Source organism: Epinephelus moara, chromosome 16, assembly GCF_006386435.1.
Source record: "Epinephelus moara isolate mb chromosome 16, YSFRI_EMoa_1.0, whole genome shotgun sequence".
Lineage (NCBI taxonomy): Eukaryota > Metazoa > Chordata > Actinopteri > Perciformes > Serranidae > Epinephelus > Epinephelus moara.
In genome coordinates, this window is record NC_065521.1 from 35,693,367 (window position 1) to 35,762,698 (window position 69,332).

Here is a 69,332-nt window from a genome sequence, read left to right on the forward strand (position 1 = left end):
ATTGGAGAATAAGGCTTTATACTCAGTACGCTACAAAACTTAAATGACATCCTGAAAGGCCTAGTGTGCATCAAAATGCACGAGCAGCATTCTTTTAAGATTCATGATAACTCTTGAGTCGGATCAAAAGATCTTTCTTGTGAGATCAGGCCTTTTTCTCCTGCTGTCCAAACATTTGTCCTAGAAATTACATCTCTGCTATTAATGTGAAGCAGGACATTTTGTATGAAAACAAATTTTTTTTTTATCAACTTAATTTTGAAAATTTGGTCAAAAGCAACTAAATGTTCACTGAAGTTTTTCATTCCTTTTTCTTGCAATACTTTCTCTTGAAAGACAATATGTAGCTGTAGCAATGAAAAGATGAGTGAACCTTTGTTATGGTTACGTGGGAACACACAGTTCTTGGTTATAACCAGTGTCCAAAATTAACTTTGACTCATCGGCTGAGGGGACTGGAAGATGAAAAAGTCCTCCGGCCAAGCATATTTTTCACCGGCCAAAATAATATATTGCTTTTTGTGTCACATATCCATTTATTGTCATTAATTTCATTGATATGATAAGATATTATGTCAAACAGAAACTTAAATAACAGGCCAGAGCAAAATTTAAAGCAATATTTTATATGTAAATAATAATGTGCGTCAGCTCTATGTGAAGCCTAAGCCATAGCCTATGCACATGGCCTATCCCATTGTGAGCATTTATAGTTATGTGGTGGTATGTCTGTGTTGCTCTATAGTTACACCTCTGAAACACCAGACCAAAGTTCTGTAAAGTTTAGTTGATTCAAAACACACATTAAACATGGCTTAATAGAGACATTTTTAATTACAAGTACAGAAATCAGCTTCACTATAACTCGCAGCATTCACAGACAAAGCATTTGTCTTTATCTGGACACATTTTCCCCACAAATACAACATGCTAATGTTTTTAGTACAAGCCTATGGCATTTTACATTGTAGCCTAGCAGCTCGTGGACTTTTCTTGTACTCATTTGAAGCCAGGGACAACAGCAACATTTAACAAAGGTAACGTTACAAAATTCGGCTCCATTACAACTCACAAGGTTCACCAACAAAACAACTGTCTTATACTAAACTCGCTTTCCAAACAAACACAACATGCTAACGTTATTAGCACAAGCTTATGGCATTTTACAATGTATATGAAGTCATATGAAGTCAGGTTAAATCACACAGAAGACCTAAAATACTATTTCAGTGGAGGCTTTATTGTCACCACACTTTATTGTTTCTTATCTGTGAAATTAAAGTAAATACAAGCTTTGTTTCCACTGAGGGAAATGTTTCAGCTTACAAACATAGACAGGAGGTCTGCGTTGCCGTGACGTGTAGTCACATTTCTAGGGAGGTGTACGTCAGGCTATAGAGGTATAAATCCTACTTGAGGCAGAGGACACACTGTAATTTGAGGCTTTAGCTGATATTACATAAACATGAACATGAATTAGCGGCAGCCATGAGCCTTTGGCTCCAGTCAGCAGAAGGCTGAACTATTAGCAACATTTTCTCTCCATCTCTTAAACACTGCAGATATTCACACGTGTTTTATTTTGTTTACTGTCAGACTGTCTTTTAATAAGTCTTTCTTCCTTCTTTGGGTTGGTTTGCAGTGTAGGCAGTTTTTGCCGATGCCAAATCCACCACTGAGTCAGTTTTTCGCCAAAGGGACGTGCACATGCATCTGCAGTTGTAGAACAGCCAATAGAAACACCCTCTCTCTGAAATAATTTGTGATTGGCCAAAGAGGTTTGGTCAATTTTCTAAAGCCTGAAAAGCAGAGCCAAGCTGAGTTACAAACATCTAGTTTCCTCTCAGTACTTTCTGGAATGAAAAGTTTAGGTTTATTATGTAATTTTTGCCCAATGACACCAAAATAAATCTGCCTACTCCAGTTTTAATAAGGGATCCCTTAGATGACAGTATATGAACAGGATGAATGATGACACACAAAAAGAAAACAACTGAATGTGAATCCTTTACTGGAAGATCATGGTCGTGGTTAGATATTGAAAAAAAGTCACTCGAACACATGCTTGATAGAACAAGTAACTATTTAAAATTGTAGCCAAAACCAGTTTCCCATGAAAACATAACTGGCCAAATGAATTAGTAGGGTGGTGCTGTCCCATGCAACAATTTAGTTTTAGTCTAAACAAAACAGTGTTTAAAATATTAGTCAAAACAAACAATGAAATCACTTTCATTCCTGTTTTTTTGGCATCTTTGGACTGGCTTCTTCTTTCTTTTAATATGCAAAGAATTACCCTCGAGCACACTAATGAGTTTTATAGAAATGATTTCAAATGGAAGTGACACTTAATTTTCTCCCTTTCTCTCTCAAACTTCTGAATAATTATACTGAAAGGACTTTTTAATCTACTCATGTACTAACTTTCACAAGTGCTTTGTGTCTTAACGGCTCCACCAGCAGCTAGTTTGAAAGCGCAGCGCCTCGTAGAATAGCACTGTTTTGCCCTGCAGACATGTCTGTTTGCATACCACATATCCTTGGCTCTATTTTGGGCCTGAGGAGATGTGTAGGGGGTGCACTGCAGGGCAGTTCCATCCAGCTATGGGGACTGACTGGAGAAATGTGGATGTGTGACAGATAAATTTCTTATTGCTCCGAGAGGAGTCTGTATCATGTCAACTTCAGCAAATCCCCCCCACTTGTGTTAATGCATACTGAATCATGTATGCCCGTCTGACTTGACAAGTAATAATACACAAACATATTATGACTTCCTCCCTCTCATAGGCATTGAAATGTTTATTTTGCTCACTCATGTATAATTAAATATACACATCCACGGGCTTATGAGGAAATATATCAGGCTTTGGAGGTATTAACGTATAATCCGTGGCATTTACTCTTCTTTTATCATATATGGCAGCGTGTGCTTTCCTCTGCAGGCTCACTGAATCTTTAAGAAATACAATATAGATAAAGCAAATAGCAGAGATGGGGGAAAGAGCAGGGAGAAAAATCAAATTGCGATTCCTGTCACATTGTCCTGGCACTGTCTCGGGCCTCTGATTGAGAGTTGGCTAAATGTCATCCTATGGAGATGAGACAGAGAGGAGCAAGGCAGTGCTGTTTTCGTCCACTTTAAACCCTGTTACTGATGTGTCGTCCCTTTGTGCGGCTGCCATCAGCAAACCGTGTGTCAGACTGAGAAAGAGATGCTGTGTTCTGGGTGTGTTTGAGAGATAAGTATTATCCCTCTATAGAAGCAAACATGATTGATTTTGCCTTGAACTGCAGTTGAATGCAATACTTTGACACCATCTTGTGTTGAAACTGTGTTTAGGAAATGCACATCTCTTCTCAAAAATGTGTTGTGTGACTTTATTTAATTTGCTTGTTTGAGCTTCACAGTGCAGTGTTTGACTTTTTAGAAGACTTTTTAACCATTCGTCTGCTGAAGGGGAGAAATTTTGTGCTCACCTGAAAGTATGAGGAAAAGTGTAATGAAGAAACATGAAGTCTCAGGTGCACACACTGACTATGTGTCACCAGTGGACTCTGCCAGTGTTGTCTGCGTTGTGTTGATAGGAAGAGGCCCAGACCGTGGATATCTTTGGGGGCAATCTCGGTTTATTCCTGACAATTACGACCATATAACTCAAGCCCCTCTCCCAGGAGTACAACAGCAAAAAGGTGGTAATGTTACATTCAATTCAGTACAGTAAAACACAGAAAATACACCTGACAAAATCCTCCCTCAGTTACAACCATATAACTCAAGCCCGTACACAAATTAAGTGACACAGGAATATGTTAGCACATTATACAATAAGTTTAGGCTGAAAAATTAACTTGTAAACAGCTTAACAGAGCTAAAACATGGAAATTACTACTAGAGCAATGTCGCTTACCTTTCCCATGGCGGGAGACACTCCTTTATAGGTGGGGTGCCCCCAAAGGTGAACATAGGGGTACAGAAATTGAGTATCAAGCGTTCCACATATTGACATATTAATAACAACTAAAAAAAATGTATATAATTATAATGCTTAATATTACAAACACATTTGACTTTGTTGCACATATCACTGCTGTATAAATGACCCTGTTACATATGTTTACATGCACAAAATATTCTAGTTGTTGCCCTTGCTCTGAAAAACAGAATATTCTTAAAAGTTGTTTACATGGTCGATGAAAAGCAATTATCGCTAATGTTCCGTCAAAATATGAAAAAGTGGAACAGTTGGAACCATTTGTACCATTTTGCTTCTTTGAAGATAGGATTTATTTAAAAAAAATTTAAGTGGTGGCAGACACAGCCTTCGTCTTTCAGTCCATCAAAAACTTTCTTTAAAAGGATGGCATTGCGTAATTTTTGCATAACCAAAACCCATTGATTTCCAAGTCTTTCATAATGTTTAAAAGCAGATATGTTTCTCCTTCTGACCAGAAACATGGACTTTTATTTTGGGCATGTATCTCTAACCCACAGCCTTGTAAACTGTTGGTTGGTTGGTTTGTGTGCAACACACAGAGCTGACCAGAAACAGGCAAGAGGTCACAAACTGCAGTAAAAACCTTAAACGAGACACATATTCCAAATGCACTTTACACTGTCCAAAGAATGCTCCTGTTACCTCTCTCTCTGACAGCTTACCGGCTCCAGTAGTAGGAACACGCTGGCTTATTAACATTAATTTTAGCTTGGCTCTTTATTAGCTGGTAACTGGCTTCTAGCGGTCCTAGTAGCCCTGAGCTTATCTAGAAACTTAATTCCGCTATCGTCACTATATGCTGGATGGGTCTTCACCATGACACCCAGAGAGAGCTGCTTCCCTCCACATACACTGAAGCACACGGTACACCCTCACAGGTTACCCACAAGGCCACTGCCCTTAAAGGGGAAAAAAGGGTGAGCAGGTAACACTCCTAAAACCTACCGACATATCCATCAAATCTTAATTGGAAAATGCTACATACAGAAACACTTCCAAGCAGAGCATTTCTACATTGTCCGCAATATTTCTGGAGGGGATCTGTAAATGTAGACTGTTGCTAAATTAGGGAGTGAAATTGCTCAACAAGAAGCACAGTAAACAAACTAAGATTAGGCTGCTGTACACTTATTCGCCCACTCACTTCCCCAAGTACACACATTCTCAAAAATTTCTTGTTCCTTAATTAGTGAACACGTACAGCACCTAATCTAACCTGTGTTAATAAGGCTGTTTCAAAAGCACATGTCCTACTTTAGTAACCAGCAGCTGCTGTTGATTTTTAACACCACCTCGCACACCTCTACGATCACGTTAGTTGACAATTACCTGAAGAAGTCATCTTGTGTTGCTGTGTCTCCAGAAGAGGAAGCGGATGTTAATGAATGCCTTTTGTATAAACAGACATATTTCTTAGGGTTTAGTACCTGACCAGCAGCATTTCCACCTTACAGGGCATGCTGGCAAATCAGTGACACAGTGCAGCTTTGTAGGTTGTGGGATCCTGGCGTGTGCTCCACTATGGAGACAGATACAGTGACAGGAAGATGAGTCACAGTGAAAAACTTGAACAAGTGACTGACAAAAGTATGCATCAGACTTATGTATGTAGAGACAAGTGAACTTGCAAAGAAGCTAATAGGGTCACTGCAGCACTAAGATAAGATTATTGATTACTAAGAGCATTGACTCGCACATTTTAGCACATTACATTTTTTTTATCATGCAAATATATTATACATAAAACTCAGATTGCCTTAAACGGTGCCAGGGTCTTTCTTAGAAAGTTTAAAGATGTCTAAATTCACAGTTCTCATAATCAGCCCGCATTGTGATTGCTTTGCTTTCCCTTGTTTCGACCTTGCCGGAAGCCCAAATTTGGCCACAACCAGTGGAGCTTTGCTTCCCCCATGCAATCATTAAAGGGATTAGGTATTAAGTCCTTTCTTTTATTCATACCACTGAGGGCCAAGTAATACAACACATATAGAATACAAATGTTTTAATCTGTAGAACAGTTTAATGCAGGAATCCCAAATATCTAAATCGTGCCGTAGCCTTGAGATAGCAGGCTGACATCCATTTCTAAATGGGGTCAAGCTAAACATTGCAGTGTGATATCGCACATGTCGTCCATCCTCAGCTGCCTTTCTGAACTTTGGACTGACCCACACACATATGCTGCCAAAAAAGAAATTTAAGACTAAGTAAGAGACAAGATAAAATGTGATTATCACTGAAACTTTACTCCCATTAACATTAACATTAAGATAAAGGAGACAGACAGCTTGAGTGATCTCTCGCTGTTCACCATATATCACCAAATGTCATAGACAGAATGCGAACATCATCACACCAACACGCTGCTGTTTATCAGGTACAGTATAATGTGTACCATGTTTAACTCCTTACCTTTATGTTAGCCTGATAACATTGGGTAATTAGCACTAAGCACAAAGTACAACCAAAGCCAGAGTCCTGCATCAAGTACACTGCAAGTGACCTGCAAAAAAAAGTGATTCACAGGTGGTAATTATTCAGTCATTCATTCTCCATAACTGCTTATCTTGTTGGGGAGCTGGAGCCTATCCCAGCTGACATTGGGCAAGAGGCGGGGTACACCCTGGACAGGTCACCAGACTATCACAGGGCTGACACATAGAGACAGACAACCATTCACACTCACATTCACACCTACGGACAATTTAGAGTCACCAATTAACCTGCATGTCTTTGGAGTGTGGGAGGAAGCTGGAGTACCCGGGGAAAAACCACGCTGATACGAGAACATGCAAACACCCAGGTGGTATTTGGTCTTAATTTTATTTCTGGATTTGGTTCTGGGTGAAAAAAAGAACATGTGGGTCAGATGGCAGGTGTTGGATAATAAATATATTAAAATGAAATTAGATTAATAATAATTTAATTAAATGCTTTAACATTTAATCCTCTAACTGGTGACTTTGTGTGTCAGCTCTGTCTAATGTGTCACCTGCAATATGTAACACCTGGAATATGTGACATGTGGGTATGTTTCTATGACAACAATATCTTGACACTAACGTTAGCTATGTAGCTATCGGGATGCTACATTAACAGAGTGTTGACTGTACTGTCAAAACCAAGCTTACAGAGTCAACGGTGATAAAAGCAAAACACTCACCAGCAACATCCAGTGTCTGCCAGCTGATCTGCTCCCAAAAGATGGGCTTTTCTGTCTTTGTTGTGACAGCAGGCTAGCTAAAGAAGCGGCAGTGACAACACCGACACCTTTCAGAAAGGTTCAGAGATTTTCAGCTAGAATTGCTGGGAGCAGCCACACCTTTGATAAAAGACGCTGGGTACGACATTTTTTCTCAAGGCAGCCCCATACGCTCAATCCTCATTGAGAACAATTTAAAAAAGATGCCAACACTGACAGGCACATTACTAATAGGCACGTTAACTGTAAAAATGAGAATATGCAAAAATATTCATTCAAATTGCCTTTATTTTAAATTACACAATCTTAGTTTCACAAGTATGACATGGCCAAAAAAGATCACTTTAAACATGCTGCCTTACCAGATTATTTCAACAGGGCAGGGTTATTACAGGACATGCGATTTCTGGTCAGGATATGGATCGCACATCGGCGGGTCGGGTTGTGGAACTAATTGGTCATATGTGCAGGTGGTGGGGCGGGTGCGGTATTGCACGTCCTGGTTCTGGTTCAGGAGCAGGTCTTTAAAATCAGACCTGGGCAACACTGAGGCTGGCTGGAATGTCATTAGTTTTGCAGATATTTGGTCACACACTGAGGTATTGGACCAATTGAAATAGTGATGTAATGGAGGTCCTAGATTAAATGTCAGGGGTTTACTGAAGTAATTAAGATTCATCCTCGGGGTACCATTGATATTTGTACCATATTTCAAGGCAGTCCATCCAATAGTTCTCAAGACATTACACTAAAAACCAAAAATGTCAACCTCATGGAGTCAGGGATCACTATAGTCAGATAGTATAGTAAGATTCAATATCTGAGGACATGAATGTACAGAACTATCAATCTAATAGTTGTTTAGAAATTTCAGTCTGTGCCAAAAAAGCAGACTGACGGACCAACATTGCCATCCATAGAGCCACATCGCAACAGTAGCTATAAAGAAAGAATAAAGAATGAGAACACTGTAGGTACATGTAACATACTAGACACTGGATATAGTCAGTAGTGATATACTGTAAGACGGTCTATAAAAGGAATGATTACATAGGGCTGCATGAGAAGAAGGAGTGAAGATGTTTTAGATAGATTTCATAGCAAATAATTTATTTAACAATGTTGTAGTCACAGCTGAATAATTTACTCTAAATTCTCAATAGACAGTAAGATATGATGATGTTACTGCACATTATGTAACCGTCAGCATCCAAGCTCCTTTTGCAACAAGTGCCGCAGGGTTGTCCAGGTATGAAAGAAAGTACAACCTGTCCATGAGAAGCCTTTGTGTCACCACTTCCTGAATAATACTTTTTCCATTGATGGGGCTGGAAGTTGCATGACATACAAATGCACACTTTCTGGTCGCATTTCAACACAGACTCTTTTTCATTGCTAATCATTGACACGATTTGAATAGTCATATTATTGTTGGAAGAATCTCCACTTCACACATTAACTCAAGAGGACATCCTTTTGGGTTAAGCAATCCAAAGAGGAGGGCACTAAAAGCTTTAAAAGAGATCTAGAAACTCATTATACAACCAAAAGCGTCCGCAAAACTTCAGAGCTGCATTAACATAATAGTAAAAAATCCTTGGCAGTCTGTTTCACTGAGGTGCGTCTGTCTTTTCTGTGGTCAAGATGTTTGTGGATGAGCGGATCCTGACTCTTTTCAAAAGGAATGCCCATCACACGCTGACCTACTGGAGTGTTTTCTTCAGCTTCGGACTCTGCATCGCTTTCCTCGGACCCACAATTTTGGACTTGCAATGTCAGACAAACTCAACACTAAGTCAGATCACCTGGGTGTTCTTCTCACAGCAGTTCTGCTTGTTGATCGGCAGCTCAATTGGAGGTGTTTTCAAGAGGACGTAAGTATCTTTCCCCCACACTCTGCAACGCAGGTGCATGAATAATCTGAGACCAGCTGAGCATCATTATAACCGTATTCCTGTTCTCTCTTTTTTTTAAAAGGTTGTTCAGTGCTCTATCTGCCTTATTTGTCTCCGCTCTTGTCATCTCTGTAATATTTGCCATCATCCCTCTGTGCAATAATGTTCTCCTGCTTGCCATCGCCATGGCTGTGTCTGGGTTTGCGATGGGCATTATCGACACCATCGCTAACATCCAACTGGTGACCATCTATCAGAGGGACTCGGCTGTTTTCTTACAGGTGAAAAAGCCTGTACCTTATCTTAAGAAATACAGACACAGTAGCCAGTAGCAGATTCAGATGCAATATAAAGTACAGTTTAGATCTGTCTTTCTGTACAATCATGGCAAACATTCAGTAGGTTTATTTTCTTAAGTTATGAGCTAATTATAGAATACAAAACACAGTAAGTCACGTCTCAGGCCTTTGTCTTCTACGTTTTCACAGGCTCTTCATTTCTTCATTGGGTTCGGAGCCCTGGTGAGCCCACTGATTGCAGATCCTTTCCTCTCAGAGACGGGTTGTGGGAATCACACAGGGAACGGGACTGAGATCATGCATCATTTCAGGAACATGCTGAGAAACAGTCCGATTGCAGAGCACAACATAACTCAGAGCCCCCTGCCCCATGAGGGAGGGGAAGAGGAGTCCATTGTGCAATACGCTTTCTGGATCATGGCGCTTATCAATGTAAGACACTTAACAGATGAGGAGAGGAGTTCGTTTTTTCACTAATATTTCAGTAAATAGTTGAAAATAAAAAGTGACGATAATATTTGTGCACCCTCAGCTGCCCGTGCCCATTGCAGTCCTGTTCCTGATGTATCGGGAGCAGCTGATCCCGTGTTGCACCAGCGGCACTCCTCGTCTTCTGGACAAAGATGAACTAGCAATGGAGACCCAGCAGGGGGCAGAGGGCTCAGACGTGGAGCAGAAGGAACATGAAGTTGGAGGTGAAGAAGTGATTGTAATACAGGAGTCTTATTTTAATATAAATTTTGCATACTTTCCCTTTTTTAGTGAGTTCAGATGAAAGAAAAAATCCCAAGAAATGCCATTTTGTGTGCTACAATCTGTCATTTGTGACCTTTCGCTCCGTTACAGGTCATGGGGATATCTTTAGCTGCTGTCAGAATGATAACCTGCGCGGGCTGCCAGTATCCTTCTTTATGATTCATATCCTCGGCGGGATGGTGCTCTTCATGACCGATGGCATTGTGGTGAGTGAGGGGTGCAAACTATAAATAACAGGGCATGCATTTCTCTTAAAATGAAATTTTATGAATGCCTGCAAAGCCTGCTTCACATAAAACTCACAAAGTACGCACATGAAAGAATCTGCCTTTTTATTTTCAGGGTGCATACGCTGGCTTTGTCTACACCTACGCTGTGGCACCACCTATGTTACTGCCTCATAAGACAGCGGGTTACCTGGCAAGTATCTTTTGGGCAGCGATCACTGCTGGACGCCTCCTGTCCATTCCTCTGTCATACCGTTTTCAGCCTGTGAGACTGCTCATGTTCAACCTGGTGAGGCCAATAAAACATTTATAGAGTGGCGTCACATTATAGACGAGACATGCACAATGAAACTAAAAGGTCAAACACCTAATTGATTATACTCTTCCTTTTGTGTTTTTACAGGCAGGTGCTATTGTTACAGTCTTGATGCTGCTTATTTTCTACACCAGCAGCACCTTTCTGTTTGCCGGGACGTGTTTATGTGGGCTCTTCCTTAGCAGCATATTCCCCTGTATGCTGGCCTATACTGAGGACATCCTTGATTATCAGGGTATAATGAAGTGTTTATATTACAATTGTTATACCACAGTAATGGAATCAAAGCAAGGAGAGGAAATTAATCATGCATTTCTTGTTTTGCAGGATGTGCAACATCAGTCCTGGTGACAAGTGCAGGGATGGGAGAGATGGTAATGCAGGTTCTGGTTGGCTCTGTAAGTCTGATGAGTATCTTTATCATTATAGAAAAAAGAGAGAATGTGCAAAAGTAGAGAAATAGGCTTATAATTGCAAAACCAAGCCCGTTGGAGATTTAGATTAGTGTTCAGTAGTTTAATGTTTTCTGTCTCATCCCCAGATTATCCAGACTGAAGGCAGCTACAGCTTCCTGCTGTGTGGAATGATAATCGCCTGCATCGGTTTTATCCTCTTCATTGGTCTCCTGCTGTTCCATCGAATGCACAGAAATTACCTCACAGGTACAGTATCAGCCGGCACCCTCGTACACTGCCGCCTGAGGTTTGTTTTCAATCATTTCACACTCATCACCCCCCCACTCACGCTCCCTCTGCATCCCGACAGGAACGACGAAAAAATCAGCCATGGTGGAGGAACCAGCAACAGAGCAGAATGGATCGGCCAGAACGGAACAGAAAGAGGAGGCAGCTGAGAGCAGCTGAGAGGGGCAGCAGCTGTGTTTTGTCCTTTAGTGGCTACTGTAGGGGATGAAGTATTACAACAATCTATCATCAAAGATGATGGATCAAAGATGTTTTACCAAAGCCTACCAAATGAACATTGTGCCAAAACACTTCTATTATGCTGGAAATTACACAGTACTTGCAAAGAAGATAGAGTGCCACACTGCACTGTTAGAAGTTATAGTTCTAAGTTTTAGGTTGTTTTTCAAATTTCAAATTGTGGATTGGTCTGTTTTATATTGCATCACGGTTTGAAATTTACAATATAAGGATTTTGATTGCCTGTATGATACGTTTAAAGGTCTAATGTGTAGGATTAAGCGGCATCTAGCAGTGAGGCTGCAGATTGCAACCATAGACTGTATGTAAAGCTGGACGACATGACAGCTCCACAAAAGTGAAGCCAGAACATCTTGATCGCCCCCCGGTGGCTGGCTGCAGTAAAGATCAAAAAGCCTGCCCTCTTCATGTTAGTGAATGGGACATGGGCCCAACTAAAAACTCAAAGTACACATCAAATACATTTTTCCCAAAGATGGTTTCTGTCATTTAAGGTAGTTTTTATGAGGCTGCTGTTTGTTTGTGTTTGTTTTTCTGGTAAATTTGGATGTAATTAGTTATTTAATCCCATAAAATGGCAATATAACAACATGATTGACATCTGTATGAGCTGATTGGTGGGCTTGCATTCAGTGGCACTGCTCACGATCGGTCAGACGGGTGTATAGGCGGAAAATTTGATAACACTGACATCACTGCTGTGCAGACTCTAGCTCCGAATGACGTCACTGGAGCAGGGTAGCTGCGGCCATACAGTATCTGGGATATTTTAGCTTCACTAAGTGTAACCAACAGAAATGACCTGCTCTGTATGTAGATATAAACAACTCATGTTAAGGTTACAAAATCAGTAGTTCAGTTTGATTAAATATAAAAAACTTTTATTTTTTATATATATATATATATGCACACTGGACCTTTAAATACTTTTTTCTGTTTTGTTTTTTGGTTGTCATTTTAATTGTATGTAATCATCTGTTGTCATATAACTTAATATGTTTTTGCATATCTAAATATACTTAAATATATATAGACATATGTACATTGAATACTGTATAATATATATTAAAAGAAACAATTATACTGATACGGTGAACATAAGGTTTTGATTGATGCAGACAATTCTGACACCGCATTTTATTACTGCATTAACTGCATTTGACAGCAATGAAAAGAACGTGGAAACATACAACACACATGCAACAATCCAAATGTTTATTTTCTCTGCTTTCAAATTTAACCAGTCAAGGGGACAACCTCTGGTTTTACACTGTTAAGCATCCAACATGGAAGCAAGGACTTTGCATTCAGTGAAGTTGGACTCTGAGAACTAAGAACAAATGTAAAACAGAGTCATCCAGCCTTTAAACGGTTAACCAGTCAATCTATAACCTCAGCTTTAGGGCCAATTGCAACAAGAACAGGAGGGATCAAAGACCAGGCCAGCAGCACATTTCCCAAAGTAGGTTTGGCCATTGCTGCAGCTGTAGAAATGGTTTTTGTTAGTTGGGTCGGGGTACATGCCATTGGCCTTTCCAGAGCAGAACCCGCTGTCCATGCCGCCAGAGTCCCCACTAGAGGAGCTGCCGCTGCTGGAGCCGCCGCTGGAGCTTCCTCCAGAGCTGCCTCCGGAGCTGCCTCCAGAGCTGCCTCCAGTTGTGCTCATACCTGCGATTGGAGGAAGGGGAGTGGCAGGAGGGGCGCAGGCTGAAAACAATAAATTAATTATTTAATTGTTATGTTTTTCCTGAGAACACCTTGAGGATTTCACATTGATCACCACTGATAGAGGTATTTAAAGTCTTACATGCATCATCCAGATTAAGGCCCTTTTTGAGAACATTAATCAGTGGGTATTTTCCCTGGTTGCAGAAAGTGCCCATGTAGTCATCCATGTCAATTGTCCACACCATGGCTCCTCCAAAGTTGCTCTTTTTCAGCCAGTCAACCTACAGACAGCCAGAAGGGGGCGTTGTTGGGAGCATTTTGAGGTCAAAACATAGCAACTTCATCAGAAGACCTTGACACAGTGTTTGCTGATAACTGCAGCATGACCCCTTAAATATAAATAAAAATCTAACACATTGACTCCTGTCACATTATGCGGTAGCACAGAGAGAAAACTTTAACATAATGCTTAATCTAAGTCTTGACAGTTTATGGAGATTGGGAAACATTTTTAGCTCAGAGGTAAATCACAGCAGCCAGCAGATTGGCCTGTCAAACAGTAAAACAAGTATTCTGTGCAGCTCTGCTACCTTGATCTGGAAGCTCTTCATGTTGTCATAGCCCACCCACTGGTTCCCCTTGTAGGCATATGGCACATCCTGGGCCTGGTTCCAAACCTCAGTGGCTCCATCTTTCAAAAAGCCGCAGATCTGTAATTTCACAAAGCAGTGCATTAATGACAGCCTAGGAACTCATTCACTTCTTCATCTGGAGCCTGCACTGTTAAGATAAACCAACCTGCTCTGTTATCAAGCGAACAGAAGAATATTAACTAACACTGAACCAGCATCAACATTCAAGCGTACCTCAAAGTAAGCGAGCTCTCCAGCCTCTTGAGTGTACTTTCCTGGAGTTCCAGCACCAGCAATGGGTGCTCCAACACCGTGGTTGGCAGGGTTCCTCAGAGTGAAGGTGTTGCCATATGTGGGGAATCCAACAATGAGCTTCTCAGCTGGGGCTCCTTGGCTCTTCCAGTAGTTCATGGCATAGTCCTGGAGCAGAGGAATAGGAACAATAAGTGGCTCTGGAGCTATATATCGTCTGTGGATGCTTTAATGTAACTGCAGCATAAAGTGTATTTATAAAAAATGGACATAGCCACCATGACATCACCAATTGGTTTGTGGACTTCCATTACGAAATGTCGAGTTTGGCATTTTGGACATCACCATCTTGGATTTTTTGAGCCAGAGCCAGAGGTGGCCATATTTGGATGAGAGGGTGGAGATAACCCTAACGCTAGCCGCTAGCTGGGTTAGCATGGTGAATTTACAGCTATGGTTAACTGCAATATTAGTAATGCTAATTTTAAGTAGCAAAAAACAGGCTTAACACCAATAAAATAAAATGTACTTACTGTAAAAAGTGAATATCCGACTGCTAAGAGGGTCTTAGAGTACAACCAAATGTAGAAGAGGACTTTATAATAAACACCCATGACCTGTAAACACACTAAAATAGTAACAGCCACTGTTACGCCTACACTGCAAATCTGGGGTTTCGTCATGGCTGTGTTACCTAAGCAACATTGTCATCGTGATAGCAATTTGACTAGCAAAAATGTAAACGGGTAAGTTATATAAAAACTCACCCCCATATAGTTGTCATGAACGGGGAAATTAGCAATAGAGACTAAAGCCTTTTTTTGTACCAGGCAATGTTCGTACATTTTCCTACGAAAAGTAATGCACTCTAATTCGTACGTCTTACGTAAATATGAAACAGTAATTTGTGTATATTGCATGTATTTGAGAAGGCTGCGCTTACATCAATCAATTCAATGATGGGAGCAAAAAATATATAAGGGAGCAATACTGCGAGGTCTGAGGTCAGAGTTGTGGATGGGTCAAAAAACATAGGACTGCCCCTGGGAGACCAGTGTTCAAAACTGTGTGAACTTTAAGTCATTTTAAGGTGCGTCCTCACCATGTTTCTTTTTAAAAATTTTATCATGGTAACTTTATGGGCATTACCTAACCTCTGTAACTTTATATCAGGCAGCCAGTGTAACTTTATGTGAAGTATGCATGTCATTTGTGGGGCACTAATTCGTAGGATATCATACAAACCATTGTGTAGGGATATGCCGCTGTAATTTGGTTTTTCTTTCGTAAACTTGGGCATTTTAAGATAGGGACTGACTCGCTCTTGGAGCCAGCCTCAAGTGGCTATGTGTGGAACTGCAGTTTTTGGCTCTTCTGCTTGGGCTTCATTTTGCAGCCTCGGAGATTGTCGCTTAAGTTGCAGATAAAACTTGCAGACAGTAGGTGTATTATGCAGACAAGTCCAGTTTTGGTAACTCTGTTGTTGTGCTGTATGATGATATTCAAGCACTTACGATATTGAAATAGATGAAGCCACCCTGGTCCTCAGGGCCTCTGAACAGGGGACTGCACTCGCCGGTCATGGGGTCCCAAGAGCCATGGAAGTCATAGGTCATGATGTTGAGCATATCCAGGCTCCTGGGTGTGGAAAACAAGAGAGGAAGCGGTTACCATGGCAACATTAACAAGCTTAATCATTTAGACTGAAAGGGTGATATTCATATTTGCTTTATTTGACTATGACCCGTTATGTTGCTGTCGGTAAGACTGGACACGCCACAAATATTGCTCCAAGTACTTACTGGCCAAGCTTGGGAATCTGATAAGCAGACTCAATGGTGGCTTTTCCAGCCGACAGAGCAGCAGACATCAGAAGACGAGCCTTGTTGCTCTGCTTGGCCTCGTTCTCAAAGGCAGCTCTCATCTCCTGTTGAATGTCAACAGATATAAAATATTTAGTGTTAACTGAACTCCAGAATTCATAATCCATGATTTGTAACATGGTCAGGTTGTGAGTTATTTTGCTTTTATGTATATTTTATTCAGCGCAGGGCACTGTGGAAACCCCACGGGGATTTATTGTGGCCCTAAAAATTCAAGGCAAGCTTGAACGCTTATATGTGCTATCAGGTATGAAATTATTTAAAAGGTACTGAGAAAAAAACAAACAGTAAAGCAGACTTGGCAAACAAACCTCCAGGAAAACAGAGTAGTACTGCTTATCCTGATAAGAGCCTCCTCTGTTGGCTGGATACTCCCAGTCAATGTCAAGCCCATCAAACTCATACTTCCTCAGGAATGTGATGACGGAGTTGATGAAGGTCTGGCGGTTGGCAGAGCTCAACACCATATTTGAAAATCTAATGTGGGAACAGAAGTATTAAAATAGAAGACATCCACTATTTAGAGTGCCAAGACTGCAGATATCTGAAGATGATCTCACCCTGTAGAGCCAAAGTTCCATCCTCCAACAGACAGAAGAGTCTTCAGGTTTCCATTCCTACCAAGAAATGAGACGTTTTACACTGCAGTGAAAGTTAAAAACACTCCTACTTTTCTAACTGCACGTTATAAGTAAAACTGTATTGTTCTTTGCAGGTGATATTCAAGAGGAAATAATTAGATGACTCCATTATAACTCACAAGATTCACAGACAAAACAACTGTCCTATACTAAACACATTTTCCAAACAAATATAACATGCTAACATTATTAGCACAGGCCTATGGCATTTTACACTGTATGAATTAGCCTGTATGAATTAGCCTATATGAAGCCATGATAAATCACACACAAGACTTAAAATGCTATTTTTGTGGAGGCTTTATTGTCTTCACAATTTATTGAATCTTATCAGTGAAATTAAATTGAATAAAAGCTTTGTTTCCAATGGTTTCAGCTTACAAAAATAGACAGGAGGTCTGCGTCACCGCAACATTTCTGGGGCGGTGCACATCAGGCTAGGGTGTAGACTCTATGTCTACGCAGAGCCTACGCCATAGGTACAGCATCGAGTCAAAGTATAGTAGAATTCCGACTTCCGCTAAATTTATTGTGAGGAAACAACTGGCATGTGTCATGATCCAGGGTTTTTTCATGTGGAGTCTTATCTCTAGGATTTTGTTTGTGTTTTCTGTATGTATTCTTCCTCGTTTCATGTTTATTCATGTTTAAGCTGTTTCCTGTTTATTTTGTAGATTCACTCCCTATATGTTATGTCTGCATTTATTTCCTATCTTTGTGTCTTTTCCCACCTTAGTATTTGTCAGCCCCATCCTGATTAGTTTCACTCACCTGTTCCTATTCCCCCAGTTAGTTCCTTTCCCTCATTTACCCAGCTACACACCTGCCTGCGTTGGCCTCTTTAGTCGTTCCCTGTTCCTGAGTTTTTCCCAGCCTGTGAGCTTCCTGCGTGTTCTTCTGCCTCATCACTTTATTCCCCTCACCTGAGCTCCTCCAACCGTTTTTCTCCACCTGCACTTCATCCCCTCGTCAGACTAGTTTGTATTTAAGTCCTGGTTTTCAGTTCAGTCTTTGTTGGATCCTTGATTTTGGTTGTGTGATGTTCAGTTGCTGTTTCCTTAGAATAAAGAGTGATCGTTCCGTGTTTCTGTGGTCTGCTGCCTCCTGGGGCACCACTGGAAACAGACTTTTTAAGTTACTCACTTGTTCTTCAGGGCGTTGAATTGACCGTAAAGCTCCACATCGTTCCACTCATAGGTTGCCAGCTGGTTGTTCTTAATGGTGGCGAAGGCATACAGGAGATGGGTACACAGGCAGGGGTCAATGTCAGTGGGCATATAAATGGTTGGAGGTGGTCTGTACTGCGCCCAGTTTGTGAAGTAGCATGACAGGATATAAGATGAGCCTGTGATTCAAGAGAAATGTATTATTAACGGATCAGATGCGCACTGCAACTCAATTTCTGACCATAAAAAGAAATTCAAGCATGCACACTGTATCATATATTCATAGATTGCTTACCAAGCTGCGCGTGCAGCAGCAGGGCCAGAGCTGTAAAATTAAGTCACATGTTATCTTTGAGCAAAACAACATTTACTGGAAAAAGTGCTCAGAATTGCCTGCTGAAAATGGATGCAATATGCTGTATATCCAAATCCTGGAAAAAGCAATTACCCGGAGACCATGTGCAGCACATACAAGAGAGACACTGACTTACCCGTCACAAACAGTACTTTACCCATGACTACCTTGTACAAGGAGGTCATCGAACAGGTGCACTCACTTTTATATACTCCTAGTTTGCTCAGACTTGTGGGACATCTGCCAAAAATGTGTTTATTCGCAAAAGATTGTTGCAGGGAGATTATCAAATGTGCTCACGTAAGGAGTAATATGTGATTACTTATCACACTTCAAGGCATGTTCTCCACAGACACACTTTCTCCTTGTGTGAAGGACTCATTTATCCAAACTAAACATAATCCAAAGCAAACACAATGCAGAAAACGTGCCTCGGGCTTGTTTTAAAAGTAACACAAAAACAACCAAAAGAATTTGTTGCAAATGTTTGTTTTGGATGTAGATACAGAATATTTTTCCAATTAGGCCTGACCTGCCAAAAGTGTAATAAATATCCTCATATTAGACAGAAAAACATTTAAATGTTTAAAGTGAATAATCTATGCATGCACGGCAAAACAGGAGGAAAGACAGATGTTTGTTGATTTGACTAAAGTGCATGAATCTGTGATATCTTATCAAATATGCCTTTCATGTCGCGTGGTAAATTTACTGTCTCTGTTCAGCGGTGACATCAAACATTAGAAGTCAGCTCACATAAACAACAGGCAAAATTGCCTTTGAAAAACTACTTAGAGCGCAGATATGTGATGATAAATATGTCTGACAACTCTAATCATGCCGAAAAGAGGATCGTGATGTCACGAAGAGGGATTTGCATTAAAATCAAAAGCATTCACAAAGCAAATGGAGAACTTATCTAATCATTTTGCCTCCATTATAATGTGGCCTCCTTTATCTTTAAAGGTTTAGGTAATGTTTAAAGAAAGATATGCTGGTGTCAGTGGAAAACACCTTGGCTGAGCTGAAGCCAGAGGTAATGCCATTTGCTTTTCCAGCACAAGCCTATCTGCTTCTCATGGCGGGGCCCAAAAATGGAAAAAGACGTCAAACAAATGTCGAGTTGACATTCATTTACCCACTGATTTTCTTACTTTAAAGTGAAAAACAGTCTAATTTAGGTTTTATCCAAGGTCATTTCATCATATCAGGAACGCTTAAGGTTTTTTTCCCCCCTGAGGTGCAAATCAAAGACTAATCTGTCATAAATGAAGTTAAATTTTACATCTGCTCGGTGACCTCATCAAACAGCAGCCTGAATATTCACAAACTTAAATTTAGTTTCATGAAAAGTGGCAGAGGCTATTTTGTATACATGTTTCTCTGTGGTGTAGTGGCAGCTGATGAGGTGGGTGCACAACTTGGTAGATGAAGTGGGTGTACTCTCCTGCATATTCCAATGTTATTTTGGCTCATAGGTGGGTATACTCTGTACACCTGTGTATACCCTCCACTGCACCACTGATGTTTCTGTGCCATCAGCTAAAGCTATCCCATGCATGGGTTGAATGGACTCAATGAGCCGCAGTTATAAAGGTTTTGAAAAACACATTTGTGCCTGCGGGTGTCGTAACCTTCATGCTGCTTACTTACTCAGCACCAGTGCATGTGTCACCATCTTAGTTCTGTTTTTTTCCTATGTGGGCTGACCTTAAAGGCCGTTAGCGTCATTCCAGCTTCCTCATAAACTCAGAGAGAGAAGTTCACACCCTGTAATAAAAAGTAATGTTTCAAAATATGGTGCGTGAAGCTCGGGGTGATCGTGCTTAGAAAACACATGTCAGCCCACCTACAAGGGAACCTCTGCTCCATGACACAATCAGCTGAGATTACACAACAATAATACCTCTCGCCTTGTGATGTTTGTTATGTAAATATTTCCCCAGCTATTATTCCAACATCTACATGTATTTTTTACATTTTTTATTGTATTTTTGGGAAGGGGCAGATCCCCCTCAAGATATTGATAAAAATATAAACAAATAAAAATTGCTATGCCCTTACTGCCAACCCTGCACTGCTGCCTGAAATAATTATAGCCAATTTAATCACAATCATAAATATGCGAAACAAATTGCCATTATTATTGCTCCTGAATTAAAAATATGTTCTCATGCAGTTGTGCTTGTTGCTTGCGCAAGTGGCCTTGCTGTACACCAACAGAGGCCATTGCTCAACTGCTGCTGGTACAATCTATGTCAAACACTATACTGTCACTTACATTTAAATGTATTAAAACGTGTAAAACAAAAAGATGAGTGTTACAGTTACATCCATGTTGCGCTGCATGTGTAATTTATGTAGACAGCAGTAGCTTTCATTTCATTGCTTAATCGTATAGTATACTGAATATCTGTTCGTGCATATGATAAATAATATTAAATATAAGCTAACAGGGAATTTGTTTTAGTTTTTAATACGTTTTTAATTTTTTCCAGGGGTGTGAGGGCGACCCCCCAGTAGATTTGGTCCCCTCCAGTGTTGAGTCCATGGCTACCACCTTGCATCACCAATTAATTTTGGACTGAAATCATTTAAATTCACACAAATTTATTAACAAAAACAGATAGAGAACAGTACATATACAATTCATAAGAAATGATGTGGATGTGAAATGGGACTCCCTGATAAACTATCGAAAGCTTGAGAACAGGGGCCCAGACATGAAGCAAACTGTATTTTAAAATGTGTTTATGAGCACATGAAAACCCTGCGCTACTACGCTTTATACTGGACATTGTCACCTCCAGCCCTCTCATGCATAGTTAGACAACATAGGACAATTAACAAGGCACTCCATTTCATGACCACTCTGCACTGAGTGGCAATCAGCACCACTTATTTATTCTGTATGTAATGCTCACTAGGATGTGATATTCATTGACACGTTTGCACCTATTAGTCGCCAGTATGCCAATGTTACACTTGAATGTGTGTGAGGAAGACTTAAAAATATTTGTTGGTTGATATTAAAATTACTATAACAGAGCAATTTGTTAGCTGTCACTAAGAAAAAGTAATTAATAGAGATCAAGATGACGTTAAACTTAAACATGAAAGACTACATATAGTCGACTCACGTCTGCAGGACTGAACAGAAAGCAGCACAGTCAAACGCTGTGAATGTGATATGCACATGAAATACTGAAGCCTGTGGAAAAAAAAAATCTGAGAGCATAATCTTTTATGATAATACACGGCATCAGTTACATCATTATTACACCATTAAAAATATACATTGGCGCAAAAGGGCAAAGAATCAAATTAGATGAACGGAAGCCTGAGGAAACACTCATACAAATGCAATGGATGTGAAGCAATGGGGCAAAAAATAATATTGTTTTTCCCACAGCAAATGATAGACAGGAAGACTGCTGTAATGCACAATTGTGAAAAACTAAAAATGCTGCAACACTCGTATTTGATATTCTTCATTTAATCTTTGTTCCCCTTCATCTCTCTTGAGAAACACTCTTGACGAAGGTCCAGAGGCATGGGCGGATTATGAGAGAATGGGACCCTGAGCCACCTCACACTTCACTACAGGAGCAAAACACACAGTTGTTGTTGTTTTGTGTCTCTTTGTAGTTCAGCATCTTTTTGTGGTTTGTGTCTCTTTGTAGTTCAGCATCTTTTTGTGGTTTGTGGCTCTTTGAGGTCATTTTGCATCAGTTAGGGGTATATTTGTGTCTTTTTTGGTTGTATGATTTCTATTTGTTACTCGTTTTGTGTATCTTTGTAGTTCCTTTTCATCCCTTTAAAGTCATTTTGAGTCTCCTTGATGAATATTTGAGTCTTTTTTGGTCGTTTTGTTTCTTTCTGTGGTTCTTCTGTGTCCCTTTGTAGTTCCTTTGCATGTTTTTATTGTGGTTTTGTGTTTCTTTAAATGTCATTTTGTGTCTGTTAGGGTTGTATTTGTGTATTTCTTGGTCATTTGGTTTCTCTTTGCAGTTCTTCTGTCTTTCTTTGTAGTCATTTTGTTACTCTTTGATGTATATTTTAGTCTTTTCTGGTCGTTTTGTGTCCATTTGTAGTTCCTTTGAATGTTTTTGATGTCGTTTTGTGTTTCCTTAAAGGTCTTTTTGTATCTGTTAGGGCTATATTTGTGTCTTTTTGGTTGTTTTGTGTCTCTTTCTAGTTCCTGTGCATTCCTTTGTGGTCATTTTTTTACACTTTCAATTCATTTTGTGTGTCTTTAAAGTATAGTTTAGTTGTTTTGTGTCTCAATTTGTTCTTTTATGTTTCTTTGTATGTCTTTGTTGTCATTTTGTGTTTCTTTGAGGTATATTTGTTGCTCTTTGTGGTCATTTTGAGTCCCTTCCAGGTTGGTACATGTTAATTTGAGTGACATTTTGCAGCTGAAAGCCAGCAGACCCCTGACACTTTGGGCCCCGGTAGGTTCGTTCAGTAGCCCATCTATGTCCAGAAGAACTGAAATGTTAGGTGGGAAGGAAAACTGTGTGCTGGCATCACTGCAGGGAGACCTTACGCTCTTTCAGTTCCCCATGGACTGGGTCACAGTTTCGACCATCATGAATGATTGGCGCTCACACTGGGCTTTACCTATTCACAAGAGAAGTGAAATAACCTGGGAATCTTCAAGGCATGAAGACTGCGCTGTCACTGGGTCTCATGAGTTAATATGCAAGTTACATTAATGGGGACATAAATGTGGCCACTGCAGAGTCAAGAGTCAAAACATGCTTGACGAAGGTCCAAAGGGGCCGAAACGTTAGTATGATTTATAAATTGTGATGCTGAGCAAAAGCAGTGAGCAGAATTTTCTTCTCTCAAGACTCCAGTGATACTTTTCAAAGCACCTGTATCTGAGACAGCTGGATGTGCAGATATCTCCTTTTAAAAATGACCTTCATCTTTATAAAATAAACAAAAGAAAATGATAGATCCCAAGATTATTGGCACTGTACTGAACTATTGTGTCCTCTGACAGTCTGGTCTTTAGTGCCACCTGCTGTTTAAGTAAGTAAACCAGCCCTACAGTCCCCAGTCTACAGTATCCCACACAGATGGACAACATACGCAGGAGAAACATTCACGTACTGTAGGATCTCAGCACAATAAAACCCATACAAACACAAGCCTACGCAAATAAACATTGCAGAAACACCATCAACCACCTAATTACATAACCTGACCACATGGGAGAAATAAGGGGAAGCTTCTAAACGTTGCACACTTCGCTTCTGCTTCACATTCTTGTCTCCATTCCCACCATGAGGACCTCAGGGATATCTCTTGGCTTCTTCAATGGTAATAGCAGCTTTTTAAAAATACTGTATCTGTGTAATGGCAACTTGAAAAGAACAGTTAACTTATGTTTTTCACATTTTGCAGCTCCAGTTTTCTGTCTCTTCTGGCTAACAAAGCACGCAGTGGACTCAGCCAAGCTGTCGGCTCCAGAGGTGGTAACAGGAGTGATAGGAGGATCTGTGACAGTCCATTGCCAGTATGACCATCAGTTCAGAAACTACTCAAAGTACTGGTGCAAAGGACAGATATATGAGGCATGTAAAATAGTGGTGAAGACACCCAAGATGCGATATAGTGAAAGACACTCCATTGCAGATGACAAGGAGGCAGGAGTCTTTACTGTGACTATGACTTCTCTCAGGGAGAGTGATAAAGATAAGTACTGGTGTGTCATCGCCAGACATGGAAGGAACACCCACACTGGTGTCAGGCTGCGCATCTCTGACACAGGTATGCTTCACGTCATCATGTTATTGTTTGTTTTTGTAGTTGTTGCTATGTTCTTAAAGCTTTTATAGAAATAACCTTCAGTCATATGTGTTGCAAATGTCTGAAAAAATCATGCTCTTCCTCCTCATAGGCCTTCTAATGGCATTTGCTAGAATCTACCACATGTGAAAGAAAGCAACCAATCAAAGCCGAGGAGTCTCAAACGCAGCTGTCAATTATCTCAATTACTGCTTGTGAACTGTGGTCAAACTGTCAAACTAGGCAGCAGTGATCAAATATGAATAAGGATTCTGTTGTCGGAAACTTATTTTAGTGTACTGTTTAGCTGTAAAATGAGAGTTTGATCTAACTGTGGGCGGTGCTTTATTTTGACTCTACTCTTTTCCATGCAGCAGCCAGGTCACAAAGTTTCTCATTTTACAGCTAAACAGTACACTAAAATATGTCTCTGAAACACTTCCGGTGAGAAATAGGCAATGCAGTAACAAAATCTCAATTCATATTTGATCAGCGCTGCCTCGTTTGACAGTTTGACTGCAATTCACAGGCAGTGATTGACAGCTGCGTTAGAGACTCCTCGGCTCTGATTGGTTGTTTGTATTCAGTCGCTGTGGATTCTTGGAAATGCCATTAGGAGCAGTGAGAGGAAGTAGAGGAACATGATTTTGATCTGTCTCATGTACCATTGTTTGTATATAGACAAACATGACAACATGAACATTCCAGATGGATCCCTGTGTACTTCCTGTTGGAATGTTTTGCAGCTGACAGGAAGTAAACATGGACCCAAGCTGTTGCTTAGCAATGCTATTCCAGTGAAATGCCCATTTCACAATGTTTACAATAACTTGCAGGTAAAGAATCTCCACATCGTGTATATAGAATGAAACAACGCTGCCTCAGTTGGTTTGCTTTTAGCCATAAAAAAAAAGGCTCACCTAAAAAAAATCTATATCATTTTAAGTGCACGTTATATTTAGAATATTCACACCACTTTACCATGGCCTCTCTGATGGGGAACTGAAGCTGTTACCTCAAAGCCACCAGACTCCACTTACAAACACAATCATTTTAGAACACGTGTTGCTGGTCTACCGCTGCCTCCATCAGTTAGTGTGAAGGTAAAGTGGTAAAAAATATACAGCAATGCATTGCTTAGCTTCTGTGCCAGTAGATTTGGTTTATCAAAGACACAAGCAAAGCAACACAGTACATAAAATAAGCAGAGCAGAAACAGCCAACAAGTCGGACCACCGTGTTTAACTATATATAGTCTTTAAACGTTACAGTTATGGCAGAATATGACAACAGAATTACAAATTGCATGTGTAGATTTATGTAAAATTGCAATTGTACATAAATCTACATACATTACATACATTTTACATATATCAGAAGTGTTTATGTGACATCACAGTGATTCGGTCTATAGTGACAGTTTCATCAAATATGATCAAAACTTTTTTTTAAGTTACCAACTGTAGCTTCAGAACACCATGTTTTTCACTCCAAAATCAAACAAACAAAAAAATTAAAATTAATCATTTAACTCATTTATTTTTTCACTGGGTGTAAAACCATTTGAAACCTTGTTTAGGCCATCATATATATATTCAAATAAAAACCTCACGCAAAATAAATTCATATTACAGTAGGTTGCAGTCCGTTAATGGGACAGAAGGTTAAATAATTTTTGATTTGATATGGCGAGTCAAAACAAATTCAGTTAATAAATACTGGGCCCATATGATTGTCAGTAGTATATAAACATAGTTTCTAGTAGATGGGGTTGATCTGTCAGTAAATGAAATTAATGACTTTTAATGCAAAGTATTCCTTTCCACAGTGATAACAACAACCGCTGCCACCACAACGGCCAAAACACCTGAACAAGATGAAATAAGGTGAGAAGAGCCTACATGGATAATATACTGTAATTTACATATTGTCATTCAGTGAAATATAAATAAATTATTAATATAATTGAATGAATAAATATGTGAAATTAAATGCCACTAACAAAAGTAATTCTAATCCCCAATTTCTTTCTGTTCCAACCAGTTGGTGGGCGACTCTACGTTGGATCCTCGTTGTTTTAATGTTATGTTGTTTGGTGTCGACACACGTCATTGTGTGGAGGATAAAGGCTGCAGGGAAAACACAGCTGCAACATGAAGTTCAATATCAGAACACAAACATCTATGCTTGAAAGTCATGGGTGAATTATAAACTTATTCATGCAGCAGCTACAAAACTATTCCTCCAGTGGAAATTCTATCAGTGTGTGAATTAAACAAAGAACTGAACCAAGTGGAAAAAGTGGCTTTCAGGCTCTTTTTCCTTTGGTATCTGAATGATTAAAACGTAATTAATTTCAGTGGCAGGGCCTGAGATAACTTTGGGTCCAAATTTAAAATATCCAATCATGTTAAAATTAGCACCTCTGGAGAAGAGAGGCTTTTGGGTTTTATTTAATTTATTTGCAGAGCTTATAATGACCATCATAGAGGTTGATATTCTTTTAGGTGTAACCTTCAGTTTCACACATAAATGTCTTAAATGTTATAAATGTCAACTCTTGTCCAAAGCATGGACAAATAAGGAAGTTGAACGGTGGTGATATTGTGTTCTGTTATTATACAAGGGGAAGACAAAGGGGCTTTTTGGTAAGTCTTGTGAGATACCAAACAGCTGAGATGAAGTGTTTGTCTCATTGTGCAAACTGGTAACTTCCAGTTACAACAAGAGCTAGATTACATTTAAATTCCTCAGAATATGTGATAGAGGAAGTGGCAATTTATTGGTTGATTTTGTAATGTAGTATTAATTTCAGGGTTATTGTATTGTGTTCTACAGGTTTTCATATTTTTCTGTATGTAATGAACTGTATGTATATAAATGCAAAAACACAAAGAACATGTCTGATACTCAAATCTCTTAATTTCTCTCATGTATCTCTGTTAAATCTAAATCTAACAATCGTCTTGTTAAGATACAGAAGGGCTGTGAAGACCTGTAGATGCAGTTTGGAAGAGGTGGCTTAGTTTCAGGTGAGGATGCAAGCCAAGGTGTGGGGGATTTAGGAGGTGATGTCACCACTTCTGCTGCAGGAATTCTCTGGCATGAACTCCCGTCAAGACAGCCACCATAACCAGAGACAGCTAGCTTTCAAAATAAAAGCACAAGAGGGAAACGTGAAGACTGTAAATAAACAGTGGTGGAAGAAGTACTCAGATCTTTAACTCACGTAAACGCAGCAAAACCACTGTGTAAAAATACTGTGTAATAAGTAAAAGTCATTATGCAGAATGGCCCATTGGCCCATGCATTGATGTGTGAGCATCAGTAATGTTGCAGCTGGTAAAGTTGGGGCTAATTTCATCTACTTTATATAGTGCCAGGTAGCTTAATACATAATTATACATCATTATTTATAAGTTAATTTATATTTTGTAATAATAATTTGAACTTACTTGAAGTAATCACTAACTATGTCTATAAATAGTGGAATTAAAAAGTATAATGTTGGCCCTCAAAATGCAGTGTAGTATTAAGTAGTAAATGTGCATAATAATCATTAAATTAACATCTTCATCTATCTCTACCTGCAGTGATGGGGAGTAACTAGTTACATGTAATATATATATAATATATATTATAAATGTAATTGCAATCACTTACAATTACTGAGAAAAAATATGCAAATAAATTACAGTAACTAATCAAAGTGTTGGAGATAACAAAGGGGTTACATGTGAATATATTCTTTTCAGTAAAAAGCTCATATGTTGACTTAAACATTTATTCTTTGAATCGTTTTGCTGTGCAGGAATCTTCTTTTGGCATCTTTCAGCTTTATTGCCCTGTGTAAGGCATTAGTCAGAAAAGTAATCACATTACTTTGATGAGGTAATTACAATGGTTCAATGGTTGTTGTTTTTTTTTTGTTATTTTAACAGGGTAACTAATCTGTAACCCATTACATTTCAAAAGTTACCTTCCCAACACTTAGGGTAAGATAGTGTAAGACGCCCCCCACCTCCTTAATTCCTCTGCTAACCAAACTATGGTGTTAAGACTTAGCGGCTAAGTCTACTCTCAACACAGGTATTAAATGGCTTTGCTCCAGTTAAAGGTGGCATGTCATCTGAATTGCTGCACTTCAGAGATTATTCCACCAGTCACTGGAAAATAGTGACCTATATATTTATATCAAGTTGTGCATAAAATGCTTTGTCTTTATAAATTATACAAAAACTACCAACATGGGGGCATGGAGGCCTGAGGTAACACCTATAAAAGCAATTTATATACATTATGCATATTACCAAAAAAAGCCATTAGGATTGTATATAATGCTGGATATACGGGAGCACACCAGCACACTGTTTTTAGAGTCACATGCATTGAAATTTGGGGACTTGGGTAATGTACAAAGCAAGAAATAATCTGCTTCTTGCCAATATTCAAAAACATGCTTTGTGACAGTGAGGGGGATATCATTTAAATCTAAAAAAAGATTGTGTTCGTACAACCTTGAAAAGTATGTGCATTTCATTGTGTGGGGTGGGTTTGTGGAACGGGTTAGATGAGGAATTAAAGGGGAGCACAACTATAGAGCCCTTTTAGAAATTTAGTATTTTAAGGAGATAAGCAGATGAAGGGGGGTGATGCTGATGGGTTGGTTTATTTATTTATCTGGGCTTGATTTAGAAGGGGTTTGTATATTTAATATCCAAGGCTGCTGTTTAGTCATCTATATTAATGGCTGTAAATAAGTTTGGGCTTGTTGTTGACAATTTCTCTTTTTAAATGAGACATGAATACTGACAAGAGGGTAGGATTATATGTGTGCACTTCTCCTTTTTTCTCAAAATAAAGTCATTTATCATTCATTCATTCATTCAAATATGAAATTATGACATTTTTATAGCTTCTTTGGTACCTGCCTTGTACTATGTATCTTCAGAGTTTGCAGTTTGCAACGCATACCAGACATTTTACTTTGAAGGTGATGTCCGGTGTAATTGTGTGTAGCTTGACGGTCGTAGTGGAAGTCTGGACCTGGAGGCTCCGCTTCTCTCCGACTGTAGCAAGTTGCTGATCGCTGGTGCCAACGCCCGGCGATACAGACGGCTAACGTTAGCTAGCGGAGACACGGAGGGACATTGGTACGTAACGCACACATTTCCTGACGTCTCTGCCTGCAGTTAGATAACAAATACAACTTCGGGTATTGTTCTCATGCTTCGCCTTGTTAGCTGGGACTCAGATACAGCGAGTTACCTGTGTTAGTTTACATGCTAACGTTAGCCGGCCGGTTGCTAAGCTAGCTTACCAGCTAGCATTGTTTAGTGAGTGCTAGCACTGCGTTAGCTTGCTAACCGATACACAAACTATTTTTCACTGTCGTTACGCGTTTATTAAAGTACACAGTGTGATATCGTGCGATTAACCTACAACCTTATTCACAAATACGAAAGATAGCACGGTAATAAAGTGATGAAGCAAGTGAGTAGCTAATGTTAGCCTAATGTTAGGGGTGTGACACTTAACTAGTTAATGCAAGGAAGCATAGCCTTTCCTCTCAGACTCCCTTACTTAATCACAGCTGTCATTAGCAGCTGATAAGGGTGGCCACTGATGCATACAACTATTTAGGAGCATTATGAACACAAGCCTAACATATTTACTGCGTTACCACCTCTCCCAGCAGCTAACGTGCCAGCAGGATCAGAAAGCACAGAGATGCAGACTATCAAATGTGTGGTGGTGGGTGATGGAGCAGTGGGAAAAACCTGCCTATTGATTTCATACACCACCAACAAATTCCCCTCTGAGTATGTACCCACGGTAAGAAAGTGATGTGTTTCAGTCAGATGCATGCTGACAAAATGACTCAGAAACTCAACATTCTCTCTACCAAACTGTGACATGCATTCATTCTTGTATAACAGGTTTTTGACAACTATGCAGTAACTGTAATGATCGGGGGTGAACCATACACCCTTGGGTTATTTGACACAGCAGGTACGTGTAATTCGACTCTTTCAATTTAACTGCATTCCTACCTGAAATGAAGTATGTTTACTAGTCTGTCACACTGTAAACTAAATTCCAGTGTGGTCTCTTCACAGGTCAGGAGGACTACGACAGGTTACGACCACTAAGCTACCCCCAGACAGATGTCTTCTTAGTGTGTTTCTCAGTTGTTTCACCTTCTTCATTTGAGAATGTTAAAGAAAAGGTGAGTAGAAAGTATCCAAATTACATCCTTTTCCGTCTAACCATCTGAAATGAAGCAAACCTCATATTATAACCCATATAATAGTACTCTGGTCTGTGTTATTAAGTGATTGGAGGATTGTAAAGCAGTATAGTGAGGAGTTTAAGTGTACAGAATGATTCAAAGGGAAATAAGAATAACAACAACATGTTAATGTTTTGGATTTTTATTAATACGTTGTCCAACTACTGAAACAGAAGGAAACTGACAGAGAAGAAGGCGTAAAACATTTCTGAATATACCGATTGTTAAATGGTTTATCTGATACCCTTCCTTTTAAGTAGATGCATTAAGTACGGATTTTAACTCTAAATGCAACACATTGTGCTATTGAGTATTTTTCTCTCCTCGCTGCCTCAGTCATACAACACTGGAGGGAAGTCACTCAGGATCCTGTGATCATGGACAACGGCGTAATTAAAGTGTAAAATATGGAAAGAAACTTGGCCAGACAAACACAAAAAACATAGACTGTGGCCTTGTGACACTGATACTAATTTTCAAACAATAGGCAGATGAATATGATTCAGCCAAGCATGCTGATATGCAAAATGTTTGGAACGTATTTCCTGAGGCAGAAATATCTGGCTAATTTGTTAATGACCATCTAATAATAGGAAGTCCTCTATCATAGGCAGCCCAGGTCATGGTGGTTAGAAATTGCCTCATGGGATTACAAGAACTTTATTGCGTACATCTTCCGGTGTTGCACATACAAAGGATGTGAAAAAGGAAACGCAAACAACAATATTCCAAATGAACTGTTGACATAGGAAACTCTGAATTTTCTACAGATTGCCTCTCTCTTCACCCAGGCTTTCTTCAGATAACCGGCTTATTTGTATGTTTCACATATGAACAGCCATCTCAGTCTTTGTGCATCAGCCATGTTTACAAAATAGATATCTGTTTTTGCCATACTAAACAAAGCACTGCACAGTTCACAATGAAAAGGACAAGGGAAAACAAAATGGAACAGCGTGTAGACAGCACGTTGGACAGCTTTTCCCACGTGTAATTTTTATTGAAGCATTTTCAAAATTATGAAGATAAACCTGCCAAAACAGACGTCAGAGAGCAGAAAATAAACAACGTAGCATTAAGTGAACTAGTAAAGAATAGAGTGAAATAAATGCAGTAATAGAAAAAGAGGGTGGGGTGGATGGATTATGTAAGGAATAATTACGCCACTTTAGTCCAATTCCTCTGGAGAGGTCAGATGATTCGAGTCAGGTTTGGTGCAGAATTCTTCCAGAAAGGCAAAGAAGGTGTCCAGATCTTTTTTAAGTCATCCAACTTATTCTTCAGAGCAAATCTGATTCTCTCCAAGAGGGGAGTATTGGAGAGGTCGATAGGTCTGCTTTTCTCCCTCTATATTAACATACCATCCAGTTTCAGCTGTTAAAAGTAAAAAATAAAATGTCCACCTTCCTTTTTTCCTCCACCCAAAAACCACCCTTCCTCCATGTCACCTAACAACCAATATCCTCTTGTCTCTATCTTCAACAATCAAATTGTTTGGGGTTTTTTTTTAGCAATTCTGAGAACTGACTTCATAGCATTTTCTTGCACAACATCCTACGTGTAACTTAATCCCTAAACCGGTCTGTTTACCTCTTGGTGACGAGCGTTCTGTCTTTGTGTTGTTTTCTGCAGTGGGTTCCTGAAATAACTCACCACTGTCCCAAGACCCCGTTCCTCTTGGTAGGCACTCAGATTGACCTGCGTGATGACCCCTCCACAGTGGAGAAGCTAGCCAAGAACAAACAGAAGCCAATCACCCCTGAGACGGCAGAAAAGCTGGCTCGAGACCTTAAGGCAGTCAAATATGTCGAGTGCTCAGCCCTAACACAGGTAAGATCTCCCGTTAAACAACCTGTAAAGCTGGTGTGGAAAGCATGTGCTGCCTAACATGGATGGACATACTTTGCCTTGTCTCTTGCTAACAGCATTTGACTAAAAAACTCCATCTAACTCTGTGTCGTGTGCCTGTCTTTCTCCCTTCTTTTTCTCTTTCTGTAGCGGGGACTGAAGAACGTATTTGACGAGGCTATCCTAGCCGCTTTAGAGCCCCCCGAAACTCAAAGAAAGAGAAAATGCTGTTTGTTCTGATGTCTTCTTGCATCTTGCTTTGCCTCTCGATCGTCTGCTGCTTACTCATTGTTAAAGAGATGTCTGTCACTAAAATAACCACGATGCTCTTTTAAACTTTGTGCCCAATAACTTTTCCCCCTTCTGTTCATGCGTGCTTTTCTTTTCAACTTGGCCTAATCACAGTTACCCCTGCTGCCTGATATAACAACAGTGCCAATCTTAAGTTCTTCCTTCTTTTGTCAGCACCTCGTGTGCGAGTCTGTGAAACTGGACATGACTGCGTTTTGTTTTTGTTATTTAAATTGATTTGTATTGAGCTCTTCAGCATCAGTTGTACCCTACAAAGCATTTATGCCTCAGACAGCGATAACCTTTTTTTCTACTGCAGCATCAAAATTTTCCACGAGCTTTTGTCTTTACTCAGACGACTTGATCATGAAGGAGTCTTGTATAATGTTATTTGAATAAAGGAGAATTTTGATCGCCCTGCTCCATTTCTACTCAGCCTTCTTTTGCAATTAGTTCCCTGCAGATGTTAATTTGTATTTGGAACACAGCCCTGTTTTGAATATTAATATTTTATTTCCACAGAAAGGATTAAAGAATGTGTTTGATGAGGCAATACTGGCTGCCCTGGAGCCTCCTGAACCTAAGAAAAGACGTAAATGCGTTCTGCTCTAAGTTTCGTCGCAGCCTTCTCCACACCAGTTTCCAAATCTAGGTTAGCAGTACTGAGAAGAGGTTTGTTGCACAAGCACATTCCAGCGTGTGTTGAGATATTATGAAATGTTTGCATTCTGACTGACTTTAACCTAAATACATATTCAATGTGTTGAACATGACTTTACAATTAACATTTGATGCTGTTTGAGATGATTCGATGCCATTGAAAAGGTCTCGCATAATGTGAACACAGAACTTTGATCACATTATGAGTTCATTTTACAGAAGTGCTATTCCAGAAGAGATGATTATGAAATGGTAATTTAATAGAATTCCTGTTTTATTGATTACTCTGTTAAACACAAACAAGCCGATAATGTTGGTTAGTGAGTTGCTTCACTTATGTCGTAGTTTATCCTACTTTTTTATTTACTTTTCAAGTACTTCCCTTACAGTTGTTCGCTTATACCATATGTTCAGCTCTCATGTATAAGACTGCATGTGGTTGAAACTGAATCGTCATAGAACTCATGTTATTTTCCAGACATTTATAGAGCGACACACTTCTCAAAGGGTTATAAAAGTTGGTGTATTTTACTCCTTTTTTTTTTTTTTTACATAATTTCATGTTCAATGTCAACACAGCCTCCGGGCGGATCTAAGAAATATTTGACGAAATATGACATATCTAGGCTAGGCTCGATCGTACCTCTAGTTTGCCAAAACATAACCTGATAAATTGACACGTGTCAAAGTAGAGATCCGCAGGAGCTGACAAAGAAATAGGAAATGTATGGAGTTTTAAATTTAATGTTAATGCTCCATCGGAAGTCACAGCCACTATTAATTAACATGCAAGGAGCACAACCGTTTCCCAGTCATTTATTTTTTTGTGACAGATGTGAGTTAACAAGAAGGTGATGTGTGTCCTGAGTGCTTCTCAAAAGTTGCAGTAAGCCGAACTTTGGAGGAGCAATTCCGCCTATAACCCCAGGCTAATGAACTATTTTGTAAAACCGAACATACTCGCTGCTGAAGTCAGATAGTAACACGTTGTGACAGTTCTTAAAAAATGCTATACATAGTCTGAAACCCTGTGAAGATTTTTGAGTGACTGAACTAGCACTATTTGCATTTGTCTTTTGCTATAACCATGCCTGGATGATGGGCTTGAATTTGATCTGTAAATATAGTGAGTGTAACTCATAACTTATTGACTGAATACAATGTGTGGATTACTTATCCAGAGATATAGAGGAGCTGAGGCGACACTGAAATCAAAACAACCAGGACGATGTTGAGAGAATGAGTTTCTTGGACTCTTTGGTTTTTATTCAAATTGACATTAAAGTTGTACTGTATCTTGCTTGTGATAAAGCATCACAATAAACCAGTATTATGAATAAACCTAACTTCAAATACAACATGTTGTCTGGCTTCATGGTTACAAAAATAAAGCTTATGAACTTGTATAAATTTTCCACAGATGATGTAGTGTATTACAAAATTTCAACATCACAACATACACATTAAAGAGCAGTACAAAGAATAGTTTCCTTTAAGGCTTGTTATATAGCAGTACTGCAGTGTCACAATAGTATGTATCGACAAAATCTCTTAAAAACAGAGAGACAAACTTCCTGACACTTTTTCTTGCAATCACTCTGCACTCACTGATGCTTTCATATAACTGTTCTCACCCCACCTCTCAGTGAATATAACCGAGAAGCAAACAAACATGAGAGCCAGATAGTTCACCCTGTTCTGCAAAGCCACCTTGGTACTGTATATGGCATCTTGTCCTAAAATTTCCACAAGCAGATGGCGTACAAAAAACACCCAACAGAAAATGATTAAACTCAGACTTGTGTGTACATTCATTTAAAGTAAGGAATGTTGTAAATCTACTGTTTTCTGAAAGTGCTTGTGATATGGCTCTTTTCAAAGGTACAAACTGCTGTGTTCTCAGGAATCATTATTATAGATGTATAAAAACATGACACCGGACTCTAAGATGGCACCTATCCAGTTCTATGGAACTGCTCATATGCCTAATTTATCCTCTATGGATCAAAAATGAATAATAGAAAGAGTCATAATTGACCTTGTTAGCAGTTCGAGGTGTCCTGTCAACAGTTTTACAGGCATTTCTTTTGCAAAGTCAGTCCATGGGGGAAATTCTTTGTGAGCTGCAGGGGATTTTTTTTTTGCAATACCACAACGGCCACTGGGAAAAATTGAAAGTAAGGCTGAGCTGCGTTTCTGAGGGTTTAGGCCATAATGAGTTTTCGGTATTCAAACAACTAACCTCCCTGCAAAGACATGAGGTTCTCCTGGAAACATGGGGAAATACCCACAGACCTCATTTTTGAAATAATCAACAGATGCCATGCAGGGTAATAATAATATTTAATTTAAGGGTCTAGTTTGTAGGATTTAGTGGCATCTATCTCTGAGGTTGCAGAAGTGAAATTTCTCCTGTGTGCGTAGGAGTGTGTAGGAGAACTATGGTGGCTGACACAAAGACGCAAATTTGTCCATTCTGGGCTACTGTACAACAACATGGTGGACTCCATAGCTGAGGGCCCTCTCCATATGTAGATATATGGTTTACTGTAAGGTAACAAAAACATACTGAGTCCTACTTTCAGGTGATTATAAACTATTGAAAATAGTTATGAATATTATATTCCATTTCTGCCAATAGATGCCCCTACATCCTACACACTGGACCTTTGAGTAAAATAAATTATGTTATTTTTAATTTTTTACCCAAAGAAACTCTCCTTCAACATGTAAAATGACTGCAGGTTATACAAGGAAAATAAGACAAGGTGCAACTTTGCAATTTCAGGCGAAGGCAGGAAGCAGGCGTTAAATGAATCCCGCAGAGCTATGTGTCCATTGCTGGACATATCTCAACACAGCTGTCAGTAACACGAATTCCGTACCATCCTGCCCAGTACTGTGTGTCTTTGCCTCCGTGGGTAAAACGGACGTATCTCACTCCTGGTCCATAGTTCTGGAATACATGGGTCATCTGAAAAATACACATCAGTAAATCTAGAGTTGTCCTTGAGCTTTGTGCCTCCTCCGAACCTCACTGTGCTAATTAATGTGTCATGCTTTTGTACGTACCTGATTCCATTTCTGATCGTTCCACTGCTGAAAGTAAACCGTCTCAGGAGCAAACTTCTGAACGGGTTGCTTTCTTTGATTCAGCAACTCTACATGGATCTCATATTGACTGCCACAATCCCATCGTGGTGCATACCTGATTAAACACAGACGCAAAAGCATGTGCACACAGATCAGGGGTCAGCAATTAGATTCAATCATTGTCCAGTTTTTTTCAGCACTATTCATTGGTGGACTGAATTCCAGCTTCGTATATGTTCATTTCTTTTAGTAACAGCAGCTTATGTTAATCCTTGTTTGGCAAAAATGACTCAGCTCAAGGCATCGACCTGGCCACAAAATTCCTAAGTAAGGATACATGGGATGTTCCAGTACCCCAGAGGTATTCCGATCCACTCTGGGGCTTCTTTGGAACAGACTTGGCTCTGAGGCATGGACACCCCTGAGAGGTCCTGTGGTGTCTGGCAACAGGACATTGGCGGTGGACCTTTTCAGTCCTGTGGGTTGCCAGGTGGCATACTGGCACGTCCCTGTATTGGTATCTGGGGAATTTGGTGGCCAGGTCAACGTGTTGAGTGTTGAGTCATGTTCCTCTGGCCATTCCTGAGCAGTTTTTGCAGTGTGGCACTGTCCTGCTGGGAGAGCCCACTGCCATCAGGGAGTGGCGTTACAATAGGGATGTGTACTTAAACTGCAACAGTGTTTGGATGGGTTGCATGTGTCAAGTGCCATGACCCAAGTTTTGCCAGCAGCACATTGCATTGTAACGAGATGATCAATGTTATTCACTTCACCTGTCAGTGGATTCCATGTTTTGGCTGATCAGTGTATGTTCTGTGTTGCACTATGCGACGACTAAATATGTTTATTTTGAGAGTAAAATCAAATAATGACTCAGTACACAGAACAAAGAAGAAAGACTAGAGATGTAACTGATCCGCACTTTTGACAAACTACTGGGGGTCATGGGGGGCTGGAGCCTATCCCAGCTGACCCTGGACAGGTCACCAGACTATCACAGGGCTGACTCACAGAGACAGACAATGGGCAATTTAGAGTCACCAATTAACCTGCATGTCTTTGGACTGTGGGAGGAAGCTGGAGTACCCGGAGAAAACCCACGCTGATGCGGAGCAGGAGCCCTCTTGCTGTGAGGTGACAATGCTAACCACTGCACCACTGTGCAGCCACTAAATGCTCCTTTAATTTGATATTATTTAGGCATGGATTATGATAGATGGAGATAGATTTTTTTTTTCAAGGTTTGTAAATTCAATTTTGATTAATCTATTTGGAACATTTTTTTTAAATTTAGTACTTAATATTTTTGTTACTAATATGGTTTTTAGCAGCAAAATAACTGACTATCAAATCCTGATTGTGTTTGTAACTGATTCAATCTGCCATCAATTTAAGAATTATTAATATTATTATTATTGTTGTTGTTGTTAAATTGTGAGAGTATTTCATGTGTGTTCCCCTCACCAATCAGATATTTTGATGTCTGGCTGGAAGTCATCCATGAAAGATGGGTTGTACCCTTCCAGCTCCAAATTAATCAACTGAGACTTCCTGCACATCCTGCAGAAAAAAACAGACAAGGCTCTAGCTTCTACATGATAAAAATATAGCGTATCATATAATTGCCGTATGTTTTCTGGACCACTGCTGGTGAATACTCACATGTAGGAAGTCACAAAGTTTTTCTTGACCATCTCATTTGGATGCGGCTCCATAACTTCTTCTACGTTCCAATCATTACCGTCATTCTCCATCTGCCAGTTCTTCATTTTATCTGTGAAAACAAAGACGGGGGTTGTGAGATCAGTTATTTTGTAGAACTAATTTGTTGCTCAGTAGGAAAATAATGGACTTAAAGGAAAGCTTCACTCACAAAATGATCATTTATATATCAAATACTCACCCTGTGTTACGTTTAATATTGTGGAGAAAACTTTGATTTTCTCGCATGCCTTCATGGTAAATAAAGAATCAAAAAATGGAGGAGGTTTTTCGATGAATTAAAGCGAAAAGGGGGCTGCATCTTAACAACCGCAAAAATATATCAAAACATCAGTTTACAAATTCTCACACAACTCATGCAGTATTATCCATTCTCTAAAATCTTACAATTTAAAACACTTCCACATACAAGTAGCACACATAAGCACATACAAGTAGCACACATAAGCAATCCATATGCTTGTCCAGGCGCCCTACACATTTGCACGAGACTGTTTTAAATTGTAAGGTTTTAGCGAAAATGCATGTGTTTGGGAAGTGCTGAGCATACGACTGGATTAGTGAGACTTGAATTATACTGCACAAGTTGAGTGAGAGTTTGTAAACAGATGATATAGTACCATTTTGCTGTTAACTTAAATTAAATTCATGAAGAACTTTCACCATTTTTGGATATTTTGTTCACGGTAGAGGCATGCAAAAAAACCAAAGTTTTATTCATGAATACAACGAACCCAAGGTGAGTAAGGCCCCGATCACACAGAAAGCGTTTTAGCAACTGGATGCAACTTTTTGCAATAGTTTTTAATGAAAATGAAGCTTTTTGCTTGCTGTTTTTGTGTTCCTACATGCCTGGCATTTTTGCCAGAGCACTCTGAACTCCTCGAGTTGAAATAACTTCAACTCAGAGAGGAAAAGTGTCCCACACCATCTCCACTTCTTTTCCATTGTTCAATTGGACGATTTAAGAGGCGGGCCTTGTGTGGTGGTCACGAAAACAAGTTTACAGTTGGTAAACAATGGAGGAGAAACTGGTGGTAGCAGTTTTTGGATACCCAAAGCTATACAACTTTACAAACTGCAGTTAAAACAGCAGGCGTGGAAGCATATTTAAAGTACCTGAAATGGCTATAATTGAGGCAAAGCTCCTGGACCAACTGGTGGCACTGCCCATGATCCACCCTCTTTTTTGGGGTCTCATGTATCCACAGAGATCTCCGTTTCTCTGTGCCCAACAAACTATTTGCTGACAGCCTCTCTCCCTCGACCAGAGCTACAGCAAGTACCCTCTGCCTCAACATTTTCAATGATCGAGGCCTTACTGATGTACAATGATAATTTTTGAGGTAACGTATTCCTTTAACACACGTAAAGTTAGTCCTGTGGCTTCTTACGTTCTCCCCTTGGGTTCTTGAGAAGATTTCTTCTCTTCTTGCACAAGAAGTAAAACAACCTCCAGTCTTTGGGTATTCTGGAGGCATCGCGGAGGCGATATCCTTCTCTTCTGCATCTCTCTCTCCACAGGGACTCACTGTCAGCCACTTCTTTCCACTGATGGCACACTAACCGACAAACACGAACCACCTGATGGGGAGGAAGACTCAGGAAGATCTCCTCCAGGATCTCCAGGGGAACATCGAACAGCTGAAAAGAAAACAGACAGGACACAGATAAGATCAAACCCTGGATAATCTGAAGTTTTCAAGCTTTGGACCAACGAACCCCTCACTGCTTACATAATCACACTTACACAACTAACAAAGGTGTGTGTGTAAAGGTGAAATGCTTAACATCTTGTAAAACAGAAAATGAAAGAAGCAAGGTAACACTGTATCACGGATAATGTCCATGATCGTCCTTTAAAATCACAAAGGTTGACTTTTTTTAGTGGCATGTCTCAGAGACAAAGTTAGTTGTTCCATGACATAAATTTCCATAACTATTTCGATCCAGGTTGTTTGAGACTCTTCACTTTGCCATTTCCTGGTTATTGCTTTTTTACAACCTGCTAGTGGTATTTGTAATATATATATTTCCTGCTTTGTTAGCCCAGTTGGCACATTTCCCAAATACATTACACTGAAGTTAAAATCCAGTTCCGAACTCATTGTTGATCTGATCTGCCCAGTAAGAAGGAATGTTAGGACACTTCCACTCCCAAAGATATGGAAACTACCAGCAGACATGTTACCACACATTCTCCAACACTGACCATGTTCAGCAAAAATATAGAATTAAATAAAAGCTTAAAAAAAAAAAACACATAAAGCTGATGAAAAATACTCGTTTTTGGTTTATTTTTAACCCATCTACCAAAATGAGCCAAAAATAAAAGCCTCAAAACTCTGACAGGACCATAGTCAGTTTATAAAGTCAATAGTATGTTACCAAACAGCCTGCTAGTTTATGCCAGATTTTAATACAGTGGTTGAAAATTATAAAACAGTGCACCCTATGCTTGTGTCTTATACACACTGCATGGCCTGCCTGCTCTCAAAGTTTCACTAGCCGAGTTCAAACTTCAAACTTGTTGTAACCAAAGGTCACTTGATATAGACTGTTTCCACTCTTTGCAGTCATGTGAAGCTCTTCCAGCAATTAGTCAGAGTCGGAAATAATGAGAAACACTTACATTTTCCTGTGACTGTCCTGCAGCTGAAGACACATTCCGACTTGAGGTTGAACCATAGCTGAGAGTTGAACCCATGCCTTTAGCTTTCCTCTTCATGCCTGGGACAGACCCAGACTACTGGTGTGTTCTCAAGGTGATACAGCCAGATATACCCAACCCCTGTCGACCCCTTGGTAAAGATACACCTGTGTGTGTAATGGTTTATATAGCTACACTATCACGTATCTGGCTGTTATATATATCGGACAGCACACAACACGGAAGTGCAGCTCGAAGTAAAAACACTCGTGATATAGAAAGTGAAGTAAAAGCTGCTTCAACGTTTCCAATAACTCCAAATTTAAGAGGTGACAGTCACTTTTGGTTACCCTGCGTCATGCGAATCCCCCAAAAGACGTTACTATTCCCAGCATTTGGCAGAGGCAGCGCTCGTTATTCATCCCGGCATACTCAAGTTACACGTCAGATGCGGAGGCGACATTAAACACAAAAATAAATCAGCAAAAAAGCCCCGTGCGACAGCTGAACGTCGTAGCTCGCAATATTGGAGAGCTAAGTTTTACGTTAGTACTCCACACACCAATGGGGAAGCTGAGCAGCGTCAGTTCTGCTGCTAACTCCGCCCACCTCCGTGAATTTCTGTGCACGCCGGGTAGAATACATAGCGACTCCTGTAGAATCCCTTCTTTAAGAAAACTTCCGGTATGTGTCATCTCTGTGGGCGGGGCCAGAGCAGCCCCCTGAATTAAAGCTGAACATCAACTCAAGATATACATGTAGTTATTAAAGATTATAACCCGCAAAATAAGACATGTAATTACAAGTTTATTAATACTGTGTTGAAATCTAGGCTGTTTCATGATTATTACACATGTCCCAGGGTCATTGATCTTATCTATTATAAATAAAGCATATTCTTTGTTTATTAGGTGGCCTGTTCCCCCCAAAATTGAAGAAACTAATTTTAAGGTAATTCATACGATTTATCCAACAGCTGTGTTTCTTAAGAAAATGTTTATAATCGAGGTCGCCCCTGTGCCTTCTGGGGTGAGAATGAAGGAACCTTGGAGCGCACGTTTTTTTAAATTTAATTACATTTAATTTTATTTTGTTTTATTTTATTTTATTTTAGTAAAGTTCAGTTTCATTTTTTTTCTTTATTTCTTTATTTATTTGTCAGTCTGACATGAAAAATTGGTTATCACTGAAGTTTTATGATGTTTCCAATATTTGATATTTCTTACTTTTTTTTCATATGGATAATTTGAAATCAAATGGGCAAATACTATATTTATTGAAGCAAGTTTAGGAATAATCAGTCCTCTTTTAACTGGTTTTTAAATGACTTTATTGAACTGTGGTGAGTGTTGGTTTTTTTCTCAATTCTTGTTTTGAGTTATGGTCCTTGTTTTGGATCTCAACGTTTTGCTCCACTTTGTCATTTTTTGTACGTCTGGTGTTTTAATTTATTAACTTGCTTTTTTAATAATTCTTATTTATTTTTATATATATATATATATAAATCTCCCCTTGTCTATTTTATTTTATTTATTTCTCTTCATCTCCATCAAGGTTGACTATTATTTTGCTCCGTATTTGTATAGAATGGCACATCCTTTATGAGATGTTCTATATTTATGCTTTTGTTTGTATGCTCTCAAAATGCTCAATTAAAAAAAATCAACTGAAGATATAACAATAATAACAATAATAATAATGATATTGATTTTTCTATTAAATGTGAGGATGATAGGACAGAGTTTAGGAGGAGAGGATGGTGCGAATCAATTTAAATTTGAATGTTACAGGAAATGTATGAAACATTTAGACTCCATTAAAAGTAGTCAATCATAAATGTAGTTACTGTAAATTGAAGTATATGTGTAAGGAGTCAAAGCACAGATTTTTCTCAGTCATAACATCACATAACATCACTGATTAAAATCAAATGTGTGCGTTTATGAGCTGTAATTAAATACGAGTTATAAGTTATCTCAGAGTTTTGATGTTTTTTCAGTTTGACACCAACATTGTTCTGTATTTCACTTGTAATAAAGCAAAAACAATAATCCAGCAGTAAGATAAATTTTAAGCCTAATTTCAAATACAGTAAACTGACTGAATTAGTTACATAAATGAAGTTAGTAAAGTACTGTACAAAGTTCCAGAGCAGACATGGGACTGATGAATGTAAAAGATAAAGGATTTTGATTAGAACAGAAAACAGTTGTGCATTACACCTCATACATTACTGAACAATACAAAGCAGCAATGTGAAGGAAATTTGCATGCAGTAAATAAGTAAAGTTTATTTAATGTAGCAAATTTGACAGATCAATATCAAAGTGCTTTACAGGGATAAACAGGTCATAAAAACAGTAAAAAAAAAAAAAAAAATCAGTCAAAAGAAACAATAAAACATAAGCAACATCAGAAGTTGAACAAAACAGACTGTAATTTATTTGATGGTGACAACGTAATACTGAGAAGATACATTTTATTTGCGATGTGGTCAAGTTGCTACACTTCACTGTTCCACTGATGCCTTCATGCGACTTACAATGTGTTACCATCACACCACCTTTCAATTGGGACGACCCAAAGGCAAAAATTGCACAGAGCATTCTGCAAAGCTTAATACAGCAAACTGTCCTAACAAATTTCATGACCGGCTGTCAGACAACAATACTTCAGGGTAAATAACCAAATGATTTAGGCTTGAATGTAAATTTCTTCATGAGAAATACAGGTTTTTAAAATTGGACGGATATGTGCTGACTGTGGCAGCAATGTACTGGCTGCAAAAATATTGGTATGAGGCTCTCTTGGGAAGGTGATGTGGATAATTACCCTTCAGTACTGCTGAACCTCTTGTAGCACCAAGTGTGTGTGTGTGCTCTGCTACTGTAAATGTACAGCGTGTATTCATAATCTTGCAGATGGAGAACGGCTGGAAAAAGACACAGACTTACAGCCATTCACAGCACTGACCTTCGAGTGACCTAATACTCTGACATATAGACAGACATTGTCTTTATTAAACCAGCTACAGCTACATTGTTGGAACAGGTGTGAAGCGTAATACAAGTTAGGGGGTACTGTCTGCTGGCTTATCAGCCAAACATCACCTAAGGCATCAAAGATGGAGCCACAGCATCAAAGACGCAGCTGCAGACTATGTGCGTAGGTAGACAAGGATATTGTCACTCATGTCACAGTGACCTCACCACAGTATATGTATAAAAAAGCTACAGGAATAAGGAGAAATTGTGATCTCAGCCTGGAAACTCTGTCGATGGTTTGACTGTGCTCGCTTGCAAGTGTAATAATAAAAACTCAGAAAGACAGTCTTTGGTTTTGAACCACAGAGAAGCATTCTTCGTACATGGTAAATAAATGCAGATTATATACGGCAAATATGACTGGAACAGGTGCAATTTCAGGTAAAGGCAGGAAGCAGGCATTTAATAAATCCCTATGTGTCCATTGCTGGACATATCTCAACACAGCTGTCAGTGAGGCGTATACCATACCATCCCTTCCAGTACTGTGTGTCTTTGCCTCCGTGGGTAAAACGGATGTATCTCACTCCTGGTCCATAGTTCTGGAATACATGGGTCATCTGAAAAACACATATCGATAAGTATAGGCTTGTCCCGGGGTTTTGTTTCTCCTCTAAACATCATTGAAATAATGAATGTCTCGTGCTCTGTTCATACCTGATTCCATCTCTCCACACTCCACTGCTCAAACTTTATAGTCTCAGGTGCAAACGTCTGGACAGGCTTTTTTCTTTGATTCAGCAGCTCGACACGGATCTCATATATACAGCCACAATCACTTCTTGGTGAATACCTGGTATAACAGATACACAGATGTCAGATTTCAGTGATTACATATACAGTGTTGAATGTAGCATTGGTTTCATGTTTTAGATGCTATTTTGAAAAAAATAATTGGAAACATTTCTTTTAAAAAAAACTCATAGGGTTTGTTATGAGTCTGGTGATGATTTAGTCTCTCCAATAATTTGGAGCTTCTGGTCCGCTGTTGGCTTCATCACACCGTGACCTCCAGCATGCACTGGGGCGGTGTGCAGCAGAGTGTGAAGCTGTTGGGATGAGAGTCAGCACCTCCAAATCTGAGGCCATGGTTCTCTGTCAGAAACCAGTGGATTGCCCACTCCAGGTTGGGGGAGAGTTATTGCCTCAAGCGAGGGAGTTCAAGTATCTCGGGGTCTTGTTCACAAGTGAGGGTAGAATGGAGCTTGAGATGGATCGGCGGTTTGGTGCGGGTTCTGCTGTGATGCAGGCGCTGCACCGGACCGTCATGATGAAGACGGAGGTGAACCGAAAGGGGAAGCTTTAGATTTACTGGTCCATCTACGTCCCAACCCTCACCTATGGTCATGAGCTCTGGGTAGTGACCGAAAGAATGAGGTCGTGGATGCAAGCGGCAGAAATGAGTTTCCTTCGTGAGGTCGCTGGGCTCAGCCTTAGAGATAGGGTAAGGAGCTCAGACATCCAGAAGGAGCTCGGAGTAGAGCCGCTGCTCCTTCGCATTGAAAGGGGTCAGTTGAGGTGGTTCAGGCATCTGATCAGGATGCCTCCTGGGTGCCTCCTGCTGGAGGTGGTCCAGGCATGTCCAACTGGTAGGAGGGCCCGGGACAGACCCAGAACACACTGGAGGGATTACATATCTCATCTGGCCTGGGAACGCCTTGGGGTCCCCCAGGAGGAGCTGGAAAGCGTTGCGGTGGAGGGGGACGTCTGGGGTGCTTTGCTTGGCCTGCTGCCCCCACGACCCGGCCCTGGATAAGCGCATGAAAATGGACGGACGGACGATGTAGCCAGCGGATATCTGAGCCAAGACTTCCTTTTCTCTGCACTGTCATTGTTAACTAATGTCTATAAACAGATATCTCCATATGAATAATTAGAATATATAATAACATTTCAAGTGAAGACTAAATTCAAAGAAGAAGCATTTCAGCCCTCTTTTGTGCAGTGTATCTGCTTATTTACTATCGATCTGATGTTTCCTGCCACCACCTGCACCAACTTATGAGGACTGACATCATTATTTCAGTTCTGTTTCTGCTGTTAAGTTTGTAACTACAGCTTTTTAGTTGTGCTGCTTAAATGTCCCACGATCTTTGCAGAAAAACGCTCACTTCTCCAATTTGCTAAATCCACCATATAAATAGTAATACTGGAGAGCACGGTGGTGAAGTGGTTAGCATTGGTTCCTGGTTCGAGCCCGGGGTGGAGTGCAGAGTTTGTACTGTTTTACTTGATGTTAATTTTTCTTACCAATCCGATATTCTGATGTCTGGCTGGAAGTAATCCATAAATGATGGGTTGTAACCTTCCTTCTCCAGATCGATCAGCTGAGACTTCCTGCACATCCTGGAGAACAGAAATTGTCTCAGCTGCTACATAATATGGAAATACAAAATAAGATTAATGCCATATTTTCTGCATCTCCCCAGGTGAATACTCACCAGAAAGAGGTCACAAAGTTCTTCTGGACCGTCTCGTCTGGATGAGGCACTCTAAGATCGTGCAGAGCCCATTTATCACCACCATTCTCTAAAATCTGCCAGCCGCTCAGGTCCTCTGTACAAACAAAAGGAGGGTTGTGACATAAATAATGTTGTCGTGCTAATTTGTACATCAGGAAAACAACGGCCTTGTTGTGTGCAGTCACTCCTGTGGCTTCTTACGTTCTCCTCTTGGATTCTTGAGAAGATTTCTCCTCTTCTTGCACAAGAAGTAAAACAATCTCCAGTCTTTGGCTATTTTGGAGGCATCGCGGAGGCGATATCCTTCTCTTCTGCATCTTTCTTTCCACAGGGACTCACTGTCAGCCACTTCTTTCCACTGATGGCACACTAACCGACAAACATGTACCACCTGATGGGGAGGAAGACTCAGGAAGATCTCCTCAAAGATCTCCAGAGGAACGGGGAACATCTGAAAGCAAGAAAAAGGACACAGAGAAGATCAAACCCTGTGCAATGTGTTTCGTTTTCCAGTACTTTCTTTGGAGAATGCCCACTACTGCTTACATATCCATATAAACTACAAGTCTATCCTTACTACTATTGAACAGGCACATTTAAAACAAAGGGTAGGTAACACATAGTTTTTAAAAAAACATAAGCTGATTTCATTGCTCTAAAGCATCTATGTACATTGATGTATTTAAAGTGGCACTTCTCACTAGTAAGAAGAAAAAAGTTCATGATCAAACAGCTAAAAGAGTAAAAATATTTATGATGGCCAAGTTGCACGGTTTACAGGTGACAAATAGTGCACACAATGATCCCATGCAACATGCAGTCCAGTTGCATTCAAAGGAAAGTCAAATATGAGCTTTTTCTCAGCCTCTTTATGTTGGGTGTCTCCGTAGCCACAAGTCCAACAAAGAGGCAATAAAAAGCGTATTTCCTCAGGCCATCAGGATTGTGAACAGTGCGCCCTGACTGCTGTGTATCCTCCTCACATTGTCCTCTGTGAACCATTTGCATTGCCCTGCACATTTGCATCCTCCTGCATGGACAAAACTACCTATGTCTGCCTAGCAATTGTGACACATGCACATTAAACATTTCCATTCTCTATATCCATGTGTAATCGAACCAAATCTTCTTAGTTCAGAATTGTACACCGCACATATATATGACCTGCTCTCAAAGATAAAATGGATGCTAATATTCCTTCTCTCTGCTGTAAGTGTAACTACAGTCACTGTTTTTGGCTATGTGTGAAGCTGCAAAGCCGTTGGTCTGGTATTGTAAATGAACTGTCTGTTATATTTGGTGTTCAAATAGAATTGGGCCCTATGTGCCTCTTACTTGGACTCCTGGATGGTCATATAACAAATATCAAACACAAGAGACTTTTCAATCTTTTGACTTTTGCTGCCAGGAAAAATATTCTGCTCTTCTGGACTGAGGATGCTGCTCCAACAAAAAACGTCTTGGCACAATCTTGTAATGCAGTGTGCTCCCAATGAATATATCTCTTGTATGCTATTCATAAAGTTTGGGGCCCTTATTTAAAGTACATTGGATCTACACTGTCATCTTCTACATTGCAGGAGATTCCTAAACCGGCTTAGCCAGTCTCTGGACACTTCCTGTAAACTAGTCCTCTTGTAACCTTGTTATTTGTCTATCTGTCTATAGACTATTTGTTTGTTTGTTTGTTGCTGTTCTCATTTTCTTATTTTCAACTACTCCCTCTATTTGCCATTATGTCCAAGCTCTTCTGTATTTGATGTTAAAAATGCAATAAATATAGTCCTAAAAAATCCATTTACTGAATACATGCACACCAAAACACCAGGCTGCACTATAGTCTTGCAGCACAGCCTTAAGTGTAGACTATGCCATCTTGTATTTCACTTTACATTTCCCAGACTGGCTGTAATCTCCATACAGCCTGCAGTCATGTGCAACCCTTGCATTAGTTGTTTTAACAGTGGAGCACTGAACACCTACCGTTAGGAGCGAAGTACACGGTGCTGTAGCTGCAGTCGGTGGCTGCTTCGGACTCAGACCTCGACTTTCATTCATAAGTTTCCTCTTTACGCTCAGGACACCGCCGGGCCACAGCCTTTATGCCACTATACGTAGCCTATATCATTGTTTTGGTTTCTCGGCCTCCTCCTGTCAGCTGTTACTGCTCTGTTAAGTGCGCGAGCGTCACAGAACACGGAAGTGCAGTTCGGAATAACGTTACAGACACCGACACTGCGAGGAGGGCTGTAGCATCTCAGTCAAAGTTTAGGAAATTACCTCTTATTCTCTCGTTGAATGAATAAAACACTTATAGAGATGTAGGGCACATATGGCCACTCCTGTCAGTTTGTCAAGGGTGCGCTCGTTCTTCTCTCCGGGGCGGCTGGACGTAAGAACCGTGGGCGGAGAAAGTGTGGGATCACATGCTCCACAACAAGCGGATATTTTAAAACTTTAATCTATGATTTTAATTAATAATGAGAACATGCAAACTCTGCACAGAAGGGCTCCCCCACCCTGGAGCTCAAACTTCCCAATCTATCAACAATCTTTAACAAATTACATGCTTATTGTCCATAAACTATAAAAAAATAAAATAAAAAACTATTTAATAAACTAATATTTTCCATTTTTTTAAAAATACAGATATGTAATGATGACTGCTGGGTAAAATGTATTTTGATGTTGTCCAATATTATGTCTCTGTTAAATCATGCGATGAGACGAAACGATTTGCAGTAACTAGTTTAGGTGCAAAATCTCTGACAAGAGATGACAAGCTGGGCACATCTGCAAGTGTATATAACATGTGTGTGTGTGTTTCATAACTAGTAACTAGGGTGCACCAGGGCCCATCACAATAGCATGCACTGTTGTAACTCGTATCTCCAGCTGTCAGTGCCATGTGTTCCTAATCAATAGCCTCCAAACAACATTGTTTAATTATTTTTGATTATCTGGTTTGATGATTGATTGATTGATTGATTGATTGATTCCAGTTGTCTGAAAAAACTTCAAACATGAGCGTAATGATCAAAGGTTGTAAATAACAAACAGAAGAACTGTGAAGAACAAAAAAAGACTCAGATAAATTGAATAAATAATGTGTCCACTCAAGAAGCACAGAGACCTCTTTAGACAGATATCTAGATTAACCTGATAAAGACACTCATGGGTGGATTATGAGACAATGGACCCCACCACCTCTCCTTCATAGGAGCAAGGCACACAGACTTTATGGTTGTTCAGCCTGTTTTTGTTGTTGTCTAGATTGTCTTTATAGTCGCAACATATCTCTCTGTGGTTTTGTGTGTCTTTGTAGCCATTTTGAGTCTTTTTGTGGTTGCTAACATCTATTTTTAGTCATATTGTGTCCCTTTTGGTTGTTTAGCCCCTTTTGAAAGTCTCTTTGCAGCTGTTTTGCATTTCTTTGTGGTCACTTTCAGTGTCTTCCAAGTTGGTGTGTGTCTCATATTGCAGGTACAGGCCTGGGGCTGTAACCAATAGGTCTGTCCAGTAATCCATCCATTAAGAAGTACAATGTGAACGCTCAGTTTAAAGTCATGTATCACAAATGCAGTTACTGTAAATTTAAGTATCAACATGTGGAGTCTATAACGAAAGTGCTCCGTCTGTTACAGGCTTGAGTTTGTGTTCATGGTGATGTGTGTCTTTAAGCTGTTGAGATTTAAGTTTTTACTGTTTTTCTCTCATAGAGCATCCCAGTGAAAATATTTTACACGATTGTATTCATACATTCACACACAACTGGAGTCTCAATAAACATCTTGAATCATGTACACTCTAGTTAGTTTGACAACTGCTGTCTCAAGCCCTCCAGTGAGTCAAATGTGATGTACTCCTGATCGTCTTTAAACACATAAAGCCTCTAAATTCTGATCATCTGGTCAAACATCAAACCATATAATTCAGTTATCCTAAAAAAAACTCAGATAAAAATAGAGTCACCCGATGAGGAATGTGACAAACTCGATTTGCTTCCAAAAGAAGGTGTTTTGGGTTTCAGGAAACATTTGGTCATTATGTCAGCCCTCTTTGTTCGTCCAATTCATTATGATTCTTGAAAAGGCAGGGTTCCATATTTCACAGAGACTAAAACAATCTCTGGTCCTGTAGTGGTTTCAGTTAATCCTCCCCTTTTCTATTTACGGCACACAAACTGGCAAACAAGAGACGGGAGGGAAGATTCATTAACATTTCACCCAGATTGAGGAAAGAAGATCTACAGCACAACAGACATGCTGAATCAATTTAAAATGTCTTTCTAAACTCCATCCAGTCAAAACACTTGTACACATGCAGCCTCCCCATGCTGAACTATATAAAGCTGTGGTGTTTCACCTCTGTCACTGGCAGATATTCCTTCCCTTCCTTTTAGCTGTGTATCAGCAGCTGTTAGTACTCTCCACCACATTCATGTTATCATTCAAATGTGGTTCCCTTTTCTGAGGAAACTGACAAATCAGCAATGCCTAAATTACTTTGGTTAAAGATTCAGTGTGTAGGATTTAGGGAGATATATTAGCAGAAATTCAATAAGTATGTTTTCTCTAGTGTAAAATCATCTGAAAATAAGAACTGTTGTGTTTTTGTTATCTTAGAATGAGCTGTTTTTATCTACATAGGGAGCAGGTCCTCGTCCACAGAGTTCACCATGTTGCACCACCATGTTTATAAATATCATACACTTAGACTGGTTTATACTTGTAAGTCATAAATAGCTGGTAATTTATATCATATACTAAGACAGGTTTTTGTAAGATATATATTTGGTAATTACTATTATATACATATACATAGATTATTTTTGTGTGACAAAGTTAAAGGGTAATAATGATAGTATATTTAGAAAAGTCTTCGGTATGGGTTTATCTATATAAGGAAGTTGTCGGTTTCATTTTTCTCAATGACTTATGGAGAAGGGGTGGGATTTGTTTGTATGTTTTTTTTTTTACATGTTCAAAATAAATGTCAAATATCAAATGTTTCTACAGTAGCCCGGAACGGACAAACCAAACATTAGCTTTAGATAGGGCCATTAGCATTTTCGCTTTGGCTACGGTAATTAGCAGCCCCTCCAGAGCAAGCAGAGTTGTTTTGTTTTTTTTAAAGTAAAACTACACAAGGTCAGTTTCTTCTAGAGAGGAAGAGACCTCTGAGGATCTCAACTTAGCTGGGCTAATGGCCCATCTGCAACAAGCTGAATGGCGTTGCAAAACACTGGTTTTTAACATGAAATATTCAGTGTTTTTACTGGTTTAAATCTCCAGGTCTATTCGTTTTGGAGAGGAGATAATTGGGCTCCTGATAAAAATCTCCTGAATGCCTGGATCAGAAAACAACAAAATTTATTAACACTGCATACACTCAAAACGAGGCCTGAAAGAAGTGTACGCCACCTCCCACTCAAAAGTTGTGATGTATAAAAACAGACACTATGATCCATGCTTACGAACATTTTGAAGACGGGAAATTGGTGATGCAAATGGTGAGGTGGAAGCCTGATTGCAGAAATACGTATTTTTTGGCTTTTGTTCATACATACATTTTTAGTATGGATCCTTCGCATTGTTTTATAAATGAGACCTCTGGTCTGTTTGTTTCAGAGAGGGAGACACCTCTGCGGATAATTCGTCTCTCAGTGAAAACTTCTTGAACAATGAATACTGAAGGTATTCTAACAGGGAGAAGTTTCAGCTGGTTGCAATCTGCAGTCCTCACCACTAGGTGCCATTAAATCCTACAAACTGTTCCTCTAAACCAAAACCATCAAAACATTTTAACTTACAAGTTATACAAAAGAAAAACACAACTTCTTTTTTTTTTCTTTTTTGAAAAAGTACCAAAATGGTTAAGCAACATGAGAGAGACTGATTTTAATAATATGGCAAATAAACAGAGGTGCATTCATCGTTTTCATTCACATAGGCACTGCAGTTTGTGTACAATACAGTACATAGAACTCAATCATAAATTACAAGCCATACCAAAAATAAATGGATACCAAGGAGAGCATGAGATGGTAGCCATTGATTTCGGTGTCACATTAGAATTTCAAGCAGGCCGCAACGCTGTCCATGGATCCTGAATTCTGATCAATCCAGTCTGTGATGCTTTTACTCTGCTCTGCATATTTAAATGGATACAAAGACAAAAAGGTAAATGCACGATTTCTGAGTAACAAGGACTTCGCTCCGTGTCGTATCTAAAACAGCTTTATCCATCTTCTGTCAGACAGCTTAGAGATGAGTCTTTTTGGTCAGCAGAGGAGCTCCTATGTGTCTGCGTCAATCCTGTGAGCTGCAAACAAGAACAAAGAAGTCAGACATAACGCTGCTGGCAAGCACATGAAGGTGGCAGGTAATATAGCTCAGTGGATTTTTTAGGAGACATTGTCTGAGTTGAGATAAAATATTCTGAGATATGTTGCATCACACACATCTACAAAGGCTTCGGGTTCAAGTAAATTCCCCCCGCTGTCAGTAAGATCTGAAACAGTGGCGGGTTAGACAGTTCAAGAGAGTATATGATCTGCCAAATCATTCAACCTGCGCTCAAGTAGCTAAATATTACATTAAGGAGGGTGAAAAAACTGTGACACCATCCTCATACCTGAGAGTCACTGTGCTGTGCACTACACGGAACTTACATTGCTTTGGTATCCTGAGTGGTTCGGTGTCTCCTGACAGGACTTGATGCATGACTCCGCGGAACTGATACAGCACCTTCAGGCTCTTCTCCTCCCCCACACAGGGGTCATAGAAACCAGGGAGTCCTGACTGGAAAGACAACACAAGGTCATGCACCAGCAGCAGACTGAATCAGCAGAGAGTTGAGGACATCAGTTTCTAACCCGGTAGTACATTTTTAAAAGGTATACTATGCAGGAATTATTTGTTTGTAAAGAGTATCGCCAGTGAAAGTGAAAGCCAGCCACAGATTCTCTCTCGTTTTGGACATGGCCTTTGTCTGCTTGCATTTTTACCTCACTATATTTACTTTTTTCTGCACTGTTTTTGTAGCTTCCTCTTCCCCCTCTGCCCGCTACCAATTATTAAGTACTGATGTCACCTGCTCTTGTCCTATCCATGCAGAAGTAGACAACTACTGGCAGACACCTCATCACAAGTAGGCCTCTACATCCATACAGGGAAAACTTAAGTCCTCAAGGTCAACACAACCCATGAAGACCCAGTAACCCTGGAGCGAGTAACACTCGAGACAGTAGAAGCCTTCACTTACACAGGCAGTGTCAAGACAAGGCAAGAGCTTCATTCATCCACCTGAAGAATATTCAGAGCTCCAAAGAAAAGTGGACAAAGCTCTGACTCTTCTGCTCCGACTCTTAGCCTATACCTCTCTATGGATCAGAGACATGAAGGACAACCAGTACCACAATGAATGACTAATGTACAAACATTCATCAACGGCTGCCTGAGGCGGATCTTGAGCATCCATTTGCCAGACACAATCAGCAGCAATGATCTCTTAAAGAGAACAGGCCAACGACCTGTGGAAGAGGAGATCAAGAGAAGAAGATGGGGATGTTTCGACTACATCCTCCAGAAACCCAATACCAGCATCACCAGGCAGGACCTTAGATAGAACCACGAGGCAAAAGAGAGGCTGGTCCAAAAACACTTGGAGCAAGGACCTCAAGACTGACATCAAGCCAAGCGGGCTGACATCGCAACAGCTGGAAAGGAAAGTCCAGGTGTTACGCTGCTATGCTAAACCAGGCTTGTGAAACCCTTGACTTACTGCCTCTCGCTACATGCTGCATTAGACGTGAGAAATGTGCCTGGACTTCCCCGGGTGAGTGTGACGTCTCCTGTACCCAGGATGATCCCGAACACAGCCAAAAAATGAAAGTGCAGGCAGAGGGCAGGGTCCCTGCAGGTAAATACACCACTACACACCTCTAGTGGGTCATAAGTGATGGTTGTGAGGGATTACTTCTGTCTATACATTGTTTTTAGTAAAATCCTACATAGTATACCTTTAAACAGTATGTGTACTATGTACAAATGTTTTACATACCAGGAAAATAGTCTATAATCTTGCACTGGACTTACCTTTGTAGCCTCAGTGAGGATGAGTTTAGAGTCTTTCACCAAACACTGCAGTGGCACAGTCACATCAATGACCTTTGCCCTCTCGTGTCTCTTACTGTTGTCTGTCACAAACTTGCCGTACCAGGCGTTGAGGATGATGAGACCTGGTTTGATGAAGCAGCATCAAAGGATAGTGTGAATCAACTGGAAATTCAATGTATAAAGTGACGTTTTAATGTGCTTCAAAATGTTAAAAAGGTCTTAGTTTGATTATAGAGTAAATTTCAGAAAATGAAGGATGCCAGACAAAATAGACACTGACTTTTGAATGAACTGATATTAAAAGTCCAACACAAATCCCCTCTGTCACTATAGAATAATCTGAATCTTGCATGGCGGCAGTTTCAGCCTCATTTTTTAACAACAGAACCAGTGTCATTTTTGAGACTTGTTTGGTAAAATTGTTTCGCAACAAAAAGACAGCACAATTAATTTTAATTGCAAGCTGCACAAACAATACGGTAACCATTTCATAGAGTGCAGTCCATTGAATAATGAAGAGGAGCTGTGTGTCTGTCATTACACACTTACACACACACACACACCCTGCTATTAACCGTTACTTTACAAGTGCAGAGTCTAGGGGGCCTCTGATGATACTAAAATTAAAGCAACCTCTACAGTGACAGGTGTCATAAGCCAATTATCACTTGCAAAACTCCCCAAGGTGAAAATTACACTGTCTGCTGAGAGCTTTTTTTGTTAGTGTACTTATCAAAAGCAAACTAAAAAGCGCCAATTATCACGGGTCGAAGCGGAAGCAGGAGGGTCATTAAAAATATCCACTGAACTCTTTTGCCTTTATTAACAATTTGAACTCTATTTCAAAAGCTCTCCACAAAATCACACTCAACACTATCAGTGACAACTAAGGGCGTCCCCTCATACTACAAAGGCCCACACATTAGTTTTGCCTTTTCCAGGTGTACAGTCCCTTTAGATTTCAGTGAACTGCTCAAGATGATCACTAAAAGCATGTATTGTGCTTTAATTTAGATTTTTTTGATTCAGACAAACTGCGGCATAACATTTACCAGCAGTATATTTTTTTTTTATTAAAACAGGACTAGTCTGATTTCACATTGTAAAAACAGACACCACATCTAAGTAGGGGTGAGTTATTGTATCCGATTTTGGATACTGTAATATCATAAGTGTTGTATTTTCCTATTTTAAAGGCTGCATTACAGTAAAGCGTACTTGCCGACCTTGAAATCTCAAAAATAGGGAGAATTCTGAAACCTACGCAGGGTTGTGGGGGTCCTCAAATACTTAATTTCCTGCATTCTGGTGACTTTTAAAGAATTTAAGTAACAAAACAGTAAGTACACTGTATCAGCATTTTCATGTTTCGTCACATTTAATGGTTCGTGACCCTGGGACTCCAACAGGCTGTAGGCTTGGCCCCCATTAGGGACCCACAGCCAGCTGTCAACCCTGACCCACACACCCTTGGGCCCTGGATGCCTAAGCAGGCGGAGCGGGAGACTCACTGTCTCTGGAAGACAGCTGTGTACCCCTCCGTTGCAGAGAAGGATAAGCTGGGGTCTCCCCAACCCTCGAGGCACCCTCAAACGTACGCACATGTAATGCCGTCAGTAGGTACACAAACGACAAGTATCGATTTTTTTTTATTATAGAAACTATTAAGGTTCCAAATACAAATTAAACCTCCACTAAAAAAACAACCAACTGTTTTTTTCAGTCCACTAGACACATGTTGCTGCAATATAAATTACTGAATTTAAATGGACCGACTTTTTTCCGACCATTTTTCCTTAATTTGCTGTTGAAAAAAGGTAATAAATCGCAATATTCACAACATTTAAATTCACAATAATATCGCATCGTGGCCTAAGTATCATGATATTATCGTATCGGGGGGCCTCTGGTGATCCCCATCCCTAGTGGTCAGCATGAGTTGTCCAATGGCAGTGACGCCTGTCTCATGCAGAGCCAAAGGATTAAAAAAAGAGGAAAGAGGAAGCATCAGCAGGTAGGAAACTTTCAGAGTCATAGGGCTTACACACGCTGTACAGTGCCAGAGACGGATTATTAAAAATGGAAAGTAAAAAAGGGTTGAAAATGTGTCAGAAATTGAGAAAAAACTGGAGAACTGTGACCCTGGGAGGAAACTGGGAGAGGGCAATGAAGAAATGGGAGTCTCTCGGGGAAAAGGTAAAGTATGCAGTAAAGTGATGTCATTATCTGAACTTACCAGACAGGTCTAGACTACTATTTGCCTTTAGCCACCAAGTCATGACACACATCTGACATTACAGATGATTATCAAAAATATAACTGTGTAATTATTTTGTGAAAGCACCAACAGTCGCCCCTACAATATAGTTGCTAAATAACTATCATGATATTTGGACAAAAATATTGTGATAATTGATTTTCTCCATATTGCCCAGCCTTACTTTGAGGTCAGCAACTAACACACAGGCATCAACATGTTTCACCTTAAATGTAAAAATGTAAGAGAATCAAGTGGTTTCACAGCCTGCTTAAAAAACATTATTCCCAGGATAAGCTCATCTCTTAAATATTACTGATCTTACCCAATCTAGACTCCTCCGTTTCAATAATCCTGCGCACAGACTCCTGCATGAGTAAGACCTTTAGAGATGAAAAAGGCACACAGAGAGGGAGCAAAGGAGACAGACACAAACAATGAGATTTCACATCATGTGGATTATACTAATGAATTTCACTAAGACTTTGCATCTTATCTTATCCCATCTCAGCCCCTTCATCTGACTGGTGCGGGGACTTGTAATATTTCATGACAGTCACCCACGATACCTGCATCTCTTAAAACGCTGAACCTCGACGTCGGATTGGTATCACAGTCACATGTAAGCCTATAAAATACTCACAGCAGCCTCCGCCTCCTGTTTCTTCCTGGCTATATTCGAGGCCGAGCTCTCCCGCTGCTTCTCCAAGTCTCTGGTGAGTTGAAGGATAAATGGAGAAATGGAATGAGCTCATAAAATCTGGCCATAATAATACGCGCGGTGCTACTTCCAATAACATTTCTTGCATGAAACAACCAACTTTAAAGCGAAGGTTTCTTACTGTTCCTTCTGGGCCCGCACGTAGGGCCGAATAATAAGCTGCTGGATGGCGAGGTAGAAAACCAGTGGTCCAACTGTGGCGTAAAATACAGCACTTGGCAGGAGTTGGTCGGTCAGGTGAATGGGGAAGAAATACGTCTGGCTGGCTCTGTTTAGTCTGCAGAGAGAGAGTCGGTTTCATTATTTATATCTGAGTGGCTACTAACTGGCTGCTAAATTGGTTACTCCATGTAATATTTGTGAGAACTTCTGTCTAAAATTGGCTGAAAACTAAGGCCACATTCAAAAATAATAAGCATGCTCTCAGCTGCATACAGCTATATGCTTAAAAATGGCAAAGTGAAAATGTGAGCTATACTCTCAGCTGGACAGGACAGTTAGAGAACTATCCAAAAATAACAAGAGACATAGTGTATATGCACAAGCTTTTAAACTCATATCCCAACACCAGCATCTATCTCAATGGGACCATCCCTGTGTTTACATCCTCAAAGATAAAACCCCCAGCGCAGATACAACTTGTGGAAAATTCATTGGATTGGCTGGCATGATGTCATGTCTTGATTCCTACGGGTGCCATGGCAACAGCGCTGCGAGGAAAACCCTCTGGAACCCTGCATCAAACGGGAAACTGAGCAAAGAGGTGCGCTTACTTGATCTTTAGGGAGACACCTTGGGGCACTCCCACGCTGACTGTGGCCCCCAGGACACTGTGTCGACTGATCTTCCTCTCAGCGCCATACTCCACCACAGTCCCAAAGAAACCTGATCTGTAACATAAAGACAGAGTCAATATCTTTCTACCTGCAGTCAAAGTTTACTTGAATTTGAGCTGTCGGTTCTTGCACAGAAACTACTACGCACACATTGATCATCTCGTTATAGTGCAGTGTTCCTCTGGGAAACCTTGGGTCCTGGTACTGAAATGGGTGCCACTTGACACACACTTCTCATCCACACGCTGCTGCACACCAAGTACACTCCCTCATGGTAATGACACTCCCCTGATGGCAGTAGCCCCCTCGGCAGGAAAACACACCACACTGCAAAAACTGCTCAGGAATGGCCAGAGGAAACACAGAGGTCAAGGCATCAACCTGGCCTCCAAATTCTCCACATCCCAATCCCATCGAGCATCCGAGGGACATGCCAGTACCCCACCTCACAACCCACAGAACTCAAAGGTTCCCCTGCCAACAGCCTTGTGTCAGACAACACAGGACACCCCCAAAGGTCCTGTGGCTATGCCTTGAGAGGTCAAAGACCCCACCATGGATCAGACTTGGCTTTGATGGACACAAGACCTCTGGGGTACCAGCACGTCTCACAGATGTTCAATCAGTTGGGATCTAGGGAATTTGGAGGCCAGGTTGACACCTTGAGCTCTTTGTCAGTTTATTTGAGCCATTCCTGAGCAGTTTTTGCAGCGTGGCATGGTGCATCGTCCTGCTTGGGGGGCACTGGCATCGGGGAGTGCTGTTGCCATGACTCAAGGTTTCCCAGCAGAACATTGCATTGTAATATTATGATCAGTGTTATTCACTTCACTTCACCTGTCAGTGGTTTTAATGTAGTGGCTGATTGGTGTATATTTAAATGGCTATAAATTTAAGCTGTTGTACAAACAGATTGATACTAAACAAATGTAACTACACCAGGGGTCTTAATATAAATTTATGATGACATTCTCCAAATAACATATCGCACTTTGACAACATACTTTACTGAGCCCTTGATCTTCGTCTGGTCATCATCCTGGAACTTGTACTGGTAGCTCATCATCATAAATGTGTGAGGAATGCCAAGCTGCAGAGACAAAAGGTAAATGGTCATTTTGGCACAACGCTGACAACTGTTGATTTAATGGCGTCTTGGCTAACATTAAAATCATGTGTAACTGCTGGCTGCTCACCTGCATTGCGAAGGTGAAATGGCTGCTCTTGGTGTCCCTGACTATGCTGGTGTTCATGGAGGACTGGACACCCCAGCGCCACTGCAGATAGCCCATAGTGTTCTTGTCTAGGTGGCGGGCCAGCACTGTGGTGAAAGCGGGACGCACGCCTCGGGATGAAAACTGGAGCCCACACTGAGCGGTCACGAAGCTGAAGCAATAAAATAAAATATAAAAATCACCAGATTGATCATGTTGTGGTAAAAATTATATCGATTTCCTTTCTCCTGCATTTCAACACATACAATCGAGGTGTCAAGTTTCGGAAAATCTTCATCCCAAAGAGAGGTCCATGTGCGTCTCCAGCACCAAGCTCTACCTGCACACACACATACACAGCAGATCACGTTTCACATCTTAAAATGTCCCTCCATGTTGTACCGCCCACGCAGACAGGAGTGGCACAAACAAAGTGTGCCATTTATAGTATACATCACAAAATGAGTGTGCGTGTGGTGCCCAGTTGGAATGCAGCATACCTCTCCCCACCCCTTGGCTGAGGTGACTCTTCTCAAGGCCAAGTTAATGGTGCCCCCTCCATTTCCATTGTGGGTTGACAGGGAGCCAGACAAAATGGCTGTGTCTTTTGTGGTGAGAGGAGCCTGCAGGGAGAACACACAGAAACAATACGTCCTTTGATAAGAACTAAATCCAAAATCTTCCGTAGCAGCTCTCATATATTTAAAGGAGCACTAAAGAAAACATACTTATTAGCTTTATTATATTCCATGTCTGCCAATATATCCCCTTAAATCTTACACACTGGTCATTTAATTGCAGCTACAGCTGTTTCAATCCAAAAGATGTCGTAGCAAATGCCACCTAAGAACTCATGTAGAATCCCGAGCAGCCCATTACCTCTATTGATTGTGATATGTGCATCTTGTTGATTTCCACATGTGGGACTCCCCCTCCAGCCATATCCTCATAGTCTTCTTCATACTGGTCAAACAGGTCCGTGGCATCGATACCCACACTAATCATTCCCTGCAAATGACAGGTTCAGGGATAAATACTGTTTTAATGAATGATGTATATAATATGCACAAGATGGCTACTGCCTCTTTAGGTTACCGTCAGTTCAATGTGATGCTTGTTATCTTCCCCTGAACATACCTTTGGGTTGGTCCTTTGCTGAAGCCTCCTCTCTTCTCGCTCCTTCTGAAGGCGCTCGTACTCCTCTCGGATCTCGGCAGGGGTTCTTTTTCTTTCCACCACCTGGAGAAAGAAGATATGATTTGAATGCAAAGCAAACAGTGGATCGGCTGTTTCACAGGCTTTAGATAAAGAGTTGGAGTGAAAGAAATTTCACCAGGATTTCACCACCCTATACGTTTTCTTCCTGTGAAATTATTTAGAAGTTTCACATTTTGTACTGTCGAGCATCTATGGTTTTATTAAACACAGATGAAGCAAAACAAGTAGTATTTCCAGCAGGTTAAATGAGGTGATGTCATACAGGGCAGGAGGGTGTTGCGGTAAGAATGCAGGCTTCATGCCATGAGATTGCAATGCCACAACATTGTGCTTGTGTACACTATGGCTGACACTTGAAGATTATTCTTCCATGAGTGAGTTATTCTTGAAAATATAAATTTGGCTAAAAGTTCAAATTTGGAATTCTGTCTAAAGCACACCAACCATTTTGGATGTCTCTAATTATAAACATGCTGATTTATTAAGGGTATACTATGCAGGATTGTCGGTTACTGTTTGTTAACACACTCACCAGGGAAAGTGAAAGTAAAACCCAACCCCAGATTCACTCTCACATGGCGTTTCGCCTCGCTATATTTGCGTTTTTCCGTTGCTGTGTCACTTGAATGCCTGCTGTTTATGGTCTGGCACCTAGTCGCTATCTTTTTATAAAGCCCCAACCTCAGTTGCGGGCTGTGGGGGTACACACCCAGTGACATCCCGAACACAAAAAATAAGAAGACAATAAAAAAATAAAGGCAGAGGGCTGAGTCTCTGCAGAAAAATAAACTGACACACACTTCTAGTGGGTCATAATTGATGATTGAGAGGAACTACTTCTTTAAGAGTCTATACATTGTTTTTTAGGAAAATCCTGCATAGTAAATCTTAAAGTTGACAGGAGGGTACAGCAAAATCTTGGTTCTACTAAAAAGCAGCAAACCATGGATGCAAATGCAGACACACTACACTGACTGCCCTGATGATGACAAGATGGCTGAAAATACTTGGTTAAGTGAATAAAGCATGGTGTTCTGAAGAAAAGTTGTGCAACATGTCTTTTTATTCTGATGCATTTTGGCATTGAGCCTCACGCTGGTCTGCATCTGTGTGCATTAGATATTGCTAATGTGAATACAAACCATATTTTTCAAACAGATTTTCTGTCACATGACTTTGGCTATTTTTGCACTTGGCTAGCAATACACATATGACATTAATAGTGAATTAAACTTACAATGTCTTTAAAAATGTATGCGGTAAGCCTGAGAGTTGTGGTTGTGAATTTCAGAACTCCACTGAGCTACTCCCATGAGGACCTACTCAACTCTCCCGACAGTATTGTGCCTCTGATGTGCGTCATTGTATTTTTTGAGTTTAATAAATAATGGACTGTCAATCAACACAATGGCTGTTGTTTCTAACTGCATTTACATTCACAAATGGACTTACCTCCCATCCTTCAACGTCAAGTCCTCTCTTGCCATAGATATCATAGATGGCTCGTGCCTGTGGGTCACTAAGCACTGAAAAGACAAGGATAACCGGCAATAATATAAACCATCACAATAGTTTCTGAACATACTGTAATGTTGATCACATAATCAAAACTTTCTCCTACCTTCGTAAGCTTCATGTACGAGGTTAAAAAGCTGTTCTGCTTGACGCTTTAGTTCAGGGTCCCGGTGTTTGTCTGGGTGATACAGCATGCATAATCGCCTGTATGCCGCCTTCAGTTCTTCCTGCGTGGCCTGAAGCACAACATTCAAATGGAGAAAATGTGATAGAAGCAGTTTGTGGAGAAACTTGATTGACAACAGGCAAAAAAATAAATAAACACCAGGATGTTGCTACAGCTGAACTCCATTTGCTGATCCTCCCACACTTATCTGACCTTCATAAAGTCTTCTAACCCTGCTGTAACGCCATGCAGGCTTGTGACAAAAAATGTGAACAGAAACTGCTGTTTAAAGTCAGAGTATATTACATATAAAGCACTGTTCAAAACAAAGTTACATACAGTGCTTTACATGGCTGAACCCGGATTTAAAACAATGCAGGACTAAGACATGGGTTTGAATGTTTCACCAAATGTAAACTTCATTTAGCTTTAAAGATCTGAATGGGTCAGATAGATCTAGGAAACACATTATATTAGATTGCTATGAGATAGACTACAGTACAAAGAGTATGGGCCCAATAATAACAGTTGTGAATGTGTGTTCACAGTCATATCAGTTTCACTTTTGAATTCCCTGACACAGAGACTCATTTTTTGTTGTTTCCTGCATACTCCACAACAGAGTTACACATTATTTAGTTTATTCCTTATCTATATTCTAATTTCCCATTTTCAGCCACTTGGAAATAGCAAATGTATTAACTATGAAATTATAGCATATCTAGCCGCTCTGGAACAGCATGTCCTGTGCCACAAGTTATTTTAGTTTTATAAAATACCACTTGCATATTAACATACATGAACAAGTATCAAGCCTAAAAGCGTCTGATCTCCACACATGAAATAATACGTTCATACTGTAACCGGATCAACTGTAAGTGTTTCATAATGAAACATTACAGTAAGTTTTAGCATAAGCTAACTTTGTTAGCACTACAAACAGTCCCAGAGATCATTAACTACTCATAACTGTCAGTTTGTTATCATTAGCTCCCAAATTAGCGCGATAACACACGACTTTCTATCTTTCTTCATCAACTGACAGCTCCTGTTGGCAAAGTCGTAACCTCACAACCTGTTGTATGTCCTGGAAAGTATCTAGCCGAGGAGTCACAGCACAGAAATCAATGTCGAGGGTCACAGGCTAGCTACCTAGCTAACGTTACATGTGATTGTGCGGGTAACCGTTAAATATCAGCCGGAGAGCGTTTATAGAGTGACTGCTACATGCACGCGCACACACATCTATTTAGATCATAATTCTTTCATGTACCTCTCGTCTGACATTTAGCAGGGAGTAATAATCATCATTTAGGATCTCATCATCGTCCAAGGCAGACGCCATGTTTACACCCGGTCATCTCTTCTTCGTGGCATTTACGTGGCTCACAGACTTCTCCGCGCGCTCCGGCGCCCCCTTGTGTTGGGGAGGAATTACAAAACGCAGCAGCTGTATTCACATGGTTGTTCATGTTGTGTTTAACGTGTGCTTTTTATTTTTTGAGTTTAAAATGTGCAGTTATTCATTGTTACAAGAGATTTTACGATAATGGCGCTGAGAAATGAAAGTGCAATCGATCTGTATAAAAAAAAGTAGGTTCGCACAGCAGAGTGTTTTTATCTTAAATTCCCCAAATGTTTAATTTATTTTTAATATCATTATTATTTAGTCAGTTCACTTCATTTTCTATTCAGAAAAACACTCACTTGAATATAGAATTACATTTTCAATGCAAAGCAATTCATACTGAAGATAGGTGCATATATGCCTGACTCCAGCTCTGGAAGGATAGCCTAATATTTGCATCCTATCCACCGAGGAACAATTAAGGCAAAGGGGTGAGAAAATCACTTCACTGCACTGGGTCTTTCATTAGTTCATTATTACTTTCCTTGCAATAACAACAAGCCGTTGACTGTATAGACGCCGAGCAGCAGTAGCAGCAGAGGAGCTGTCCTTTCAGCACCACCACCTCAAACTATACCCTGCATTTCAGCACCGACGGCCACCAGCCCGTTAATGCAGGATGAAGGCTGTCTTTAAGTGCTGTGGTTGACGCGAGTGCCAAAGGCACAGTCTATTAAGCACAATGATCTGTAATTAGATTGCCTGTAGTCATTTAACGTAGCCATACTATTGTCAAGCCTATGTAACTGCGCCATAATGATAGAAGTTGAAAACCTTGACAGCAAAGTGAACGGAATTAAAGTAACAGTGTTTGCAGTGGTTGTCAGATCTGTGCGCCACACCGACCCCCCAGCAGCCTACCTGACAGAAGTGTTTAGATGGACTCCACCAGCAGCCCCCCCCCCCCCAATGGTCGGATCTCCCAGTAATCCCCGCAGCCTTCAGTATGGTGCCGCTATCTGAAATCAGTTAGACATGTGTGAGGGAACAAACCAGTCCGCAGGCTCTCAAATGTAAACTGACATCTGGACACTTGACTGATAGACTGTGCAGACTGTTGCTACTGTTTGATATGTCTGTAATGTTTCATTGTTTGTTTTTAGTAGGCTGTATGCATGGACACATAATGAGAGAATGGGCCCCTGGGCACAGATATGCAAAAGGCCCCACCACCTCTCCTACACAGAAGCAAGACACACAGACGTAGTGGTGGTTTTGCATCTTTTTATAGTCGTTATGCATCTTTTTGTGGTCTTGTGTCCCTCTGTGGTCATTTTGTGTCACTTTGTAGTCATTTTGTGTCTTTGTAGTCATTTGGAGTCTCTTTGTAGTTATTTTGTGTCTCCTCAAGGTTATTTTGTGAAACTTTGTGGTCATTTTGTGTCTCATTGTGGTTGTTTTGTGTCTGTTTATAGTCATTTTGTGTCTCTCAGGGGTTATTTTGTGTCTTCACAGCCATTTGGCTTCTCCTTGTGGTCATCCTGTGTGTCTTTGGGGTTATTATGTATCTCTTTGTGTCATTATGTGTCTCTTTGCGATTGTTGTGTGTCTCTGGGGTATTTTGTTTGTCTCTTCATAGACATTTTGTGTCTTCTATCATTGTTTTGTGTCTCCTTGTAGTTGTTTCGTATAACTTTATAGTCGTTTTGTGTCTCTTTGGGGTCATATTGTATCTCTTCATAGTCGTTTTGTGTCTCCTTGTGGTTGTTTCGTGTCTTTGTTGCAGATGTTTGGGTCTCTGAGGTCTCCTTTGGGTAATTTTGTGTCATTTGTTTGTTGTTTTGTGTCTCTTTGTAGTTATTTTGTGTGTCCTCTTGGTTATTTTGTGTATCTTCATAGTCATTTTGTGTCACGTTGTAGTCGTCTTGTGTCCCTATGGGGTATTTTGTGTCTCTTTGTGGTCGTTTTGTTTCTTATTGGGGTTATTGTGCTCATTTATGCAGTTGTCTTGTGTCTCTTTGCAGCTCCTTTGCATCTTTTCGTGGTCTGTTTGTGGTGATTTTGAGTCTCTCCCTGGTTGGTACATGTTAATATGAGTGACATTTTGCAGGTGAGGTCCAGAGGGATGCCCCTTGACACTTTGGGCCCCTGGGCCTGTGCCTGCTAGGCCCGTTCAGTAATCCATCCATGGCTTTATGTACCATGGATGGATTACTGAACGGGCACCATATATGATACTGAGTGGATTAAATATAGCAGAATGCATCTTAAAATTAAAACAAGACATAAAAAAATTAACACTTAAATTACATTTTGTCTCTGCAGAATGTTTTTCTAATATCAGTTGTGTAAAACAGTTAAGAGCTTAAGTATGAGTTTAGAGATATGTTTAAATGAAACTTAATAAAGGCCATTAAACAGTTTAACGTAACATTAACGCACTAATGTAGTTTTTTTTGTCTCACAGGCATGACGTTCAGTGTTAAACAACTTCAGTGGGACGGCTCAAAGACAAACATTTAATATTCACAATCTAATGAGTTTAAATTAAAACATGTAGCCTCACCTACAGAGCATTAAGTTAAACCTTTTTAATATGAAAACGCGTCACCATCTTTAAACAAAAGCGTCATGCCAGAACCTGCAGCGCCTCTGAGCTGTTTTAAATTCACTGGGAAGGAAAAAAAAGCCCGGCTGGTGGTGTCAAGGTGAGGGGAGATGTGTTTTTCATCCCGGAGCCTCTCTGTCAGTCACCGCCTCGCAGCCAATGGTAAGTTCGCCTCGGTCGGACCGACTCGCCGCTTGCTCCTCCAGTCCCTCCTCGTGCTGTCCTCGCCGTGCACGCGCGTGGTACCCACGGTCGTGAGGAGGAGGAGGATGTTGCGCGTGAAGGGGAAATGGCTGCCGAAAACAAGCCGGAAGGTAAGAGAAATATAATGGGATTAATTTACTAGTATGACCGCTGTGTGATTTTAGAACAGTTGCAACTCCGCGCGGAGACGACACACGCGCGAGGACAAGTGGAGAGATTTTCGGTGGAAAAACGGCTCCGCTATTTTTTTCCTCCGAATAGGCAGCTAAAACGTGGAGACATCACCTAGCCAGCTAATATTAGCTTGCATTCTAGCCAGCTACTATTCCCATCGTAGCCCACATTTAAAGCACGCCACGGGGACAAATAGTCAGCGTGGTAAAAAGTAACGCGTTTACCACGTATTTCGCTCCGGATTCGTGTCAAACGACGAGCATTTCAAGTTGTTAACAACAAGGCTAAGTTAATGACAACATGTCATTGGCATCGACTAACTTCTTCCCTTATTACCCAGCTTTAAAAAGCGGCTTGGTTGTGTTAGTTTATGTGTCAATACGGCTCTCTCCTGCTGCCGCTATTTGCTGCTTCTTTTAAAGGCACTCTTATCATAATGTGACCATCTCTTTTTAAACATATAAGTCTAGTTTTTATATTATTTTCATCTCCCCGTCTTGGATAGAGGGGTTCGTCCCCCCCTTCCTTGAAGCGCGAGGCTTTTCTTTGCCATTACAGTGCTCGCGACTCAGAAGTGATGTATTTCTTTTTTTTTTTTTAATGAGCGGATATTATGTTTTACAAATGCCAATTATAGCCCACTACTTGGCCTATATTTGGTTTGAGACACACGGGCATCAAAACGTTGTAATGCCCGCTCCGCTTGCAATACCCTATCGCACTTGAAATGAAATGCCATCACACCAGAGGAAACAGGGAGGATGGAGAGTAGGGTTTCCAGCAGCCTGCTCATTACACTACTTTACACATAGGACAGGAATGATGACTTTTTTCCCTCAGCTTATTTCACACGGCTCACTAACTTAGAATTAAACGCACCAGACTTACTTAGATGCTGTTTAGTGGCATATTTTTGCTGCAAAACATATGCACGAGAGGTCTGTTGTCATTCAGGGAGGCCCATGGAATTTTTGGGTGAGTAATTAAAGCAACGCATATGTGAAAATGTAGATAAGATGTACTGCATCAGTGCTAAAGAGACTAGTTTTCTATCCAGATGTCAGCTTTTTACTATTTATAGCATTGCATTCACAAGAGCTGACATATTATAAATACATAAAGCAACTTGAGAATATAGAATCTCATGGAGCTTTTCAACCTCATCTGCATTTTTAATTAAATGTTCCTATTAATGTTAATGTGTTTGTTATGGTTTAAGTCATGTCACGCCTTTAACTGTTTAACTTTTTTATGATAAGCAGATTTGAGCATGATGACAGGTCATTAATGCAGTATGTTCTTGCTTTTATTCCCAAACTTGTATTCTTTGCGTTTATGGATTTGCATTGAGCCTCAGTGTGGAGCAAAAGCGTCATCCCAGTCTTTAAAATTGGCTGCATAATTTGAGAGAGAGGGAGAGAGAAAAAAGAGATTTGTACATATATCATTAGGTGCAGTTGTTTCTGAGCTGTTCATAACGTTATTGTTATTGCAAGCTCCCAAAATTTGAATAGACCTCCGTCAGAGTTTGGTGTCAGTAACCTCAAACATGAATTCTGTTTGATGTAGAATTACTTTAATGTTTCAAATGAGAGTAAACAAATTGCCTCTGTCCATATGAGGGGAAACGATAAAAGACTGGGAACTCAGTTGTTTGGATGTCAGTGTGCCAACCACTAAGCAGAGTCCCACCAGGGGGTGGTATTGAGCTACAGAAGTACACTCACTATATGAGGGATCTGTCTGTGGCTATGACGAAAAATAAAGACATCTGGTTTTATGATAGTAATGACTTCACTGTGGTGTATAGTCCTAATGTATTCATCTACATAGCTGAACTTAACAATTAGGCTGCAGTTGTTAATCTCGACGCCTCTCCAACGCGGGGAGCTCTTGCTGAAAACCCTGACTTGAAAGTCCCATTGCTGAGCAGGTTAAGTTATTTTCAGTGTTCCTGTGAGGCCGGTCAGTGGAAAAAGGAGGAGGAGGAGCAAGGGGAGCGTAGAGAGAGAGAGAGAGAGAGTGCTTCATACCTTCACATAATGTCGTCTCATGCAAACCTGGCCCTTAAAGCTTGAACATAAAGCTGTCATGCTGAATCTCTGAATCACTCCTGCGTGCAGTTTCTCTTAGTTTTGCCTGTTCATTAATGCCGAACATGCTTTTTCAATGTGCATCACTATAACGCTTTTTTTTTTTTTAACATGACACGTCCCTGGGTGTAAGGTAGCCAGTGAGAGAGCTGAGCAGTGTTTCCTTAACCTTTTGTCCTTGTGGTATGCGGGCAGTGCTGATCTCTCTTAGTTGTTTGGCAGGTCTTATGATGGCCCATAACAACTGAGGGTTACATCTTGTGTTAAACCCAGGGGCCACGACCCAGTCTCACTCAGTAATGTAATGTTTACATCCTGGGGTATTTCTCTGCAGCCTAACTGATTGTCAGGGCCCTTGGGGGTATTTTTTTCCCCCACTTCACACTCATAAAAAGCACTATGGGTCCGTTACTTTAAGTACAAGGCCTGGAGGACACTGAAAAGACAAGCTTGACACGTCTTGCACTGAGACTGCTCCGGATAAGGCTGCAGCCAATGGTTTTATGAATCGACCAGAGAAGATAGTCAGAAAAATATTGCTGTTCGAGAGCCAAATTTTGGAAAAGAAACAAGTGCTTTTGTAAACACAAGCTTTTTTTCTGGCGTCATAAAAACAAAACACTATTAAAGTTAAATCTTGTTGCTTTCAAAGGAAAACATCACCCACAAAATGACCATTTATATATCAATTAGACATGCAGTGTTTTGTTGAATATGTGATGAGAGCTTAGTTTTTCTTGCATGCCTCCATGGAAAATGGCTA

The 69,332-nt window shown here is 40.3% G+C and overlaps 8 protein-coding genes across 11 annotated transcripts in view; 4 read left to right on the top strand and 4 right to left on the bottom strand.

The window, feature by feature from the left end:
• The first annotated feature begins 8,777 nt into the window (after positions 1–8,777).
• LOC126402393 (major facilitator superfamily domain-containing protein 4B-like) lies at positions 8,778–12,724 on the top strand. The gene is made up of 10 exons (XM_050064309.1): positions 8,778–9,074; positions 9,178–9,376; positions 9,584–9,826; positions 9,927–10,089; positions 10,241–10,356; positions 10,493–10,666; positions 10,781–10,928; positions 11,021–11,091; positions 11,235–11,355; positions 11,459–12,724. The coding sequence occupies exons 1-10, from the start codon at positions 8,845–8,847 to the stop codon at positions 11,554–11,556; spliced, it is 1,563 nt and encodes a 520-aa protein (XP_049920266.1). The 5' UTR covers positions 8,778–8,844; the 3' UTR covers positions 11,557–12,724.
• A 132-nt stretch (positions 12,725–12,856) lies between these two features.
• Positions 12,857–18,395, bottom strand: LOC126402394 (acidic mammalian chitinase-like). Its single transcript, XM_050064310.1, has 11 exons — positions 18,371–18,395; positions 18,175–18,204; positions 17,857–18,058; positions 16,633–16,689; positions 16,384–16,549; positions 15,992–16,116; positions 15,704–15,827; positions 14,172–14,357; positions 13,896–14,015; positions 13,445–13,586; positions 12,857–13,344 (listed from the first exon to the last, which is right to left on the bottom strand). Exons 1-11 carry the CDS (start codon positions 18,393–18,395, stop codon positions 13,037–13,039), a joined length of 1,485 nt encoding a protein of 494 aa, XP_049920267.1. The 3' UTR covers positions 12,857–13,036.
• A 4,961-nt stretch (positions 18,396–23,356) lies between these two features.
• Positions 23,357–26,918, top strand: LOC126402402 (CMRF35-like molecule 3). The gene is made up of 4 exons (XM_050064322.1): positions 23,357–23,565; positions 23,650–24,015; positions 25,862–25,919; positions 26,077–26,918. Exons 1-4 carry the CDS (start codon positions 23,529–23,531, stop codon positions 26,222–26,224), a joined length of 609 nt encoding a protein of 202 aa, XP_049920279.1. The 5' UTR covers positions 23,357–23,528; the 3' UTR covers positions 26,225–26,918.
• A 2,132-nt stretch (positions 26,919–29,050) lies between these two features.
• Positions 29,051–34,482, top strand: LOC126402403 (cell division control protein 42 homolog). 4 transcript variants are annotated; one of them, XM_050064324.1, is made up of 6 exons: positions 29,051–29,186; positions 29,729–29,868; positions 29,973–30,045; positions 30,153–30,262; positions 31,958–32,155; positions 32,987–34,482. In XM_050064324.1, exons 2-6 carry the CDS (start codon positions 29,764–29,766, stop codon positions 33,074–33,076), a joined length of 576 nt encoding a protein of 191 aa, XP_049920281.1. In that variant the 5' UTR covers positions 29,051–29,186; positions 29,729–29,763; the 3' UTR covers positions 33,077–34,482. The 4 variants fall into 4 exon arrangements, with proteins under 4 accessions (XP_049920281.1, XP_049920280.1, XP_049920282.1 ...); XM_050064323.1 differs by lacking the exon at positions 32,987–34,482 and adding an exon at positions 32,324–32,884; XM_050064325.1 differs by lacking the exon at positions 32,987–34,482 and adding an exon at positions 32,324–32,884 and having other exon boundaries at positions 29,732–29,868.
• On the bottom strand, positions 33,651–41,207 carry LOC126402399 (F-box only protein 6-like). The gene is made up of 6 exons (XM_050064317.1): positions 40,572–41,207; positions 39,334–39,583; positions 37,880–37,991; positions 37,682–37,777; positions 36,197–36,332; positions 33,651–36,098 (listed from the first exon to the last, which is right to left on the bottom strand). Exons 1-6 carry the CDS (start codon positions 40,665–40,667, stop codon positions 35,952–35,954), a joined length of 837 nt encoding a protein of 278 aa, XP_049920274.1. The 5' UTR covers positions 40,668–41,207; the 3' UTR covers positions 33,651–35,951.
• A 1,802-nt stretch (positions 41,208–43,009) lies between these two features.
• LOC126402400 (F-box only protein 6-like) lies at positions 43,010–48,464 on the bottom strand. The gene is made up of 6 exons (XM_050064318.1): positions 48,079–48,464; positions 46,297–46,546; positions 46,075–46,189; positions 45,884–45,979; positions 44,291–44,426; positions 43,010–44,193 (listed from the first exon to the last, which is right to left on the bottom strand). Exons 1-6 carry the CDS (start codon positions 48,151–48,153, stop codon positions 44,047–44,049), a joined length of 819 nt encoding a protein of 272 aa, XP_049920275.1. The 5' UTR covers positions 48,154–48,464; the 3' UTR covers positions 43,010–44,046.
• Positions 48,465–51,981: 3,517 nt separating this feature from the next.
• Positions 51,982–63,545, bottom strand: LOC126402392 (dnaJ homolog subfamily C member 11). Its single transcript, XM_050064307.1, has 16 exons — positions 63,416–63,545; positions 62,083–62,212; positions 61,914–61,987; positions 60,381–60,482; positions 60,123–60,251; positions 59,744–59,866; positions 59,510–59,583; positions 59,226–59,415; positions 59,034–59,119; positions 57,967–58,083; positions 57,315–57,470; positions 57,116–57,185; positions 56,798–56,855; positions 54,195–54,337; positions 52,769–52,898; positions 51,982–52,419 (listed from the first exon to the last, which is right to left on the bottom strand). Exons 1-16 carry the CDS (start codon positions 63,485–63,487, stop codon positions 52,394–52,396), a joined length of 1,680 nt encoding a protein of 559 aa, XP_049920264.1. The 5' UTR covers positions 63,488–63,545; the 3' UTR covers positions 51,982–52,393.
• A 2,784-nt stretch (positions 63,546–66,329) lies between these two features.
• camta1a (calmodulin binding transcription activator 1a) overlaps positions 66,330–69,332 on the top strand; it is a 929,980-nt gene continuing 926,977 nt past the window's right edge. Inside the window, exon 1 of the mRNA XM_050064291.1 lies at positions 66,330–66,412. Coding sequence (XP_049920248.1) covers positions 66,388–66,412 — 25 coding nt within the window. The 5' untranslated portion in view covers positions 66,330–66,387. The remainder of the gene's footprint in view (positions 66,413–69,332) is intronic.

Excerpts from the sequence above, each read along its gene's own strand:
- LOC126402393 (XM_050064309.1), top strand. The coding sequence starts at position 8,845 with ATGTTTGTGGATGAGCGGATCCTGACTCTTTTCAAAAGGAATGCCCAT. Across the intron at positions 9,075-9,177 it reads GGAGGTGTTTTCAAGAGGAC|GTTGTTCAGTGCTCTATCTG; the intron begins GTAAGTATCTTT and ends TTTTTTTAAAAG. Across the intron at positions 9,827-9,926 it reads GGATCATGGCGCTTATCAAT|CTGCCCGTGCCCATTGCAGT; the intron begins GTAAGACACTTA and ends GTGCACCCTCAG.
- LOC126402394 (XM_050064310.1), bottom strand. The coding sequence starts at position 18,395 with ATGGGTAAAGTACTGTTTGTGACGG. Across the intron at positions 18,059-18,174 it reads GCTGCTGCACGCGCAGCTTG|GCTCATCTTATATCCTGTCA; the intron begins GTAAGCAATCTA and ends CTTGAATCACAG. Across the intron at positions 16,550-16,632 it reads TGGAACTTTGGCTCTACAGG|ATTTTCAAATATGGTGTTGA; the intron begins GTGAGATCATCT and ends TTCCCACATTAG.
- LOC126402402 (XM_050064322.1), top strand. The coding sequence starts at position 23,529 with ATGAGGACCTCAGGGATATCTCTTGGCTTCTTCAATG. Across the intron at positions 24,016-25,861 it reads GCTGCGCATCTCTGACACAG|TGATAACAACAACCGCTGCC; the intron begins GTATGCTTCACG and ends TCCTTTCCACAG. Across the intron at positions 25,920-26,076 it reads CCTGAACAAGATGAAATAAG|TTGGTGGGCGACTCTACGTT; the intron begins GTGAGAAGAGCC and ends TGTTCCAACCAG.
- LOC126402403 (XM_050064324.1), top strand. The coding sequence starts at position 29,764 with ATGCAGACTATCAAATGTGTGGTGGTGGGTGATGGAGCAGTGGGAAAA. Across the intron at positions 29,869-29,972 it reads CCTCTGAGTATGTACCCACG|GTTTTTGACAACTATGCAGT; the intron begins GTAAGAAAGTGA and ends CTTGTATAACAG. Across the intron at positions 30,263-31,957 it reads TTGAGAATGTTAAAGAAAAG|TGGGTTCCTGAAATAACTCA; the intron begins GTGAGTAGAAAG and ends TGTTTTCTGCAG.
- LOC126402399 (XM_050064317.1), bottom strand. The coding sequence starts at position 40,667 with ATGAAGAGGAAAGCTAAAGGCATGGGTTCAACTCTCAGCTATGGTTCA. Across the intron at positions 39,584-40,571 it reads CAGGACAGTCACAGGAAAAT|CTGTTCGATGTTCCCCTGGA; the intron begins GTAAGTGTTTCT and ends TTTTCTTTTCAG. Across the intron at positions 36,333-37,681 it reads GACATCAAAATATCTGATTG|GTATGCACCACGATGGGATT; the intron begins GTGAGGGGAACA and ends GTGTTTAATCAG.
- LOC126402400 (XM_050064318.1), bottom strand. The coding sequence starts at position 48,153 with ATGAATGAAAGTCGAGGTCTGAGTCCGAAGCAGCCACCGACTGCAGCT. Across the intron at positions 46,547-48,078 it reads CGTGTACTTCGCTCCTAACG|ATGTTCCCCGTTCCTCTGGA; the intron begins GTAGGTGTTCAG and ends TCTTGCTTTCAG. Across the intron at positions 44,427-45,883 it reads GACATCAGAATATCGGATTG|GTATTCACCAAGAAGTGATT; the intron begins GTAAGAAAAATT and ends CTGTTATACCAG.
- LOC126402392 (XM_050064307.1), bottom strand. The coding sequence starts at position 63,487 with ATGGCGTCTGCCTTGGACGATGATGAGATCCTAAATGATGATTATTAC. Across the intron at positions 60,483-61,913 it reads TTGACGTTGAAGGATGGGAG|GTGGTGGAAAGAAAAAGAAC; the intron begins GTAAGTCCATTT and ends TTCTTTCTCCAG. Across the intron at positions 59,120-59,225 it reads ATTTCACCTTCGCAATGCAG|CTTGGCATTCCTCACACATT; the intron begins GTGAGCAGCCAG and ends TTGTCTCTGCAG.